This window comes from Venturia canescens, chromosome 3 (genome assembly GCF_019457755.1).
Source record: "Venturia canescens isolate UGA chromosome 3, ASM1945775v1, whole genome shotgun sequence".
NCBI classification, from domain to species: domain Eukaryota; kingdom Metazoa; phylum Arthropoda; class Insecta; order Hymenoptera; family Ichneumonidae; genus Venturia; species Venturia canescens.
The window spans coordinates 23,936,610-24,008,698 of NC_057423.1; the positions used below are offsets into that span (position 1 = coordinate 23,936,610).

General features: G+C 41.3%; 3 protein-coding genes across 3 annotated transcripts; 2 read left to right on the plus strand and 1 right to left on the minus strand.

The window, feature by feature from the left end:
- Window positions 1–19,320: 19,320 nt before the first annotated feature.
- LOC122407812 (uncharacterized) lies at window positions 19,321–20,050 on the minus strand. The gene is made up of 2 exons (XM_043414243.1): window positions 19,715–20,050; window positions 19,321–19,590 (listed from the first exon to the last, which is right to left on the minus strand). Exons 1-2 carry the CDS (start codon window positions 19,944–19,946, stop codon window positions 19,379–19,381), a joined length of 444 nt encoding a protein of 147 aa, XP_043270178.1. The 5' UTR covers window positions 19,947–20,050; the 3' UTR covers window positions 19,321–19,378.
- Window positions 20,051–30,720: 10,670 nt separating this feature from the next.
- On the plus strand, window positions 30,721–52,734 carry LOC122407811 (putative uncharacterized protein DDB_G0287265). Its single transcript, XM_043414242.1, has 8 exons — window positions 30,721–30,800; window positions 34,538–34,607; window positions 49,984–50,202; window positions 50,324–50,590; window positions 50,673–50,870; window positions 50,956–51,069; window positions 51,161–51,500; window positions 52,015–52,734. The coding sequence occupies exons 1-8, from the start codon at window positions 30,787–30,789 to the stop codon at window positions 52,431–52,433; spliced, it is 1,641 nt and encodes a 546-aa protein (XP_043270177.1). The 5' UTR covers window positions 30,721–30,786; the 3' UTR covers window positions 52,434–52,734.
- A 6,177-nt stretch (window positions 52,735–58,911) lies between these two features.
- LOC122408495 (uncharacterized) lies at window positions 58,912–63,466 on the plus strand. Its single transcript, XM_043415288.1, has 3 exons — window positions 58,912–59,558; window positions 59,602–61,672; window positions 61,784–63,466. Exons 1-3 carry the CDS (start codon window positions 58,912–58,914, stop codon window positions 63,464–63,466), a joined length of 4,401 nt encoding a protein of 1,466 aa, XP_043271223.1.
- The last annotated feature ends 8,623 nt before the right edge of the window (window positions 63,467–72,089 follow it).

Genomic DNA, 72,089 nt, shown 5'->3' on the forward strand with positions numbered 1-72,089 from the left:
AAATCGAAACGAATAAATAACAAAAGCTGCAAACGGAAATGTATATATCAACAATTAAGGTACGAATAAACAAAAGATAAACAATCACGACCAACAAGAAAACGATAAAGATATGTAGCTATGTAGGTGTTGGCTCGAATAAGAATTGTAGTGGGAAAAACGGGCCTTCCTAAAGGAAGATCATGCGTTGTTGGAAGGGAAAATAAATCCACCCACGCATCCTAAAAATAAGGAAGATCATGTGGAAGGGATAATGCAGCCCCGAAGCATTGGGTCCTCAAAGTAGGAGAAGGCAAACTCAAAGCCTCGTCGTAAGACCATTTGGGCGTTGATTTTTCCCACCCTCGAATTTCAGGAACGCCCTAAGAGTAAATTTATATAATCATCACGTAAGGAAGAAATCAAGCAAGTTGCTGGACTAAGAGAATCGCGAGTCACACGATAAAAATAAAAGAAAAACCAAAGAGAAAGGAAGCAGAATACGTGGAATCAAGGGAAGATCGTCTTCGCGCTTGTTATCTTAGGTCTGTTATGTAAGCACCATGCAATATTACAATTCATAATAACTCGCTAAAAATAAAAATTTAACAAATGAAAAAGAGATTTTAAACCAGACGTTCCCACGTAACACCCTCAAATCATACTTTTAGGTGACTCGATTTCGCTGGCAATTTTTTCGTAAAGAATCACAAGTGCACACTATAAACGAGTCCTGAAATAAGAAAGATGGCGTAAACCATATAATGAGGGCAAAATTTTTTTCAAGTTTTCGAACATCTCGGATCGTACTTTCCGGTAGCCTCGCTCTACGAGGATACCCCCTTTTCGCAGAAGCGGCGAAGCAAGTGAGACAGCGCCGCCGGCTCCGCTGCTTGTTTGCCGCCAAGTGAGACAGCGATATACTCTGTCGCGAGGTTCCTCGAGCGGACAGTAAATGAGTCGATTTCGCCTACTGTGTAAGTACCAATATTTTAATTCAAATTAATTTGATAAAAATGAAAAATTCAACAAATGAAAAAGGGGTTTTAAAGCAGACGCTCCGACGTCACATTTTTGGAGGCTTCTCCAAAGGGAAACACCATTTAAAAGTAGTAAGGCTATACCAGTTCTAACCCATGGGGCTCTCAGGGGGGAGCGGGGACGGGGGAGCGCGGGGACCGTTGCGGGGCTGCACGTGGAGGGGGAAGGTTCTCGGGGGTGCGGCGGCACTTTGAAGAGACAAAAGATTTTTTTTGTCGGACTGATTTATGTTTCCGCTATCAGATTGCATCGGACGGAATTTTGAAAGGACTCTTTCCAAAGATGATCTCAATTACCGTGACCAAAGATGTTTGCATGTTATACTAATTTATGTGTCCTGTGTATTCCTGAGGTGACGCAAGTTCAAACGAGATTTCTTTTTTCAAAATCATGAGGCTCTCAGGGGGGTGCGGGGACCGTTGCGGGGGTGTGGAGAGGGAAGGTTCTCGGGGTGCGTAGAGGGAGGAGTGGGGATGCAGCGGCCCTGTTTGCGGCATTGCATAGACAAAGAATATTTCCAGGAAAAAAAGAATTCGCAGACGCTCCCTCCAATGACATATTTATGTTTCCTGCGGAGTTTAGAGAAAAGTCAGTTGAGAAGAAAAGTGCTCTCAATTATTGGAATCCGTGACGAAGGAGACGAGAGAATTATGTGTCCTGTGTTACATATTTTTACATTCCTGAGATGACAATGAGATTTCTTTTGAAAATGCACCTGCTCATCCCCCCCCCCCCCTCCCCCCAAATTTTGGCTTGAAAGTTGTTTAGAAGAATGTTTTCCGAGAAAAAACTATAAAAAATTTTCACATCGGCCTTACAGAGATGCACTCGCTCAATGACAGATTTATGTGTCCGGTGTTGCACATTTTTTAAACCTGCAGAGGCATTTCTCAAAAGGCGCAAGAAGGGATTTTTTGAAGTCAACCGCACTCCCCCCACTTTCCCGATTAGATCTTGGGAATGATTTCGAGTTTCCAAAAAATAAAAATCATTTCACAAGTTGAGCTCAAGATGGAAAGGTGCGCAAGTATGTATTCAATCCATCCGTTAAAAGAACATTGGATGCTGACCAAGAACGAACTCGAATCGATTCCTAAGGTTCTGCTCATAAAATATTATAGTAAATTCATTCCTTCATTATGGGAGCGATTACCTGAACATTTGCAAAGTGATAGTGAGGTTCAGTCTTATCAATATTGCCACGATCATTTTAATCCATCGTGGATGTCGACTCATGTTGATCATCTCGGACCACTACGTCGAGATTGTGAAAAGTGTCACATAATGGAACGACTTGTGAATATCTATACGACTCTACGCATAAAAAATCCCTGTGAAATGACATCGGAGGAACTCCAAATTATATCTCCTACCGTCTTTAAACAATGTTTTAGTGAATATACAGATATTCTGTGGGATCGTTTACCCGAATATTACAAATCCGATAGTGAGATTGCATTATTACGTCGTTGCGTTGAACATTGGAATGTATCATCGATGGACGATCATATTGACGGTCCGGCTCCGCAACGTCGAAATTGTGGGAAATGCTCTGAACGTGTTTGAACAAGTTTAGAATGCACGTGTTCATAACGTCGGCGGAATCAAAGAGATGACCCGTCTGAGCCTGTATAGAAAAAAAACCACCGGAGGAGACTGCATCGATTTTAATATAGATCACGTTTGAACTTGTTTGAAAATGTGTGGAAGGGGATGATCCAGTTTTGGGGTAGGGATAGATGGAAAAACTACAAATAGCAGAGTCCAGAAGAAAAAAGCATCACTTCACATCTTCGTAAAGTTGAGTCAAGACTTGCTCTTTAAAGAAAATCTCAAAAAACTACATCCATAATGGAGTTCTCCGCTATCAACAATATCATCGCAAAGTCAGAGTATCTCCCCGCCAAGAAGCTGAAAGAACTCCAAGTCAACGAGGAATATCTCGTCTCGGACGTGAGGACTGCAAACACCAAATGGGGAAAAAGATACGTCGCCGAAATCAGGAATGAATTCACCATATTCCTGCCACCGCGAGTTGTCAAGGCATTCGACCAGAATCCAGCGGTATTCGAGAAACTTCTGGAAACGGCTCATTGTGGACAACTTTACATGAAATATCTCGGTGGTGATTGGAACGCTATTGAGTTTTCTCAAAAAGATTTTTAATATTCTCAACGCAAAAATGTATATATCTGAATTACCGATGAAATGTATGTTGAAGAAGGAGGAGGAGGAGGAATATTGTATAAATAAAATTACACATATATGGAAAACATGTTTTTGTTTATTCAAAGATCCCTCTATTACATAATGCATGATATACCAGCTTTGCAAAGATTTTACATTCTTCGTTGCACAATTAAATTTCGATTCGTTGGTGTGGTGGTGGTGGTCGCAATTCGATGGATTTTTCGGCAATTTTTTCAACGATGGGCAGTCCAGAGTTTCCAAATCGACAATCTCCGTTGACAGATTCAAAAAGTTCGTCAGCCATAAAGACTTTTCGCAGCCTTTTACGAAGATGGTTTGAGCACCGCGTAAGATGGTTTGAATTATTCCTCTTGCAGCATCGTATGGTATAACGCCAAAATCCCATGATAAACCATGGAAATTACGTTCCAGCCATTTGTTTGTCGTTTTATACTTTGTCGGCAGAGAATCCCATGTATATGGTGGTGCGAAGAAAAGTGTGAGAGGTTCAGCATTCTTTACGTCCGCACGAATGATTGAAATTTCTTTGAGTATAAACTCATTGATAGGTCCTTTGAAGCCTTGTAGATCGATGACAAAATCCATGATGACTGTTGGCGGAAGAAGTTGATGGTACGGTTTTATACTAATTTTCTCACCCCACCACTCACAGGATTGTATTCAACGGTGCGATCGTGTAGAATGAGGCAGTATGCGCATGTTTGTGCTGGAATATTTGTGCTTGTTTCAAATTCGAGGCGCACATTAACAGGTCCAGACTTGAGAGAATCATTCTGCTTCGAGCAGTCAATCACAATGAGAGGTGCAAATTTGAGAAAATCCGCTTTTGTAAGCCATGGTTCGGCCTCCTTATTGTAGTACATCGGTTGAAAGTTTGTATACATATCGTACAGTACTGCATACTGATTTTGTTTTATATTCAAATTCATATTACCATAAGGATAGCATTGTGAATTCAAGTATAATTTTACATCAGTAACGTTGCAATGATCAAAATTACTCGCATTTTGCCTCTTATTATTCTTTCGTCCTGTTTGGAATGCCAGGATCACATATCGAGGTTTTTCCAGCTGCGTTGATGTCTTGACTGATCACACGTATTTCGATTTCGCCGGTAACATTGAATATTCATGTAATTCCCACGTACGAAAACTCATTGGAATTGGAGTATCTTTGGCGATGAATTTCAGCAATTGAATTTTCCGTTTATCTGCCACGGTGATGTATGGAACGAGCCATTCAATTTTTCATAGTGTAATTTTATAATCTTCAGTGGCTACTTGAGCTATTATTGCATTATCATCGGAACGTGATCTAGTCAAAATCAATTCGTGCTTTGCATTCACCACCATTTTGCGATAATCTTCAGCAAATCCCAGCAGCATGCTCAGTGGTATGCATACGTCAAAGTTGCCTGCTACGTCCACAATCGGTTTCGTCTCATCTACATCGACCCAACCAGTGTTCTCAAGCATTGCACTTTTCACCGACGAATGAGATGTATATCCTTTCATAAGAGATGTGATTCCCACATTCTTATTACGATCGATTTCAACGGCGTTAAGTTCATAACGCACTTCCTCAAATAAATGACAAATGGCATTGTTAACGAAAATTCGTTGCAGCTAACACTGTACCATCCGCCTTTGTCAGTTTGCCGCAAATGTGAATTGAACTTTTACTCGGTAGAATTGATAATTCTTGATGCTGGATTCAAATACGTATTTCATCACTATTGTTGTATGTTGATGATGCGTATGGTTGATGAGCATGAACCTCTAATGCTCTGCTGCCAATGTTCTGCTAGCGATGCTCTGCTAGAGATGCTCTGCTGGAGATGCTCTGCTGTAAATTAGTGCAAATGCCTTGCTAGAGATACTCTGCTGCAACTACTCTGCTAGAGATGCTCTGCTGCAAATGCTCTGCTGGAGATGCTCTGCTAAAGATGCTCTGCTAGAAATACTCTGCTAGAGATGCTCTGTTGCAAATGCTCTGCTAGAAATGCTCTGCTGGAGGTGCTCTGCTAAAGATGCTCTGCTAGAAATGCTCTGCTGGAGATGCTCTGCTAAAGATGCTCTGCTAGAGATGCTCTGCTGCAAATGCTCTGCTGGAGATGCTCTGCTGGAGATGCTCTGCTAAAGATGCTCTGCTAGAAATGCTCTGCTAGAGATGCTCTGCTGCAGATGCTCTGCTAGAGATGCTCTGCTAGAAATGCTCTGCTGAAGATGCTCTGCTAAAGATGCTCTGCTAGAAATGCTCTACTGGAGATGCTGTGCTGGAGATGCTCTGCTAGAGATGCAAGCATCGAAAGTTCTCCATGAATCAGTATAACCATCTGAACTCGAAGAAACTAAGATTGAGAATAATAGCATTTTCATCTCTATATTGGTACGCACTCACAGCGCAGCATGCTGTCGCCATAAAAATTATCTTTTACTACAAATTATGACCGCTGAGTGGCGCAGAGCGTTGAGATTCTTCTCACATATGATACATTGTGTATTTGAGTATAAATTTTTGAAACTTTACTTGAAATTATTTCTGAATCGAAGTTGAATAAGATTGTATCTCCGCAATATTTGAATCGTATATTTAAACTTTGAACCAGCGTACTGAACATTGTGTTGCGAGTCAAATTTGACAGGCATCAACGATTGCACTATCAATGATCCAACACATGTATCTTAGCAAGTTACCAGAGTTTTCAATAATAAGTATCTAATAATTTAGTGTCAGTGTCATCGGTTATACGAACTTCTACCATTTTCATCTATAATTAAACTGAAGGTCCGTCAACAATCATGTGTGATACATGAAAACGTTGATGCAAAACTTGAAAAATGTCTGTTTGTCTACTACATGATCGTAAAACGACTTCAAGAATGGCTACTACTACTACTTCAAATTGTATTGATGCTGATATTAGAATACCACATGAGAAGTGGTGTGCTGTACGGCCTGAACCAAGAATATATGGAAAACGAAATTACTGGAAGCTACAAAATGGCTGGACAAATGTGATTGCTCACGAAATATCAACGCAGCTTAAGCTTCAGTGTATTTTCTCGTTCAAAAATAATAATGTTTACCAAAGTGCTGGAGCAAAACTCTTTTTAACGATTAAGGGGTTATGCCGTGAGTGTGGTGCTATAATTCACTGTGAATTGATGAAGAAGCCGAGAGACGATGATGACATTATTCTAAAATGTCATATTATGGACATTAAACTTCAAACTCATGCTAATTATTTTCTGAAAAATGAGAACTGTGATGAAGAAGTGTCTGCGGAAAATCGTTCCGAATTTAAGTTTGATAATGATTTGGACAGCGAACAAAGTGTATATAAGAACATCTCCGAAGATGTGGGTATCGTTAACCGACAATATCCGAAAACTAATGATTCATCGCAATTGCTGTTCGAAAATTTTCAGAACAAGAAAGAGTCTGAGCTTGAATATTCAACATCAAATGACTTGGTTAAATGTAAAAAAACCGAGATCGCAATGAACAATCATAAAAAAATGTATAAACGCAATGGTGCCGTACGTCAGGATAAAAATAGTAAATTTAAAAATTATATATTCCCAATGCTGCGTAGCAACGATAAGAAAGGTGGTGCTCTGCCCAAGTATAAGGTAGCACGAAAGCATATCTCTGTCGACTATGTTCATTGGGATGATCCAAATGAATTAGTGGATCGTCTTCGCTTATTGCTCGCATCGCAAGCTGCTGGAAATTCATCCCATTCGAATGAAATTATATCGATTATCGAGGAGTTGCGTGAAGCTGAAATCATTTATTAACATGTGCGACATATATCTCATTGAAAAAGTGTTGAAGAAGCGTGGCAGTCAGTTGTTTGTAAAATGGCTAGGTTTCGACAATACACACAATAGTTGGATAAGCAAGGATGACCTATGAATAAAGAAAATGGAAAAGGAAACGTTTCGACTCTGGGTTTTTTTTGTTGTAAAGTACATCATCCTTATCCTCGTCCTCGTCGTCGCAGCGATATTTCAAACGCTGTATCATAATATATTTAAGGGCTTATGCACACTTGTGATGGGAGTAAATATCGAAATTTTTTTATTATTCTTCTAGTACAATGGCTGAAGAATATCTTCAGCAAATTTTATGAAGTTTGGAACATTGGATTCGCAGCTGTGGGTATTTCAACCGAGCGCCCGGTCGTCTAATACTTGAATCTTTAAACGCAATCGTCTCAAAAGCGATTTTTTTGAAAAATATCTTTGCGGTGGACACGATTAATAAACGACTGTTAATCCGATCCATACGAAATTTATAACACTAATTTATTATAGCTAGGGCCTGGACGAAGGATTTCGTATGGATCGGATTAACAGTCGTTTATTAATCGTGTCCACCGCAAAGATATTTTTCAAAAAAATCGCTTTTGAGACGATCGCGTTTAAAGATTCAAGTATTAGACGACCGGGCGCTCGGTTGAAATACCCACAGCTGCGAATCCAATGTTCCAAACTTCATAAAATTTGCTGAAGATATTCTTCAGCCATTGTACTAGAAGAATAATAAAAAAATTTCGATATTTACTCCCATCACAAGTGTGCATAAGCCCTTAAATATATTATGATACAGCGTTTGAAATATCGCTGCGACGACGAGGACGAGGATAAGGATGATGTACTTTACAACAAAAAAAACCCAGAGTCGAAACGTTTCCTTTTCCATTTTCTTTATTCATAGGTCATCCTTGCTTATCCAACTATTGTGTGTATTGTCGAAACCTAGCCATTTTACAAACAACTGACTGCCACGCTTCTTCAACACTTTTTCAATGAGATATATGTCGCACATGTTAATAAATGATTTCAGCTTCACGCAACTCCTCGATAATCGATATAATTTCATTCGAATGGGATGAATTTCCAGCAGCTTGCGATGCGAGCAATAAGCGAAGACGATCCACTAATTCATTTGGATCATCCCAATGAACATAGTCGACAGAGATATGCTTTCGTGCTACCTTATACTTGGGCAGAGCACCACCTTTCTTATCGTTGCTACGCAGCATTGGGAATATATAATTTTTAAATTTACTATTTTTATCCTGACGTACGGCACCATTGCGTTTATACATTTTTTTATGATTGTTCATTGCGATCTCGGTTTTTTTACATTTAACCAAGTCATTTGATGTTGAATATTCAAGCTCAGACTCTTTCTTGTTCTGAAAATTTTCGAACAGCAATTGCGATGAATCATTAGTTTTCGGATATTGTCGGTTAACGATACCCACATCTTCGGAGATGTTCTTATATACACTTTGTTCGCTGTCCAAATCATTATCAAACTTAAATTCGGAACGATTTTCCGCAGACACTTCTTCATCACAGTTCTCATTTTTCAGAAAATAATTAGCATGAGTTTGAAGTTTAATGTCCATAATATGACATTTTAGAATAATGTCATCATCGTCTCTCGGCTTCTTCATCAATTCACAGTGAATTATAGCACCACACTCACGGCATAACCCCTTAATCGTTAAAAAGAGTTTTGCTCCAGCACTTTGGTAAACATTATTATTTTTGAACGAGAAAATACACTGAAGCTTAAGCTGCGTTGATATTTCGTGAGCAATCACATTTGTCCAGCCATTTTGTAGCTTCCAGTAATTTCGTTTTCCATATATTCTTGGTTCAGGCCGTACAGCACACCACTTCTCATGTGGTATTCTAATATCAGCATCAATACAATTTGAAGTAGTAGTAGTAGCCATTCTTGAAGTCGTTTTACGATCATGTAGTAGACAAACAGACATTTTTCAAGTTTTGCATCAACGTTTTCATGTATCACACATGATTGTTGACGGACCTTCAGTTTAATTATAGATGAAAATGGTAGAAGTTCGTATAACCGATGACACTGACACTAAATTATTAGATACTTATTATTGAAAACTCTGGTAACTTGCTAAGATACATGTGTTGGATCATTGATAGTGCAATCGTTGATGCCTGTCAAATTTGACTCGCAACACAATGTTCAGTACGCTGGTTCAAAGTTTAAATATACGATTCAAATATTGCGGAGATACAATCTTATTCAACTTCGATTCAGAAATAATTTCAAGTAAAGTTTCAAAAATTTATACTCAAATACACAATGTATCATATGTGAGAAGAATCTCAACGCTCTGCGCCACTCAGCGGTCATAATTTGTAGTAAAAGATAATTTTTATGGCGACAGCATGCTGCGCTGTGAGTGCGTACCAATATAGAGATGAAAATGCTATTATTCTCAATCTTAGTTTCTTCGAGTTCAGATGGTTATACTGATTCATGGAGAACTTTCGATGCTTGCATCTCTAGCAGAGCATCTCCAGCACAGCATCTCCAGTAGAGCATTTCTAGCAGAGCATCTTTAGCAGAGCATCTTCAGCAGAGCATTTCTAGCAGAGCATCTCTAGCAGAGCATCTGCAGCAGAGCATCTCTAGCAGAGCATTTCTAGCAGAGCATCTTTAGCAGAGCATCTCCAGCAGAGCATCTCCAGCAGAGCATTTGCAGCAGAGCATCTCTAGCAGAGCATCTTTAGCAGAGCATCTCCAGCAGAGCATTTCTAGCAGAGCATCTTTAGCAGAGCACCTCCAGCAGAGCATTTCTAGCAGAGCATTTGCAACAGAGCATCTCTAGCAGAGTATTTCTAGCAGAGCATCTTTAGCAGAGCATCTCCAGCAGAGCATTTGCAGCAGAGCATCTCTAGCAGAGTAGTTGCAGCAGAGTATCTCTAGCAAGGCATTTGCACTAATTTACAGCAGAGCATCTCCAGCAGAGCATCTCTAGCAGAGCATCGCTAGCAGAACATTGGCAGCAGAGCATTAGAGGTTCATGCTCATCAACCATACGCATCATCAACATACAACAATAGTGATGAAATACGTATTTGAATCCAGCATCAAGAATTATCAATTCTACCGAGTAAAAGTTCAATTCACATTTGCGGCAAACTGACAAAGGCGGATGGTACAGTGTTAGCTGCAACGAATTTTCGTTAACAATGCCATTTGTCATTTATTTGAGGAAGTGCGTTATGAACTTAACGCCGTTGAAATCGATCGTAATAAGAATGTGGGAATCACATCTCTTATGAAAGGATATACATCTCATTCGTCGGTGAAAAGTGCAATGCTTGAGAACACTGGTTGGGTCGATGTAGATGAGACGAAACCGATTGTGGACGTAGCAGGCAACTTTGACGTATGCATACCACTGAGCATGCTGCTGGGATTTGCTGAAGATTATCGCAAAATGGTGGTGAATGCAAAGCACGAATTGATTTTGACTAGATCACGTTCCGATGATAATGCAATAATAGCTCAAGTAGCCACTGAAGATTATAAAATTACACTATGAAAAATTGAATGGCTCGTTCCATACATCACCGTGGCAGATAAACGGAAAATTCAATTGCTGAAATTCATCGCCAAAGATACTCCAATTCCAATGAGTTTTCGTACGTGGGAATTACATGAATATTCAATGTTACCGGCGAAATCGAAATACGTGTGATCAGTCAAGACATCAACGCAGCTGGAAAAACCTCGATATGTGATCCTGGCATTCCAAACAGGACGAAAGAATAATAAGAGGCAAAATGCGAGTAATTTTGATCATTGCAACGTTACTGATGTAAAATTATACTTGAATTCACAATGCTATCCTTATGGTAATATGAATTTGAATATAAAACAAAATCAGTATGCAGTACTGTACGATATGTATACAAACTTTCAACCGATGTACTACAATAAGGAGGCCGAACCATGGCTTACAAAAGCGGATTTTCTCAAATTTGCACCTCTCATTGTGATTGACTGCTCGAAGCAGAATGATTCTCTCAAGTCTGGACCTGTTAATGTGCGCCTCGAATTTGAAACAAGCACAAATATTCCAGCACAAACATGCGCATACTGCCTCATTCTACACGATCGCACCGTTGAATACAATCCTGTGAGTGGTGGGGTGAGAAAATTAGTATAAAACCGTACCATCAACTTCTTCCGCCAACAGTCATCATGGATTTTGTCATCGATCTACAAGGCTTCAAAGGACCTATCAATGAGTTTATACTCAAAGAAATTTCAATCATTCGTGCGGACGTAAAGAATGCTGAACCTCTCACACTTTTCTTCGCACCACCATATACATGGGATTCTCTGCCGACAAAGTATAAAACGACAAACAAATGGCTGGAACGTAATTTCCATGGTTTATCATGGGATTTTGGCGTTATACCATACGATGCTGCAAGAGGAATAATTCAAACCATCTTACGCGGTGCTCAAACCATCTTCGTAAAAGGCTGCGAAAAGTCTTTATGGCTGACGAACTTTTTGAATCTGTCAACGGAGATTGTCGATTTGGAAACTCTGGACTGCCCATCGTTGAAAAAATTGCCGAAAAATCCATCGAATTGCGACCACCACCACCACACCAACGAATCGAAATTTAATTGTGCAACGAAGAATGTAAAATCTTTGCAAAGCTGGTATATCATGCATTATGTAATAGAGGGATCTTTGAATAAACAAAAACATGTTTTCCATATATGTGTAATTTTATTTATACAATATTCCTCCTCCTCCTCCTTCTTCAACATACATTTCATCGGTAATTCAGATATATACATTTTTGCGTTGAGAATATTAAAAATCTTTTTGAGAAAACTCAATAGCGTTCCAATCACCACCGAGATATTTCATGTAAAGTTGTCCACAATGAGCCGTTTCCAGAAGTTTCTCGAATACCGCTGGATTCTGGTCGAATGCCTTGACAACTCGCGGTGGCAGGAATATGGTGAATTCATTCCTGATTTCGGCGACGTATCTTTTTCCCCATTTGGTGTTTGCAGTCCTCACGTCCGAGACGAGATATTCCTCGTTGACTTGGAGTTCTTTCAGCTTCTTGGCGGGGAGATACTCTGACTTTGCGATGATATTGTTGATAGCGGAGAACTCCATTATGGATGTAGTTTTTTGAGATTTTCTTTAAAGAGCAAGTCTTGACTCAACTTTACGAAGATGTGAAGTGATGCTTTTTTCTTCTGGACTCTGCTATTTGTAGTTTTTCCATCTATCCCTACCCCAAAACTGGATCATCCCCTTCCACACATTTTCAAACAAGTTCAAACGTGATCTATATTAAAATCGATGCAGTCTCCTCCGGTGGTTTTTTTTCTATACAGGCTCAGACGGGTCATCTCTTTGATTCCGCCGACGTTATGAACACGTGCATTCTAAACTTGTTCAAACACGTTCAGAGCATTTCCCACAATTTCGACGTTGCGGAGCCGGACCGTCAATATGATCGTCCATCGATGATACATTCCAATGTTCAACGCAACGACGTAATAATGCAATCTCACTATCGGATTTGTAATATTCGGGTAAACGATCCCACAGAATATCTGTATATTCACTAAAACATTGTTTAAAGACGGTAGGAGATATAATTTGGAGTTCCTCCGATGTCATTTCACAGGGATTTTTTATGCGTAGAGTCGTATAGATATTCACAAGTCGTTCCATTATGTGACACTTTTCACAATCTCGACGTAGTGGTCCGAGATGATCAACATGAGTCGACATCCACGATGGATTAAAATGATCGTGGCAATATTGATAAGACTGAACCTCACTATCACTTTGCAAATGTTCAGGTAATCGCTCCCATAATGAAGGAATGAATTTACTATAATATTTTATGAGCAGAACCTTAGGAATCGATTCGAGTTCGTTCTTGGTCAGCATCCAATGTTCTTTTAACGGATGGATTGAATACATACTTGCGCACCTTTCCATCTTGAGCTCAACTTGTGAAATGATTTTTATTTTTTGGAAACTCGAAATCATTCCCAAGATCTAATCGGGAAAGTGGGGGGAGTGCGGTTGACTTCAAAAAATCCCTTCTTGCGCCTTTTGAGAAATGCCTCTGCAGGTTTAAAAAATGTGCAACACCGGACACATAAATCTGTCATTGAGCGAGTGCATCTCTGTAAGGCCGATGTGAAAATTTTTTATAGTTTTTTCTCGGAAAACATTCTTCTAAACAACTTTCAAGCCAAAATTTGGGGGGAGGGGGGGGGGGGGATGAGCAGGTGCATTTTCAAAAGAAATCTCATTGTCATCTCAGGAATGTAAAAATATGTAACACAGGACACATAATTCTCTCGTCTCCTTCGTCACGGATTCCAATAATTGAGAGCACTTTTCTTCTCAACTGACTTTTCTCTAAACTCCGCAGGAAACATAAATATGTCATTGGAGGGAGCGTCTGCGAATTCTTTTTTTCCTGGAAATATTCTTTGTCTATGCAATGCCGCAAACAGGGCCGCTGCATCCCCACTCCTCCCTCTACGCACCCCGAGAACCTTCCCTCTCCACACCCCCGCAACGGTCCCCGCACCCCCCTGAGAGCCTCATGATTTTGAAAAAAGAAATCTCGTTTGAACTTGCGTCACCTCAGGAATACACAGGACACATAAATTAGTATAACATGCAAACATCTTTGGTCACGGTAATTGAGATCATCTTTGGAAAGAGTCCTTTCAAAATTCCGTCCGATGCAATCTGATAGCGGAAACATAAATCAGTCCGACAAAAAAAATCTTTTGTCTCTTCAAAGTGCCGCCGCACCCCCGAGAACCTTCCCCCTCCACGTGCAGCCCCGCAACGGTCCCCGCGCTCCCCCGTCCCCGCTCCCCCCTGAGAGCCCCATGGGTTAGAACTGGTATAGCCTTACTACTTTTAAATAAGAAGTAATAAAAAAAATGAAAATAAATGTTGGACAATCAAAATAGTAATCAAGTTCATCGGGAACCAATCGATATCTCATGCGTATCTCATTGCGTAGCGCAGGACAAGCGACAAATCCAAAAAGATTGCAACCGCCTAAAAGGGAAAAAAATTTCGAATTTACTGAACAATTAACAAATGAAACAGCAGGTGACTGGGGTCTTCGGAATCCAACCCGATATGTGGAAGAGTTGCTAACTTCAGATGAAAGCTCGGATGACGAAAATAAGAGGGTAGAAGAAACGATAATTAATCATCAATCCTATAAGATACAAGTAAAGAGAATACAATAGAAAATGGTACAGTAAGTGGAATAGAAATTTTAAATAACAGCATAAATGTATTACATATCACGAACAGGGCGACCGAAAGTTCGAGTCGAAATCAATCAATTTCATTGAAATATGCGTGCCAAAATTCGAAGGGAAGCCCGAAGAACTATTAGACTTTGGCAATTGTTACGTAGAAGCAAAAGATATGCTACCAGCTCTCGCTGAAACAAATTTAACCAAGCTTATTTTTGATAAATTAAGTGATTTGATAAAAGATCTAAAAAAAAGTATTCATTCCAACAAAAACTACCTATCGGTTACATTAAGGGGAGTTTGATAGAATTTTCCAAAGAGATAATGAGACAATTTTTCATTTCGTAAATAAATTACGAAGGAAATCGAGAAAAGTTGTAGAGTGCTATATTTCGAGCACAGTAGAAATAACAGAGCAACAAATGCAAACTTTCAAAAATGAAATAGATAGAGTAGTAGCGGAATGTTTTTCCCAATGGTTAAAAAATGAAATTGACCAATGTATGCCAAAATGTGCATCGGTGCGTCGGAAGCCCTACAGAATGCCATTGAAATATAGAAAGAAAATTGAATGCTAGGAAAGAATTAAAACAAGATCTAAACGGGCAGAAGGAGATAGAGCGAAAGATAACGAGAAGGAAACTGACACAAAAGATAATTCTATAGACCATTTTAAGGATTATGAACAGTGTAAACGTTGGAATTTTAGGTGTTGTTTGTTTCTTTCATCGTACACATCTTTTACATACTCAGAAGTGCCGGGAAATTTTTATTTTTTTTATTTATTTAACGGTATATTTTTGTACAACGGCGCGTTGAAAATGACATCTCTTGAATCTGCGTTTTCAGCAGCCGTTTTTTGACAACTTATTTTTTCTTTTATAAACAATTTTCCACTGAGAAATCTACAAAAATTGTGATTTTTTTTTTCTTCAAATGGTCGCCTTTTTTTCAAAGCAATATCGTAATAATTCCCTACGTCATGCCGTATCTAATAGCACATATTTTAAGAATCTTTTTGGTTTTCGGTCCTGAGATGTCCCATTTTTGAGATTTGCTGTCAACGCCGATTCGAGGAGTGCCACACATTTTTTTCTACACACCAGTGTACAAAAAAATACCACGAAACAAATTGAAAAAAAAAAAATAAAAACAAAAAATATTTTCCAGGACTTCTGAGTATGTAAAAGATGTGTACGAGGCTTCATTTAAATCCATCCAACCAATTTTTATTTATAAAAAAAAAAATAAACAAAAAACATCTAGAGTTTTTAAGTTTGCACTATTGATATCCCTTGAACCTAATCAAAGAATCAAAGATTACTATTACCAAAAATAAAAATGACGGTCGAAACATTTACTTTAGCACTTCGCAAAAGAAAGAAACAAAAAAAACTCAACTGAAGAAATACGTTCATCGGGGAAACCCGAGGACGTAGAAAACACTAATGCAGCGGCGTCGCTGAATACAAATACAATATACCTCGATGTGGAAAATGCAGACGCCCAAATCGAGGCCAAAAGAGTTTTTCTAAACTAGAACTTGGTTGAAAAAAAAAGGTACTACCGTGCCAAAGTACTATTATCGCAAAGGCCAAAATGAAGAAGTCCATCAAATTTACCGAGGACCGAAGGAAACAACGGAAACGATTAACTGTTATTATCGAAAAAAATTATCATCGCTGTACTCATCTAGTTTCTATTGTCATAATGGAATTAATAAAAAATCAAATATCGAAATCTTCTTGAGATGTGATATTCAAGACATTTTGTGATGTCCTTTTTCAAATATAACGTTCGTTATTATATGTTTTGATAATTGAGAAGAAAAAAAACTGTGGCCATTGTGTATCAACGCGGCTTTTCGCTTCTGATGCTATTTTTGTGGAGCAAAATTTTGTTTGACTGGGAAAGAACGATGGTACTGTTTTATCATCCGTCGGATCGTATTGGCGGACGCGTCAACTTCGACCGTGAAACGATATGAAGGAAACGAGAGGGATGGTGGCTATACGGCTGAGTTTTCTCTCAGAGTACCGACCACGGGAATTTTTAGGACGGGCTGCCCGATTAGTTCCTCTTCTCGTGTCGTGCTGTTCGTTTCGCTTACCGTACTCCGTAATACTTTCATCGCGCTTCGTTAAACGCACGTTTTTTCATTCATTGCTCCCTTTCGTAGTTCAGTAGCTAATTTTTTATCCCTCTGCCAACCGCCTTTTCCAAGTCCTGAAGATATAATCAATGCACAATCATTTTATTAAAATTATACAACACGGCTGCGGTTCTCTTTGACACTTTCGGAAAAGGGATGACCTCCAACCACGCATATACCTTTTCCCGCTCATGTTTGTTAGCTACTTGGTCTTTGGTTTGCATGTTAATTTTATCCATATCGACTGACTCAAAGTTTTCTTTCTTTCGGTACTTGGAAATCGATTTAAAATCGCGGAAAAAAAACTTCAAATTGAATTATTCCAACAAGCATATTGGCTATATACGCGTTTCTCAAAATGGTTACGGTGGTGGAACTGTACGCGTCATGACATCATCAACGCGACGAGAACGATGATACCGGATTCCAAAATGGCTGTGCTGGCAAGTTATTTATTTGGTAAAAAATTATATACCCCTGACTCGAAAGGAACCGCACGTATAGAATCTCATTCCTATCGGCATCGAATATTTTTTTTTTTTTTTCAGCAATTGCAACAATTAAACTCATGTGTGATTGATATTACTTTTTTTTTAAGTGAAACTTTTATACGCACGCCGGGCTGGGGGGGGGGAATAAACTGCAGTGAGATAGATAGAGAGAGAGAGAGAGAGAGAAAGAGAGAGAGCTGTGTTTCGTGTACTATTAACACGGCGTAGGCGTATCGTCCTCACTCTTACGTTGAATCTTGAGCCCAGCTCTAGAAGCATTGTAGGAGTAAGAGAGATGGTACGCACACACGTACATTTCTTTTTTCTCTTTCTCTCATAAATGTCCTATGGAAGCAAGTAAAAGAAATACGAGCATATTTTCTTCTCCTCTTTTGCTTACTTCCAGTTTATGAAATATACATCAGTAATGCGCGTGCGAATTCACTAGCATTACACGAAAGGTGATTTCTTAGTTATTACGCAATTTCATTTCGTTCTTATATAATGACAATTTTATAAATCAATATTTTGTTTCATATATGAAATATTCGACGTTCAGATTGAATCAAATCATAAATTCATTGTAAAGTTTACATTTAGTGTAAATACCTAATAGAACGATGACTTTAAGGAAGTTGAGGCATTAAAATGAAAATGATGTCATCGCTTTTAAACCGAGTGCATCTTATAAAGTGAAGTGTAAAAAAAAATCAGTTAAATTTTCAGACAGTTTAGGAGCGTCGTTGCTGAGAAAAATCAATAACAATTTGAGCCAAATAACATGTTATCTTATGGAAGTCAAGATACATTCAGTGATATCTCCGTTAAAAATGATGCTAAAAATATGAAATTTTTTGGGCAACGAACGAGGTTTGCTGAATAATGTCAATTTTTTTCAGATTTATTAGGAGATTTGCTGAGATTATATTAATAATAATCTGTTTCCCGTGCAGTTTTTTGAGGCTAGGATCGTCACCATTCGTGTTTTCGACTGAGCTTTCACCAGTTTTTCGTCTTTTTTTCCCCAACTTTTCTTTAAAGTGTATGCAACATTGCCAAATTGTAAACTGGCCTAACTTTTGAAAGGTACAGGTCATAACTTTTGGATAAAAAAAATGACTGTACAGCCTCAACTTCCTTAAAAGATTAAAACAAAAAAAAAATAGTCTTCAGATTAAATGAATGAACGTAATGAGGAGAAGAAATTTCTCACAGGAAGAGAAGTATCAAAACATTAAAAATTTAAAGTACCAAACATTAAAACACAAAAATTTCGTTATTTTTCTTGTGGATCAGAGGATCATGACATTAAAACATGTCCTGACAAAGAAAAAGGTTGGCAGACGAGCATGTTTGTGGGAACTGCAAAATGATTTTATTCTTCAGAATTTATTCTCCCCAACTTGCCAACTTGAATTTTATTCGCGTTCCTCCCTTCCATTGTCGAACATAACGCAATTCAATCCAATTTCGTTATAACTTGGCATAAGAACTTCAACGTATTCTCCAGAATCGATTGCAATATTTCATTTATGCTAGAAACTTGCAGACCATTTATAAAAAAAGAAAAATCATTATCGATGGAAACAACGGTCCAACAAATATTTTTCTTTTATAAAAGTTTCAATAAAGACCTTCTAAAGTTAAGAATCTGATTTCAACCAATTCGTCAACAAACGAGTCCCGATAAAATGTCCAAATAACGCATTGAATTTCGTCTGCTTTCTCTGCGATGTAAAATAATAAATATTTAAAAAACAAAAACGCATGAAAATAAGAAGTTAATGAACGAAAACAATAAAAACGATCGTCGCGGGTACCGAGTCTAAGTTTAATGACAGTATATCACGCATTATTGGTCTCATTTCCCCGAGAGGTTGATTATTATGAAAAATGCACTTTCGAGATACGATATAAAGTGATGCATGGGCGAGTTATGAAAAATTGCATCTATGAAAACATAACTATAGTTGACAAATATTTATGTATGAATACAAATATGAAAAAAAAAAATACCGAGGGTAAGACTCGGAAGAGGAGAAACACAAACCAAATTGTATGGGATAAATCGAGAAACTATCGTCTATCCAACATAATTTTCCAGCACAAGAATCATCTCTCGAATGAGTTCTTTGCTTCGCAAGTCGTCAAGAATTTCATTACACAATATGGGTACGCGGTGACACAAGACAATTACAGCCAATGTATAAGTGTCGCAACATCGAAGCGCTAATTGTTTTTTTATGTATTTCCTTGGTCACAAGAGTACCGTTGGTAGGAAAAAAAAAGCTGTTGGTAAGTTCAATAAAATTACAACGAAAAAGGATCAAAACCTATTGTCCGGGCAAAAACTTTGGGATTAAAACTTATGACAAAAAACAATAGCTCACCTTATCTTTCAATCGCTGCTTATTCGACTCGTTGTCATTGCTTCTCATGATTTTTACGCAAGGTCCTTTCACATTTATTGCCCTCGCTTGCAGTGTTTCCGGTGTATCTATATGGGTTTTCTTAAACATCAATCGTTTCCCCCGACCAATGTCATCAAGACCGACCGATTTCAATTCCTGTTCAGTTTCTGTTGTTAACAATATCAATGATTATTGTTCAATTTTTTCTTATATTCCAGTCCAAATATATATTCATATACATCAATTTTATTCTGAATTTATATTTATCTCATTCATTCGTTCTACACTTACCTCCATAGGTGATAACACGGATTTGTCTGTAGTTTTCTTTATTGTCAGCTTCATCCAGAATACGCAACGATACGAGGGCCTTTGGATCTCTTAGATATTTCTTCAAAAAATCGTCAGTACATTGCGTCAATCCGTTTTCGGCTTTGGCATCACGCAAAAACAATTCACGCGCTCCAACGGTTTTCGTCGCGATCCTTCCATCCGTAGTTTTCCATTCGATGCGATAAAACATTTTGTAAATATAGCCTCGAAATTTTACGCCACAACCTTTTTTATAGAAACAAAATACAAACACTCATGTGTATATTTAAAAATAATTTATTTTTGCAATGCGGTGACGAATAATGAGATCGGCGATTATGCGTTATTAATACACTTTTATTGCGCTCTTCAATTATATATGATCGAAAATAATTTAGACCGCGTGTATACTGGCAGGCTGATGCGATTCGAGAATAAATAACGTTCGAGAACACTAAGCAATATGGCGCCGCTACACATGATGTTGTTATTATTATTATCACTAGTTGCCCTCACGGCACGGCATTTTAGTCGTCCGTATTGTTCCAATTCGAGCGCGCGCAAACAGTATATATTCGAATTTTATTATATATACATGCAAATTATTCGAGAACACTAAGCAATGTGGCGCCGCTACACATGATATTATTATTATTATTAGTTGCCCTCGTAACGGCACGGCATTTCAGTCGTTTATTGTTCCAATTCGAGCGCGCGCAAACAGTATATATTCGAATTATATATATACATGCAAATTATTTCGTGTTTTTTCTTTTCATCCCTGAAAAATAGAAGTCTCGTCTTTTTTTATCGCATCGCATAATTCGCATAATAATAACGCATATATCTATATTACCGTTGTAGAACAGAAATGTTATCGTTGAAGCAACCGAATAAACCCACATCCTTAATGAAAAATTCATATTCTCACGTTTATTATTTCCAGTCTACTATACCCTAGGGAAAAAAGGTTGGGACAAGTACATTGATGGTATCGTGTTTGCTGATAATTCCATCCATAAAAAAAAACTTGGAAATCGATGCCTCATTCTTCTTATTTGATTCGAACAGCTAAATCAATTGAAAAAAATTCCATCTAATTTATGTGCAGCATTAAAATTTATTATATCAATTCGAGGCCAAGTATTTTCTAATGAATTGAAAAAGTTACCACTTGAGTTACGTGCAGCACTAAAATTTATGATATCAATCAGTGGACAAGTATTTTATTAGTAACTCCAAATTTTGACGTTATTAAATTGTTCTAAAAAGCTTTTAAATCCAAAAAAAATCACATGAAAGCTAGTCATTCGTTACTCTATGGTGGCAAAGACTTATAAGAAAATCGATTTTTCTCAGACTTTCAGGATCCTTTGGTATTATTCACACAATTCAACGTCGATTGGATCGATACAAATTATGTTTAAATAAGTGTTAAAAGTACTTGTCCGGCCCATCACTATTCATTTAATAAAAAATCAATCATAAAAAAACGAAATTGTACGGCAGAATCTGGTTAAAAATTTGTTGAAATGCGATTCATTATTAGTTTAATGCTTTTAATAATAGTATAGGTTAGTTCTTATTCCGTATGGAATTCGTTCGCTGGAAGAATAAGTAGGAAGTAAAAATTGACATCATTAAATATAAACTGGACAGTTATTTTGGAAGCTTGAACATATATATTATGTACAATTTGTTTCATTTATCGATGCAGAATAAAATCCGTTGTATATTGCGGAATAATTTGTTTCCGTTTTTTATTAAATTAGTGCAACTAAGTAAAAATTACTTGAAGATAATTGTCTCAATTCCCTCTGCATGAATACTTGTGACTTGTGAACCATCAGTTCTAGACAAGCCCTGATTTTTATTTGGATAAACAATTTAAACGGAAAGTGATGGGCCGGACAAGTACTTTTAACACTTATTTAAACATAATTTGTATCGATCCAATCGACGTTGAATTGTGTGAATAATACCAAAGGATCCTGAAAGTCTGAGAAAAATCGATTTTCTTATAAGTCTTTGCCACCATAGAGTAACGAATGACTAGCTTTCATGTGATTTTTTTTTGGATTTAAAAGCTTTTTAGAACAATTTAATAACGTCAAAATTTGGAGTTACTAATAAAATACTTGTCCACTGATTGATATAAATTTTAGTGCTGCACGTAACTCAAGTGGTAACTTTTTCAATTCATTAGAAAATACTTGGCCTCGAATTGATATAATAAATTTTAATGCTGCACATAAATTAGATGGAATTTTTTTCAATTGATTTAGCTGTTCGAATCAAATAAGAAGAATGAGGCATCGATTTCCAAGTTTTTTTTTATGGATGGAATTATCAGCAAACACGATACCATCAATGTACTTGTCCCAACCTTTTTTCCCTAGGGGAAGTTTATGGTTTGATATCACGTCTTTTTTCTAAAAAGTTCCTTATTTATTTTCAGTTGACTATAGGATTTTAGTTTGAATTTCTATGGATTATTTATGATTTTCGTCTTATAACGTTGGTTTTCACGAAAAAAGACCTATTTTTCGTCAAAATAGTACTGAAAATATTTCGTCACAGGTCTGTCCTTGTACTTTGGCAATTTTTTTCCTTGTACCCTAATATGTTTTGTCAATTAAGAACCAAAGAGTATGGTGGAAAGCGGGTTGGAGGCCGAGATATAATTTTCGGCTTATAACGTTGGTTTTCACGAAAAAAGACCTATTTTTCGTCAAATTGTACTGGAAATATTTCGTCACAGGTCTGTTGTTGGACTTCAGCGATTTTTTTCCTTGTACTCTAATATGTTTTGGAAATTAGGAACCCAAGAGCACGGTGGAAAGCGGGTTGGAGGCCGAGATATGATTTTGGCTTGTAACATCTGATTCGTCGAAAAAAGACTGATACCGCACAATCAGTATACTAGTGAAGAACATTATACACTAATGCTGTAGGATTGTAATATATTTGATATTTTCTTACGGTTCGAAATCATTTTTGTTGTGTGATTTAAGAAGTTTTGTTTACATTTTTTGTGGTATAATGCGAAAACGGGCGATCATCAATGTAATTGTCCAAATTTTTTTTCTCCGAGAGAGGATTTTTACGGCTTGATATCAAATCTTTTTTCTGTGGTAGTTCTAAACCACAAAAAATATTCTTAAATAGGATTTTCTCAAGTTCTCCAATGTTTCTAATGTGATATTTAAAAATAATTCTCCTTTCTCCAATGATTTTCTTTAAGTTTTGTACAATTTATAACAGTTTGATATTCTTCGAATGTTTGAAGTGATATCGTCAATTTTTCAACCATTTCGAACATGTCTATAATTTTGTGGGATTAAAATCATATTCCGTAAGGTTTTTCAATATTTTGTATCATTGTGGAATTTTCCCCCTTCATTTATAAATTTTGTTTTCATCTGTTTTGATGAAATCATTGTGAATAAAGAAAACATGAAGATTTTTCAATGAAACGAATTTTTGGATTGATTTTCCTTAAAATTTGACAGAAGGAGAAAGAAAAATATATATATAATGTTCACCAAGTCCACCAGAATTCGCAATTTTCACATATGTTTATTGAATTCTAATGCTAGTTATTTTTATTTCATTAAAAAAACGTGCTTCCAAGGACTTTTTGAAGCAATCTTTTCCATTCGTATTATCATTCCCAGAGATAGAAAGTTGACACACCCACGTCGATGCATAAAATTTTCAAACTCTGCATGTAGCCACCAAGGTTCAACCGGACAAAAGAAAAAGTATGAAGTGCGTCAAGACCAACAGAATTGCTTACTTTTTAATATGAGCAATGCATTTTGAAAACATAACTTCTTATGCCATTCATAAACAAGCCATCGCTGACTTTTTGTATCATTCATCATTATTTTTTATTATTGATTGTTATTTATAATCCATTTCCAAATCCTATAATTCATGTATAATTTTTATTATTTGTAGATATCCATATTCCATAATCAAAAAAAGGAAGTACTAATACCTGGCATGCATGTCAATACACAGAATTTTCCAAATTTGCAAGTATTCGCTGCGATTTATTCATCTAAATTTTGGTACAGACAGAAAAAATTACCACCGATTCATAAAATTTATTATGCCAAAACTAAAAGGAAAAAAGACAGCGCACTTGAAAGTGAACAGAACGCATAATTGTTTCATGTATCTTATTCATATATTACAGTTGGAACCAAAAAGTGAAAAGATTGGCACACCTACCGCTTCGCAGGAATATAGTTCATAGGTACTCGCTGCGTACCAGTAATACAGACTTTGGTGCTATGGGGCAAAAAACTTTAAAATTACCCGAACCACATTTTTGAAACTTATTATGGCATATTCAATAAATAAAGTGACAGATACGCTGCATGTTGAAGTAAATCAAATAGTGTAATTTAGAATGTCTCCGTGGTTATATACAGACAAAATATTTGATCACATCCAGAAATGATCAGGCGTAGACTCACACACATGAATTTTTTAATCCATAATGCCAATCGTAAACTTGGTCTGGAAATACTCAATATACGTGTCGCTTCATCATGTTGTCAAACTTAAGATGTGTTCATTGCATTTGGAAGATACAAATTTTGATATCACGAAAAATAAGCAACCAATGACTTATTGAAATGAATTTCCAAATTCATCATGCAACAATTCAAGTGAATATCTATGTATTTACATGGCCCAAAGATTTTTTAAAACTCGTGTTTGTAAACAAGCAATCATGAAAACTTTTTGATATGAATTTTCCAATTTATTGACATCAATATGAGGAAATAGAAATACGAATGTCACTCGAATTGTCTAGAGAATGAATAGAAATTGGTATGGATACACTGTGAGCTAAGGAGGTGGGAAAAAGGGCCCGGTGAACACAGCCAAATGTAATGAAAGAAAATATGGCAACGATACATTGAATTAGACACTTTTACTTGACCGAAGTTTTTCAACATTTATTTGCATTTTTTTTTTTTTTTTTTTTAATTCGTATTGTCCCCCCGCGTAGAGGCTTTCGCCTATTGCAGGGTCGGCCCGGGTCAGTAGCCAGTCCCCCCTGGGGGTCTGGTCCGGATCAGTAACCAGTCCCCCATGCGGCCGCACCCGACTTCCCCCTCTGTAGCGCATTTGCCATGGCACTCGATTCCATGGGCACAGGGAAATTGCGGAAAACCTGTGCCACTACAGCCCGGCCCTGAGCTCGCCTCACGGTATCGGAGCTACGTCGCGCCTTTTCACGGGAATGTAAACATGAACTACAGTCATATGCATGTGTCGCACAGGTACAAGTACCTGAGTGTGACCCATACATACGCCTGGAGCTACGTCACGCTCATATTTCAATTTCCGCGAAAAGGCTACGAGACCGGGAATCGAACCCAGGACCTTCCCGGCGCTCTAGTTTAGAGGCAAGCACGCTAACCACTAGACCAGAGCGCCAGTCTCATTTATTTGCATTCATTTACATACAATCACGCATATTTTTTCTATAATGTAATTACACAACATAAAATTTCTGTTTGGAAAGAACGTTTGAGAGGTTATAATGAGCGAAAGTTTTTTTTTCTCACATAACTCCCGTTGAAAATTTTTGAAGAACCCAGAACCAGGATTGCAACAAAATTATGTCATAAATAAACGTAAAATCAAAGAATTTGTACAAGGAGAAATTTCCCAATACTAATATATGTTCTATATAACAAACACTCGCGAACCGATTGCGATGAGCGTAAACTAACCCACATGGTTTTCACAAAACTTACATAACATTTTTTTTTTATAGTCATATAAGAATTTTGAATCGAATTCATACAGCTCGCACTATTTCTCCGAAATTTTATCATTCAGATCGCTGTTGCTATTAATTTGCTCATGCCATCAAAAACTGACAGATGGATGTATTATATATAGCGTCAAAGTCACTATATGTCTGGTTTTCGTAATACTGTATGACACCACATACCACTATTTTTAATAAAATAAATACATATTTAACACTTTATTAGATGAAAAATATTTTTTTGTCACCCCGCACTTCGTAATGTCGAAAATCCGTTTGTTATAACATCAATAACTGACGGCTGACTGATGGCCTTGTATATATATTCATAAACTGTATTCCGCTGGAACGGTACAGCAAGTGTCCTGACCAATCACAACTCATTATTTCTGTAGCCGGGATCCCGGGACCCGAGCTTCCATAGAAATGGGTTATAGATGGCATCAAGAGGTCTTTGATGGTGTTCTGTACAGACACAGTAAATCCATAGATGTGTTAGTAACTTTTGCATAATCTTGAGCCCGTGCAAAGTTTTTTCTCAGCAATTACACCACCGATCGTATTGATTTTGGGCGCAATCGAAAGAGAATTTCTTAATTAGCTGAAAGTTCAATTTTCAAATTGCGACATAACTCCTGAGCTTCGGAATTCAAGAAAATGACATGTCAATTTTACCCCCACCACCGAAATTTACTTTATTCAGAGATAATATAGTCTCGGCGAGAGCCTCGGGCCAGCAGACGACAGGGCTGTCAATGTACTTGTCCCGAGACTCTACCGAGTCTCTTGATATATGTGTACGTATAAGAACGCGGATGCAGAATAGCAGCATATATGCAGCAGATATAAATAAAGAAATAATGTCAGCATAAAAATAACATTTCAAAAAATCATTCAATTATAGCTCACAGGGCTTCTAATGGATAAATATTTCATTCCATAACTACACTCAGCGCATACAAACAGAATTCAAAACTTAATCGTAAGAGTGAACTGAGAGATTAAACCGAGAGCATGCAACAATCGTATTTCAAAACTTGAAAAGAACAAATCAATGTGTTGCATCCACTCGGACTCTGTACCCTTGCGCTTGAAAATGGAAAACTTTTCAACGGTCCTCCTGGACCATTCTTCGATCAACTGTAATAAAAATTCACACTCAATAATACACCGGTGAGCTAAAAAACTTGTTCGGTCATCATCAATACAAAAAACATATTTTATGAAAAGTTTTATACCGTACCACTTTATATCCTACATCGGGTATCTTACTTTCATCCTTCAGCAGTTCCAGGCGCTCCGTAAGCTGATGCCACATATTTTCGCGACGTCGCTGTTCTATTTCGCCATTCACCTCATTCGTTATTATTGCCTTGTTACGCTCAATGTACTCGCAAACTATTTTCAAATAATCATGCGACAGCATAATTGCCAATTGATCTCCCTGAATCACCGATTGATTTCGGTTATCTCTTATTCCACCTGAAATACATACATATCAATTATTTCAGTATAAATGATTTTTTAATTTCCTTTAAACGCAACATATACATTTCGCAATGGGAGGAACATTTTGGAGAAAAGAATTCAAAGAAAATATACGACCAGAGCTGCCTTAGAAAAAAAGGCACTGCGCAAGCAGTTATAAAATCACAGAACTTTTTTGTAATAAAACAAATGAGTGGACTGCTGATTTTGTATCTCTTTTATTATTACCTTCTTTATGTGCTCGAATCGGCCAGACACAGTTGTCTACATCGATGAAAACGGACTTGCAATCCCGAAAGCACGCGTGATCCGCGGCGGATGACAGGAGTACCGGTTCCGAGCATTCCAAACATACATACATCTGAAATATATATATTACAAAAAGTTATACCGAGGCTCTTGATATATCGCTATTAGTTTTTATTTTTTTCACGCATATAAAAATGTGTATTAAAAAGTATACTTTTGGTGCACTTACCTTAGAAAGTTTTGTCCACGCAATAATTTGCAGGTTATGTTGAGGCTATATATATTCTCTCGCAAAATAATATACCTTATATTTTGTTCGTTAATTCGCTGTGCTAGCTGCGACACGCACACGCGAACGATTTTGATGATGATCGAAGCGCTAAGAATCGTCGTGATTCTCTCGTATATGCACAGAGATTTTTGACTTTTTCCGTTATAAAGTACCGCAGCACGTGTTCGCGTTCCCGCGCGCGGTGACGAATTGTTGCATATATATAACACACGCCTCGCTGCGCGCTGTGATTCTATCGCGCAGTATATAAAGCATCAATGTGCGTATATATGCGGGCAGTGCGTGTTGTGTACTTTTTGGAAATAAAACGAACGAACGCATATATATTATATATATTCTTCATTCATCATCTCCAGGTAATGGGGTCCTTTACACCATATAAAATAGTATATAAAAATGCATGTTTATGATAGATTTCATAAAAAGCAAACGAGAAATGTTAATATTTATTCATAAAAATGCAATGTAAATTTTATAATTCAATTTTAAAAATCGTCCTTTTTCATCTGTTTTTCAAATGTCTGAAACGCCATCCGCCATATTAGATTCCAAAAACAATCTAGATTCTTATCGTGCGCTCTGTGTTATTTTGAAATTTAATTAATTTACAAGTTATTATGTACGTTTGTGGACTTTTATCATTCATTTGATGAAAATCGCATCATATGTGAGACGATTTTGTGAAAGCAGAAATTACAAATCTACCAATATGATAAATATGTTGATGGTGGCGATGATAATCCACAATTTTTGTGGCATTTTTACACTTGTATTATTGCATTCAGGCACACGAGACTCCAATGATATACTATTATAACTCATTATATTCACAAATCTTGTTACTTGGTCTTTCCCAATCGTATTGTTTACCGACGGAGTGACGTCACAAACCTAAACAACATGGCGGCTAGCGTTTCCGCGCGTAAATTGAAAATAATGAACAAAAAATAGTTTTTAAGACACTTTTCGGTCTTACAAAATTTAAATAAAAATTCCACTGGTTTATTGTGATCTCAGGATTATTTTGAAACAGTTTTCAAAAAAAGGTGTAATACCCTATTTTCATACGTTTTCTTTAACATTATTAATTCATAGCAGCTATACCGGCTATTGAAACACCGGCTTTTTTACTTTTCTACTTTTCTAGCCGTCCATTATTTTATCTTATTTTCGCTCTATAAATTTATTCAGATTTATTTTCCGTATATATAGTGTATTTCGTTTGGAAAATAAGGTGCTCTCTGATCGTGGACCAAATATCGCAACGATGGATAACGATGAGAGTTTACGTGCCTATAAATGCAAACGCACTATAGCCACAAAAAGGAAGAAATTTTCTCAGAATTTCTTATGAATGTTTAAACGTTTACCAACTGAGACTGAAGTACCAACGTACAGATTGGAAGAGCATGCAAGATGCCAAAAAAATGTATCACGAAAAGTTTTTAATAAACAGAATTACAACCATATTGAATATTGCAATCTGTTGCAATATCTGCAATCTGGTGCAGCATCCTCCTCAGAAATAAACGACCAAATGAGCGAAGAATCGCACGAGAACGGTAATTTTAATAGTGATGCAATAGAAGACACGATTACTACGGTAATAATCGCAACAATGATAGTATTCCACATGTACTTTCAGATGAAAATATCGTCGACCTAAATGAATTTCATATTGACGACATCGGTGGTGATGGTGACAATAATGGTAGGGATGGTGATCATGAGGATAGGAATAGCGATGACAATGATGACGATAATGGTAGCGCCGATAATGATGACGACAATGGTAGCGCCGGTAATGATGACGATGATGACGATGATGGTGATGGTGATGGTGATGGTGATGGTAATGGTAATGATAATGATGATAATGATGTCAATATCGACGATAACGAAGACATAACTGCATTCTCTGTGGCGGAAGGACCGGTAATAACCATGAGACCCAATGTCCGTGAACATGAAATTCTTATAGCAGTCATGGCTACAGCCGAACGTCATAAATTCAGCTTAGAAGCCATTCTAGCCGTAATTGATTTGTTTAAAGAATTCGCAAACCATAATACCTTGCCGACCACCAAAAATGCCTTATGGAAAAAGTTGGGCCGAAACGAAAATAATTCACAAACGCGTTATTTATATTGCAAAAGGTGTAAAGCCGTAATTGGGATGGGTAAAATACCTGATATGGACTGTCCATGCGGAGACGCGGGCCCGGAGAAACCATTGCCGATGACGTCATATTTCATCAAACAAGATGTAAGAAAGCAATTGAAAAGGATTCTTGCAATACCGAATATGTGGCATCTACTTGATTATCGAAATAATCGCCAAAAAATCGACCCGAACGGAATAGAATATCTGTTTGATGGCGAAAGATATAAAAAGTTGCGAAACAATCAAGAATTTTTGAATTCGAATTTCAATTTTTCGCTGACGATAAATACGGATGGCTGCCAAGTAGCCGTATCGTCTAAAGAAAACGCATGGCCTGTATTATTATCGATAAACGAGCTACCTCCCCATGCGCGAAAACGTTTTATTATCTTAGCGGGAATTTGGGTCGATAAAGAACAACCTGATTTTAACATATTCATGACACTGTTCATTGAGGAATTGCGTCAATTGTATTTCACCGGTATTGAATGGAGCCCGGACGGTATAGAAAGGGTAACAAGTAAATTTATAACGACAATTTGTACAACCGATACGCCCGCAAGAGCGAAAATTCTTAATACAACGAGTTATAATGGTGAATATGGATGCAACTTTTGTTATGCGCCGGGAGTAGCAATGCAAAATCGCTCTAAGAAATATCCCATCGAAGACATAGTTGACCGGACGGATGCTGAAATTCGGCAAGACATGACACAAGCTCAGCGTACTGAAACTCGACAACGGGGTCTAATCGGAGATTCAACATTGAAATATGTGCCAGAATTCGATCTTCGACGAGGAATTGTTGTCGACTCAATGCACTGCGTCGATATTGGCGTTGTGAAAAAATTGACGGGAATGATTATTTTCGGCAAGCAGACCGATACCTGGTTTCATACCAATGCAAGAATACGCAGTATAATCGAAGAACGATTGAGAAACATACGAACACCGAGTGGGATCGCCAGGAAATCAAGACCCATAAGACTACAGATTCCAGATGACGAGAGAATAAAAGAAATTGAAGAAAATGAGGCACACGACGAAAATGTCCATGATATGTCGCAAGATAAATGTGTTACGTCCAGAGGGGACGAACAAGGATGGAGGCCAATTGAGAATCAAGGAATTCGTTGTAAGAAAAAAAGGGGTAGTTGTGCTGCCACCAACCTGCAGAGATGCTGCAGGATTTTTTCCAATGCACTTAATGAGGTTGATAATTAATTGACGACCAGAATAAATTTTAGCAGAATCAAAGAAATGTTTAATACGCCTATTTGGTCCCATACGGGCCCCGGAGGAGATTGACGGAATCGCTCGAGGATTGGAATAAAACAGAGACACAATTTTGGAACAGAATTAAATTAATATTGACCGACGAAAAGAGAATGATTCAAGTTACAATTTTGAGTTACAGAGAAGTTACAATGGTGAAAGTTACAATGATTAATTCGACTTACGATTACTGGCGGAAACAATTCTTCCGCCGACACTCCTAAACACACTCACTCACACTTCAAACAAATATTTTAAGAAACCAGAAGAACTAATCTAAGAAACGTTCGTGAATCAAGGGGCACTGTGTTGTTCACTTCGCGCTTGTTGACGGAACCCAGACTTATGTCCTCTGTGCGGTTCACCTGTACTATTTTACCAGGATTTACTACCCCGCCGCGAGCTTGCTGAATTACGGAGTTATCCCAGTGGACGACCGAGAGTCTGTAGCGAGCAATCGGAACTGTTTTATGAAAATCCTCGAGCGATTCCGTCAATCTCCTCCGGGGCCCGTATGGGACCAAATAGGCGTATTAAACATTTCTTTGATTCTGCTAAAATTTATTCTGGTCGTCAATTAATTATCAACCTCATTAAGTGCATTGGAAAAAATCCTGCAGCATCTCTGCAGGTTGGTGGCAGCACAACTACCCCTTTTTTTCTTACAACGAATTCCTTGATTCTCAATTGGCCTCCATCCTTGTTCGTCCCCTCTGGACGTAACAATTTTGGTGGCAGCGGTGGGATATCGTTGCCTATACCACGCCCTCCGTGGTGATTGGATCGCTCAAATTTCTAAATTATTCAAAATTTTTAAATTACCATAAATTCTAAAATTTAGAATTTGTTGAAGTCTTAAAATTTCTATAAATGTTATAAATTTATCCCGTTGACTATCAAGGCTTCTTTCCGTTCCTTCACTTTGCTTAATTTCGGGTTATTCATTCAAATACGATTCAAGATGGCCAATGAGAGTGTCCGTATCCTGAATTCGCTTCAGAATGTTTCTCTCTCGAATCCATCTATCGTCCTCAACGAAATTCCCCGTGTAGTGTTGATCCATGAATTCGACGGAACGTCTCCTCCTCTAGAAGACTTCCTACAAATTCTTCAAAATTCGGCTGGACATGTACCGCCAGTCCAAATAACCCGAAATAAAACAAAAAAAAAAGGGGGGGAACTTTGTTACCCTAGTTACCGATTCTATCATTTCGCCGGAAACTGTTAAATGAAAAAAATAATAATCGATTTCACGGTACTTATACCATTGAATCGCTTGCCGACGGGAATAGCGTTCCAGACGTCTACTGGAGAAAGATTTGCAAACATGTGGATAAGGCAATCTGCCTATGTTTAGCTAATATATAAAGAAAAAAAAATAGAAAAATTCACGGGAATACTATCATAAAAAAAAAAAAAAAAAAAAAAAATATATATATATAAAAAAAAAAAAAAAATGGCAAAATATCTAATGGAAACGTTTGCACAGTAGGCGTGCCAGCGAGTGCACTCTTCCCCTCTGCAATGGATTTAATGGATAGACATCTACCGTAAAACCAAAAACGATGTCGATAGAATTAAATTAATTTAAAAATTGTATTTGAGTATGAGTGTTGTATGAATGAAATCGTTCCTGGCGTCATCTGATCTCCAAAACAAAAGGAGCACGACGCTTCTGTCCATCGACATCGTGACGAGGAATTTTATCATCGGAATTCAAGATCTTGGCCCTCGACGAGCAGGGAATCACGCTGAATGTATCATGCGTCGCTCATGCACGCGTTGCTGCTGGATTCGTTTCGAGTTCGTGTTGCCGTTCATTCAAAGCGATGAGGAGCTCCAAGTTGTAATCTGAATCCGAGCATAAGTCGACGACCTGGGCAGTACATCATTCCTAAACAGCTGGTCTTGGACTTCAGCAGAGCACGTAAAAGGTAACCTCGACCTGTTAGTGCCTGATACGTCTTTCGAAAGCCATCATTTCCAACGGCTTGCTCAGTCTGCGATTCGACGTCTTCGCTGCATCAACATACAAGTGTGAATTTCGTGTGTTACACCGACGGTCTCTTGAGTCATCGGGAATCCCGGGGTAGGACCAATCAGTCGGCGCCCCGAAATCCATGTGACGATGCTCGGCAGAACTAAAATCTCGAACCAGGAGTCGTAGACCTCGATACCATTAAACCAACGATGCTTCGTCGCATGAAATTCGGAAGACCTGCTCAAATATACAGTTGATTCGGCCTGCGCGTCGAGCCTTCTTCTACGCGTGCCCTGGCCGGGTCTTCACGAGGGGTTCATACCAGCGGATCCGGAGGAAGCCTCATCCGAAGAATGTCTTGGAATCCGCCATGAATGATTTTGAACGAGTGCTAAAGTGTGGGTTATGTTTTTCTTCTCTTCCCTATTTCTATATTTCGGGTTTTTTTTCCCCATTGGGTTTTTTTTTCCGAGATTTAAAATATTTCTTTTCTCCTACATTTTCCAATTCGACGAGGACGCCGAAAAACCCCTAGGGGGGGTGAGTGTCACGTCCCGCGTGTGATTTCAGTATACGCGGTTCGTGACGACGGCCTTCTCCGACAACTGCGCGACTTGACAACGGAGCGTCCTTGAGTGCGACCTATGTGCGTTGCCTCGTGTCGCCGCTGGCCGGAAGCCCTCGGAATCCGCCCGATCAGCATCGCCTGATCGCGAGTTCGAGGGACCTATCCATGGGAACGACTAAAGTGCTGAGATGCTGAAAACCCCGTCACGACGATCGCTTTCGAGCTCTCGTCGCCGTGGCGAGGATTTTTGTACATTAGTTCCGTTTGCTCTTAAGTGACTCTCGGTCGTCCACGTGGATAACTCCGTAATTCAGCAAGCTCGCGGCGGGGTAGTAAATCCTGAAAGATTGGTGAACCGCACAGAGAACCATAAGTCTGTTTTCCGTTAACAAACGCGAAGTGAGCAACACACTGCCCCTTGCCTCACGGACGTTCTTTTGCCGAGTCTTGCAGACTTTTGCGTGCACCCTTTTGTTAAGTTTATTTCTCAATTTGTTATTCTTCATAAAACCAAGTTAATTCTGTGCGTGTGTGTGAACCGCGCGTCAAACGAAGGCGCGGTTATTGTGTGCGGAGCGGAATGGGAGAATTGTTCCCGTTCGTGTGATGTAAACCTTTTGTATCTTTCCTTTTCGCATACTTTTCACAACTATTTCTGTTCTCGTCCAACCTTCTATTTTCATGTCAATAAATCTGATTTCCCGGTTAATAATTATTTGAGCGATCCAATCTCCTGCTTCGGGGCCCGTACGGGACCATATAGGCACCCTTTCGTTATCTCTTAAATTATTTCGATTACTTAATCACTTCAATATTGCAATATTTCGGTTATTCCCATAATTATCCAATTATTTTAATTTCGTTTAGACCAAACAAAATATCTACTAAATATTTCACATTTCAAAAATCCTACACTCTGTGTAGGTTGGTGGCAGCGAAAACTAAGTAAATTTCCCAATTACGTTCGTCCCTTCAGGACGTAACAAATGCACATTAGAAAAAAATAAAGAATTGGTCCTAATAAGTGAAACCAACGAAGAAGAAATCGATGTCGAGGTATGGATCAATATTTTCGAAATTCACGCGCACAATCGGCTGTCAACCATTGTTCTTTATTTTCTTAGTTTTTTCAATGTTCTCTCAATTAATTTGGAAAAAATTTTTTTTTCGTGTTTGCCTTTTATCTATTGTGACGTGACATTTTGCCCCGCCACTCGTGCGAACCGTGTCGACCAGTGGACCGGGTTTGCGGCCCATTTTGACGCCACTGCGACTCGTCGGGCGATGTCCGGAACGAGACTCACCGCTACGTAATGTTAAGCTTTAGTTTAAGGATTCGCGCCTATAATCTGTTGCGCGACAATTACCTTTTGTTTTACCTATTCCTGGCCCGTGTTGGGAAGAGAGAGAAAGAGTTCAGTTTTCGTGAGTTACCTTGATTACAATATTTCAGAAATCTACTGTAGTTTCCGAGGTTTGGCCCTGCCTCCGCCACGTTGGACCGAGCGCATCGCTAATTTATACCTCCCGCACTACCTCGCTGTTCAAACCGATCTCGTCCGCGGGGAGCACCCTTCTCACATTGTCTTCGAGCTTCGAACATCACTCTCGACCTGCGGACGGCTGAGAGGACACGCTGGCATAGGCCATCCGTTGAACGCCGCCCGTGCCTCTCCCGCCGTAGCAACCGAGAGTTGCACCGTCCGCACAGCTGTGAATTCGGGTGCCATGGTCCGTGCAATACGGCGCCTCGGTCGGTGGGGTTCGGGGGAGTTTCCTGGAGGAGAGGTGCTGCAATTGCCTGGTGGCTTATCGTCGTGGGCCCACCGTGACTTCATGACGTCTGGAGTCATGAGGGAGGCCTCCCCTCTGCCTTTTCAGAGATGCCCGCCGGATCCCCAAGAGGAAAGGCACTCGGATCACAGCCATTTAGTCGGGAGGAGCGTTTCGTGGGCGGAAGAGGCGAGAGCAGCGAGGAACATCGTGCAATTAAGAATAGCGTAAAAGCGGTGCGGAAAGTAATTTCCGTACGCGCTTCACTTTTGAATTTACCGCGAATACGCGAGCCGGGAGGACGAACGCTAGTTCGCGCCCGGCGTGTGAGCGCTGCGGTGCTGGGTCCGAGTGGTGGGGAGAGCGCCGAACACCGAGGACCGCTCGCACGCACAATTAGTCTAGTTCCGAGCACCGTACTGGCGAGTCTGCGTTCCGGCGAACACCACCGAGCCTTTCCTTTGTGCGGCGAGTTGGATCCCTCGGTAAGTCCGTTCTTTATCTCCCCGAGTCGTTTGCCTTGTTGAGCTTTTTCATGTTTTCTTTTTCGGAATCTAGTTCCGAGTTTTAGTTCAGATTTATATGGCGTTTCGAGAGACTTACGAGTCGAAGTATCGTGCGAGATTGCGGCCGATACTTCCCGGGTCTCGAATTTTGATAAAGTAACGCTCAACTAGGCAAATCGATTCCTTCAAGTTGGTTCAATAATTTCGTGCATTCAATTCCGTAAAATTGTCGTTATTAGAATTATATCCTTTGAGTTTTCGTTTTGTGAAGGCGCTGAATATAACGCGCAATATCTTTCGAGTACCTCTGTCTCTCTCTCCTTGCACGCGCCGAGGGCTCTAGCGAGCGCGCCCGGTCGCGCGATGTTTTCGTGCTTTCTCTCTCGTACTTGTTGTCGCGCTACGGACTATACGGCGGTTAGTTGCGTTCGCGTTTATTTTTAGATTTCGTTCCTTTCTTCTGTATCGCGTGTTATTGTTCTCTCGTAGTTTAACCGACGTGCGACGTATTACCGTTTTCCGATACCTTATTCTTTTATTACGTTAACTATTACTTAAATTATTTATCAGTCCGGTGTTACCTTGTCGCTCGCATTTTCTCACACTAGTATTTTACCTGCGTTTTACCTGCAGTCCTCGCGACTGATTAGTTTTACCTGCAGTCCTCGCGACTGATTAACTTTACCTACAGTCCTCGCGACTGATTAATGTTACCTCCAGTCTTCGCGACTGATGAATTTTACCTACAGTCCTCGCGACTGGTTAATTGTACCTACAGTCCTCGCGACTGATTAACTTTACCTACAGTCCTTGCGACTGATTAATCGTACCTCCAGCCCTCGCGGCTGATGAACTTTACCTGCGCATTACCTACGGTACTTGTTACCGGTTACCTTTTACCTACAGCCCTCGTGGCTGATTAATCGTACCTCCAGTCTTCGCGGCTGATGAACTTTACCTGCGCTTTACCTACGGCCCTCGCGGCTGGTTACGTGTTACCTGCGTTTACCTGAGACACTCAATTCGTGGGTGTCGAATAACGAATGTGAGGCGTGCGAATATGCGAAGCGACAGATCAGTTCTATTATTTTCATTATCCAGATTCTACCCGTCACTTGTATTATATCGTTTGAAATCGTGACCGATCCTTAAAAATTCACCGAATCTCGTACCTTATTATTTTGTTCTCGATTGTTTGCGTCGATCCCCATTAATGTCTTTCTTGTACCTTTCCGCGTCGTCACGGAGTTGAATAAATTGTGAATATTTTGCCAAATTACTATCTTGTGTCGATTATGTTATTTTGCGTTCCTGATTGCTACTTTTCCCCAAGGATTCCCCCCTCTACCTTCTGTATCTCAGTTTGAGCTGAGTAGCCGGACCGTCCTCGGTCACTCGTGTCTCTCGCGCACTCTGAGTATCGTGATCTGTTGGCGTTACCATCGTAGAGAGTGAATAAAATTAAAGTCGAGTAATCGACGGTACTTCGTACCTGGCGCCCAATTCACTCTCGGGGCCGGAGAGTCGTGCGAGCCGACGAGACGGGTGAGCCGAGAAGGGACCAATCGTACCCTCGCGGGGAAAATTGCGTTACAAATGGCGCCCAACGTGGGGCCCGAAAAGTAGTAATTTATTAGGATCCAGAATGTTGTAATGTTGAATTTTGATTCCGTATTTCGTGTTTCGCGTTTTTCGCTGCGATATATTTTCGGTAACCATTACGCCGTGGATCCGTTTAGCCCGCGTCGAGAAATGTCGATCTATTTTGGCGTTGCGTTTGGAAACATTTTTTTTGCGATATAGAGACCTCGACGTGCTGGGAGATCTTGAGATATTTTGATCTTTTGTTTCTTATTCTGACTTCTCGGAATATTTCGTATTATTGTGTTTAGCGGACACTCCCGAGAACAGAGGCGTTATTATTGTGGTGTGACCAAATAAAATTTGTTTTTCCCTTTTACCTCTCGTGTGACTACGATATAGTTTTCTGACAAAGTATTATTGCGATTTCTTTTGTACGCACTTTGTATTGACCTGGTACGCTACCAGCCGTATTAACTTCTCGCCTTATTTACATTTTTTTTTCTCTCACCGCTTCTGCCTCAGTACCTCTATTGTGCCGCTTAACCTGTGCTTTGTTTAAATATCGTGTTTCCTAGTCGTAAGAAATTCTGCGTATTTCTGGTGCTTGTGTACTATATCATTTACCTCTCCTAATCCCTTGTGTCATCGGTGAACATATTGGCTTGGTCGAACTGTTTTGGATTTGACTCGACCGGTTGCCCCGTACTGTCGCCTCGCGTAAGAGGGCATAAGACCAACGTTTCTAATGCGTAGTGTAGAAGCCTACGTTGTTGGCAGTTAGCCCCCGGAAAGTCAACACTCGCATCGCGAACGAGGGCATAAGCCCGATACCAAGAACTCGTGCCGCCTGAACGTACGAGATCGGCAGTTAGCCCCGCCCAACCATGTAAACAGTGCCTCTATTGTTCCGTTTAGAGGACTCAAAATCATCCACGCGTGAGCTGTGTCAGTAACGGGATATTATCGCGGTGATCCGTCATCCCTCGCAAAAACGTTAATCCAGTATTTACGTCGACCGTGTCGAACTGCGAAAAATAATTTTTTTGGAAATCGGACGATTCACGGATTATCCCCACTTATCACCGACACCGAGCGAGGGGGGAGCCACCTGGTCGACTCAGCCGACAAGCGCCATTCTTCGAGTATCCGCGTCAGTGAACGGTTCAATCGCTAATCGATCCCGATCGTTAACCCGTGTACTCGTATTATTAACCGCCTTTCGAATAATCGACTTATCTTCGCGCTCCGGTATTTATTTCGGGACATTTAATTTACCTTGGCTCTAACGTACCGCGCATTGCCGTCCGAGTTGAGCCGTGACTCCCTTTCACGAGTCTGTTGGTTTGGCGTTTGGCGGAAGTACCGGGAATTCGAGCAAGCCCCGCATCTATAAGATCTGTTTACCTTGTACCTGACGAATTACGCGTCGCTTCCCGCCTCCACCAATTCGTCTTTAATTTACGGTTGCTCCGGTTTTCTCCAACGCGACGAGTTTGATTTCGTATATATTACCTTAGGAATTTGAATCCTTACCTGTTCATCGGATTCAAATTCTTACCAGTTACCTCGCGGAGTTGAATCCTTACCTATTACCTGCCGAATCTGGATTCGTCCAAATTCGAGTTACCTTCGGATTCAACCCCGCGCCTATTACCTTTCGAAGTCAAACTCTTACCTTGCTCTTCCGTTATTTGCCTCATTTAATCGGTCGATCCTGCGGCGCAAACTCGAATTCGCGAACTCGCGACGCGGTGTATCTCGGGAGATCTATTGGCCCCGTTATCTGTGTCGGAAATACCTTTCGTTTTGTGACTTGATTACCTGGAGGTTTCGCGAGCTCGCACAGCTCAGTTTCCTTCGTATCCGACCCGGAACCGATCCGCGTCGAAAATCGCTGCGTCGTTCCGACTCGCGCTTAGCCGTTTCGTACCGCGTACACCCGGTTGCGTGCCATCATGCCAGAAGGGAACCGGGACGGTTCACCGAAATTCGGTGAGGGCCCGCAACGTACTTCGTCTCCTCCGCCAGTGGGCGCTGAGGGGGGCGAAAAGGGGGCATTCGAGGTCGACCCGCGTGTACGTGACGCCCCGCCCGTCTGCGGCGCGGCTGGATATGACTCCGGTATGGGGCATACCTTGCCACCCGAGGACGGATCGAGCTTGTCCTATGCCTGGCCCGGGGACACCACCCGAATCACGGGCAGTTTCCAAGGGCCGGTCATGACGGCCATGGGAGCGAGTGGCGGACCGTTCGAACCTCCACGCGGGCCGGAACAACCCGGCCACCCGGAGATCTGGTCGAGGGTACTCCACCACGGCCCGAATCTCGGTCCCGGCCCCCTAAACCATCAACCGTGGACGGGACTTCCCACGAATACGCCGCCCAGGCCAACGGGCGCCCGCCCACGCACCGATCGCTCTAGAGGCCCGAACCAGCCCGGAATCCACCCCGGTCACGATCCACTAACGGGTACCAGTGAACATTTCCAAGGCGGACGAGGACCTCCTCACCATTATGCCACCCCAACGGTTAACGAACCCAGGTCAGTATATGAGCCGCCTCCGCGTGTAACTACGGAGTATTCTCACTCGCGTGCACCGATCTCTCCGTCCGCGGTATTACACCTGATGAGAAAATGGAACATCTCTTTCTCTGGGAAACGGGGGGAAGATGTCGACACTTTTCTCACGCGTATCTCGGAGGGCCGCGCCCTCGTACCGGTATCAGACACCGATTTAATCCGCTGCATTCCCTTCTTCCTAAATGGGGTCGCCCTTCAGTGGTTCCGAAACGACCACGATCGCTGGAATACCTGGGCGGAATTCGCGTCCGCTTGTCGTTTGCGTTTCGGGGACCCCGACTACCAATATGCGCTTCGGGAAGAAATTATGCGTAGGACCCAAGGATTAGACGAGCCAGTCGCGGACTACCTAACATGCCTTCGGGGATTATTTAATCGTCTCCAACCTCCCTGGAGCGAGTCAGAGCAGGTCCAGTACGCGCACCGTAACTTGATCCCGCGACTTCATATCGCTATCCACCGGGACGATTTATTTGACTTCGATTCGTTCGAGCATATCGCCGTCCGGGTAGAGAAAAGTTTTGCCGTCTCGCGCACCTATCGCGCCCCACCAGCTCCGAACCAGTCTCTGTGTCCGGAACTGGCCTATCGCGGCTCTAAAACCTTCCCTAACAACCCCGGCCGCAAATTATTCGCGGCGGTAGAAACGTGGCCAGAGCTAGACGGCGGGAACGAAACGTCTGCCGAAAGGCCCCCCGAATCGAACGAGTCAAACGACTCGGACTCGACCCCAGTTCTCGAGAGCGTAAACGCCGCGCAACAAGCCCCGAATCCTCCCCGAAGACGACGTAAGACAGTATCCAACGCGACTACCGGAACCGCGCCGAAACTCAACGCTACCGCGGAACCACTACGTTCATTAAACCCGTTCCTCGATGCGATGCCTTCTCCTGGCGGAAACAACCCTGCCCCGAGCAACGCCGCAGCCCAACCGCGACCACCTACTTGCTGGAATTGCGGAAAACCCGGACACCGGTTTAATGCATGCGGAGAAGCTCGAGTCGTATTTTGTTACCGCTGCGGGCGCCGAGGCCAAAAATCAACCGAATGCTCGTGTGCGGGAAACCGCTGAAGGCGGGTCCGGGACATATTTTAGTGGAACCCGCCGAAATCGTCAGTTTACCTCGCGAAACACCTGCTGCGTCTCGCGAGTTACCTTGTACCTCCTCGCATTCGAATGACGGGCCATCTCGCGGATTACCTTGTACCTTCTTGCATTCGGAGGATGAGCCATCTCACGAATTACCTGCCGCGTCTCGCGAGTTACCTTGTACCTTCTCGCATTCGGATGACGAGCCATCTCGCGAATTACCTGCCGCGTCTCGCGACTTACCTCGTACCTCCTCGCATTCGAAGGACGCGTTGCCTCCCGTTTTACCTAATACCTCGCCACGGGACGCCGAAACTATCCGGTGCGGTACCGTCCAAACGGAAGAAAGCCCCACCGCGTTTTTCGTGACGTTCACTCTCCAAGGCCACCCGGTGAGAGCACTATTCGATTCCGGTTCAAGTCGCACGTTTTTCGGCCCCCTCGCGATCCAATGGGTCGACAACCTGGGCATCCCGAGGGAGCGCTGCCGCCCTCGCGGTGTAGAGATGGCTGGCGGTCAAAAGGCCATCGCGAGTGAGGTCGTCAACCCCGTCATGTACCTAAACGGTCGGCCCTTCCGTTTGACCGCGTACCTGTTACCTGTATTGGTGTTACCTTGCATCTTGGGCCTCGACTTCATGCGCGCGGCCCACTGGGTTGTCGACTTCGCGAGCGGAAAATGGTTCAGTTGGTTCGAGCCTCAACGCGTACATTCCTTCGAAGCCCAGATGAGCCCATCTACAGTCCATTACCTTTGCGGCGGGCTACAGATTCTCACACCCGACCAAGACACTACCCTAAAAACTCTCGTGAGCCAGGAAATACCGAAACCTCCCGAAAAACCAGGCTGCACTTCTCTGACAGAACACCACATTGACGTGGGAGGGCATACCGCGATCAAACAGCGTTACTACGCCGTCTCACCAGCCATCGAGAAGGCGATTCACGAGGCGGTTCGAGAGATGCTCGCGGACGAAATTATAGAACCGTCCGTCAGTGATTGGTCTAGCCCCATAGTCATGGTCAAAAAGCCCAACGGGAAGTTGCGATTCTGTCTTGACTTTCGAAAGGTCAACGAAGTGACTAAAAAGGACGCGTACCCGATACCCTTGATGAATAGCATTTTAGATCGGCTGCGGCAAGCAAATTATATTACCACCCTCGACCTCAGCCAGGCGTATTTTCAAATCCCGCTAGCAGAGAAAAGTCGCGAAATCACAGCTTTTACCGTCCCGGGAATGGGTTTGTTCCAATTTCGTCGCATGCCGTTTGGATTAACCAACGCGCCGGCCACATTCCAACGGTTGCTCGACCGCCTTATCGGTCCTGAAATGCAACCCCACGTTTATGTCTACCTCGACGACATAATTATCGTGACTGCCACTTTCAAAGAACACCTTGAATGGCTACGCCGCGTGTTGACCAAAATTCGAAACGCGGGTTTAACCATCAACCCCGATAAAAGTGAGTTCTGTCGGTCGGAAGTTAAATACCTCGGCTTCTTAGTGAATCGCGACGGTCTACAAATCGACCCGGAGAAAGTCGCGCCCGTAGTCAATTATCCGGCGCCGCGAAATATCAAACAACTTCGTCGTTTTCTCGGCATGGCATCGTGGTATCGTCGATTCATCCCGGCTTTCGCGACGCTAGCCAACCCGCTCACTTCTCTATTGAAGAAGACAGCCACCTGGTCCTGGGGAGCCCCTCAGCGCGAAGCCTTCCGAGAGATTCGCGAGCGTCTATCTACCTCACCTACCTTAAGTTGCCCCGATTTTGAGTTACCTTTCGTTCTGCAAACAGACGCCAGTAGCGTAGGCCTTGGCGCCGTCTTAACACAGACCGTCGACGGCGTGGAGCACGTAATCGCCTATGCGAGTCGCGCGCTGATCGCCGCCGAAAGAAATTACACGACCACCGAACAGGAATGCCTCGCCGTTATTTGGGCGGTACGGAAATTCCGCTGCTACCTGGAAGGTTATTATTTCACCGTGATAACCGACCACTCCAGCCTACGGTGGTTGCATAATCTCAAAAATCCCTCCGGTCGTTTAGGACGCTGGGCCCTGGAGCTCCAGGAGTATAACTACCAGATTATTCATCGGAAAGGTGCGTTGCATCATGTGCCTGACGCCCTTTCCCGCATCCCCGAGGATTCGTGTGCCCTGCTTCTACCTTCCCTCGAAAGTCAAGACCGGTGGTACAACCGCAAATTCCGCGCCGTCCGCAGAGCGCCGGACCAATATCCTGATTGGCGTTGCGAAGACGATCGCCTTTACCACCATCGTCCCCCACGATTTCCAGCCCTCGAGGTCGTTGACCTGGAGGCGTGGAAACTCGTATTACCGTTCGAACGTCGGCAACAAGCGTTGTTCAACTCCCACGATGTTCCGCAAGCCGGTCACCTGGGCGTTGAGAAGACATTCCACCGTCTCAGTCTTCGGTATTACTGGCCGAATATGTTCCGCGATGTTGTCAAGTACGTTCGTAGGTGCGCCGTGTGCCAGCGGTGTAAGGTAGAGCAAGCCACTCCCGTCGGTCTTATGGGAAAACGAATTCTAGAGCAACCGTGGGATATAGTTGCCGGAGATGTCATGGGCCCCTTACCTACCAGTAAAAGCGGTTTTACCTACGTCCTCGTTCTCCAGGATTTGTTCACGAAATGGATCGAAATAGTCCCCCTCCGGAAAGCTACCGGTAAGAAAATCGCGGAGGCTGTCGAAAACGAAATCGCGTGTCGCTGGGGTCATCCTCGCATTTTCCTCACAGATAACGGAACCGAATTCGTCAACCGCGATATCCGAGCGCTAACCGAACGGCTAGGCGTCCGACACCAGACTATCGCCCCGTATCACCCCCAGGCAAATCCCGTCGAACGGGTTAATAGAGTCATCAAGAGTATGATAGTTTCTTACCTGGGTCCGGACCATCGCGAGTGGGACGTACACTTACCTGCCCTCCGTTTCGCGTATAATACCGCTTATCATACGTCCATTCAGGCGAGCCCGGCCTACTTGAATTACGGGCGCGAACCGAAGCCCCCGCATCGTCTACTCCCGGAAGGGCCGGGGACCGAATCTCACACACCTCAATCCTGGGTCGAACGCATGAAACAATTGGAAACCGTGCGCCGACTCGCCCGAATCGCGATTACCGAGGCTCAGGAACGACAAGCTCTTTATTACAATCGCAAGCACCGCGACCGCGATTATCGGGTAGACGACTTAGTGTTAAAAAAGCAACATGTCTTGTCATCGGCGACTCAACACGTGGCCGCTAAACTAGCCACCAAATTCCATGGCCCCTTTATCATTCGGAGGAAAATTTCTCCGGTGGTCATGGAACTGTCGAATTTGGAAGGGACCTGGAGTGGGAAAATTCACGTGCAGGACCTCAAGCCCTACGTGAATTGACCGAGCCAGTGTCTCAATAGCATTGACACACCCCAACCTTTTGCGTCCTCACTTCGCTTCCTTCTTCACACTCCCGGACCTACCTTTGTCGCCACCCTGCCCGCTTGTTTGCTCTGTGCTTAAATGTTCTTTCTGGTGTGCTTTACGTTCCACAGCTTCGCATGTACCTCCGACGCTTCGTACCTAAATACCTGCCATTAGTACCTAGTACCTTGTACCTCGCCTCGCTCAACGATTACCCCGACATTACCTTGGACCCGTACCTGCTTACCATCATCGTTACCTCCCACCGGGCACCACCGCTACCTCAGCTGTATCTACGGACTGTACCTTATTACCTGCGACTCGGCCTCCATCGCGTTCCCCGTCGGGACCCCGTCGTCAAGTCCCCCCGGAGATACTCTCGGTACGTACCACTCACGCCACGACATGAGCGCACCCCCTCCACCCATTATCAAAATGGAAATTTCCTCATCGTCAGAAGGGGATAGCGACGACTCGTTCCCCTCGCTGCCCGAGATAGACCCGGGAAGCGAGACCGAAGACGAGTTACTCCGAGACCCCGACGAGAGAAGAACACCTCCTCAGCGGAGACGATCTTCGACGGCACACCGGCGATCACCTCAACCAACCTCGGCCGAGTCCCGGGATCGATCACCTCGCTCTCCCCGGCGGGTTCCATCCGAGACGAGATATTCGCCTTCGCGGGACCCCTCCCCCAACGAGCCAAGATCGAACCCACGTCGCACTCAACCACCACCGCCGCGTTCCCCAGCGCCAATGGAGATTCTAGAGGAGTTGTTGGAAGCTCTGGATCGGCAGGAACCCTTCGGAGTGGACGACAATCCGGTGTTCGACAACATCCGCCCGTACGCACCCCTGCTGGCAGCAGGAGAATTCGTGCGCCCAGGGTTCCTCGACGCTCTAATCGGCTTGATACGAGCGCTAACGCACCGCCGCTCCGGGTATTGCCCGATTGCGGAGGGGCTCCAGCACCCGCGGTCCATGGGGTCCTCGGCGACGATCAAGGCGTTCCCCCCGACTCGAGACGCCTCCTCCCAGACTACCCACTCGGCAGTACGGGAAGTCGCCAGCCAAACCGAACCACCGACCGCTGGCGATACGAGCAGCCAGACCAACCCGCCGACGGCACGCGACGTGAGCAGCCAAACCTTACCCGTCGACGGGCCGCGAGATACCTTGGAGCGCCAGCTGTCAACGCCACAAGAACCCGAGGGAGAAGGCACAGCCCCAGCTTCAGAGGCAGGCCGACAAAGAGAGCGACCCCGTGAACAACGCACCTACGGGAGGGGCACATCCTCGGCGCAACCACCAGCCCCCACGAAACCGCACGGAGGAGAATACCGGACGGCGAATCGATCCGCAGGACCCAGGGCCCCCAGAGGTAGGGGAGTGGCCCCGAACAACCCCGCCCCACCCGCTACCACGGCGACCACGAAAGCTCCAGAGGTCCCGCCGAAACCATCAGGGCGGCAAGAGTCCACTTCTCGATATGGCCGGTGCTTCAACTGCGGGAGCGCCTCTCACCGACGACAAACCTGCACCCAGCCGCCACGCCAGTTTTGTTTCCGATGCGGGGAGCTGGATGTCACGGTTCGGACCTGCCCGAAGCACGGCTCCGCTTACGAAAAGGAAGAACCCTGGAACTGGAACCGCCGATAACGGGTCCCGCGGGATCACCGTACCTGCTCGCCGCGGATCAGACTCCACCTACCTTCCACCCCCCTGTTTACCTAACACCTGCGTGGATGGCCTAATGCTTCACCGCGGCTAGTACCTAGCTGTCCTAGTTAAGAATCCGTCACCTTTAATCTTAAGTCAACCGATTTTCGGGTTGCTCCCTCCCCGGTGAACTTCTTTTGGTTTGTGTTTTAGTTTTGCTCGGAGGAATCGGTTCAGAACGCCCAAGCGTTTATGGGCCCAAAGGCCAGGCAATGGAGGGCTATCCCCATTGGTTTCCCTTGGTTCTGTCTCTTTGTTTTTTTTTGTCCTTTGTCTTTCTTTTTTTTTGTTCTTTTTTTTTTTTTCTTTTCTCTCCTCGTTCTCTGAGTGAGTTTCGGCAAGATAGCCGAGCATCTGAACCGAGTACCTTTCGCAGGAAGGATTCCTGTCGCAAGAGCGTTACCTTTCACTTTGTTAATCTTTCCATTTATAATTATTAGCCTTAAGTAAACTTACCTCAAAGACAGGGTATGACCATTGTTCCGCTATGCTAGAGTAAACCTATTAAAGACTACGTAATTCCTGTTAAATCTCGTTTTATTATTGCATGTCACACCCCAATTTCACCTTCGCCTGTCTTCGTGGAGTCGTCCGCGACACTTCGTGTGGAGTGCGTGTTGCTTCGCGGTGCAGCCTTCTGCTGGAGTCCGAGAACGTATTGAGTTCCTTCTTTTTTTTTTTCTTTGTCGTATTGAACCAAATTAATGTGGAGATGGAGCACGCGTAAGGCGTGGAGGACTGGTAAAATCTGGGCTCCGTGGAGGACGAGCCGAGGGAGCCAACTTTGTTTCAGATCAAACGCACTTGGCCATTCGGGAAGCCGGGAGACACGTTCGTGCGAGTGAGCACCGAGAGAAGTCACCCGAAGGAGGCACAACATCGCCCACCACCCATCGCCGACATCGTCGAGTGTCACCCATCACCGAGACAAGCTAATTCTGGGGTGGAGGTTTGTGACGTGACATTTTGCCCCGCCACTCGTGCGAACCGTGTCGACCAGTGGACCGGGTTTGCGGCCCATTTTGACGCCACTGCGACTCGTCGGGCGATGTCCGGAACGAGACTCACCGCTACGTAATGTTAAGCTTTAGTTTAAGGATTCGCGCCTATAATCTGTTGCGCGACAATTACCTTTTGTTTTACCTATTCCTGGCCCGTGTTGGGAAGAGAGAGAAAGAGTTCAGTTTTCGTGAGTTACCTTGATTACAATATTTCAGAAATCTACTGTAGTTTCCGAGGTTTGGCCCTGCCTCCGCCACGTTGGACCGAGCGCATCGCTAATTTATACCTCCCGCACTACCTCGCTGTTCAAACCGATCTCGTCCGCGGGGAGCACCCTTCTCACATTGTCTTCGAGCTTCGAACATCACTCTCGACCTGCGGACGGCTGAGAGGACACGCTGGCATAGGCCATCCGTTGAACGCCGCCCGTGCCTCTCCCGCCGTAGCAACCGAGAGTTGCACCGTCCGCACAGCTGTGAATTCGGGTGCCATGGTCCGTGCAATACGGCGCCTCGGTCGGTGGGGTTCGGGGGAGTTTCCTGGAGGAGAGGTGCTGCAATTGCCTGGTGGCTTATCGTCGTGGGCCCACCGTGACTTCATGACGTCTGGAGTCATGAGGGAGGCCTCCCCTCTGCCTTTTCAGAGATGCCCGCCGGATCCCCAAGAGGAAAGGCACTCGGATCACAGCCATTTAGTCGGGAGGAGCGTTTCGTGGGCGGAAGAGGCGAGAGCAGCGAGGAACATCGTGCAATTAAGAATAGCGTAAAAGCGGTGCGGAAAGTAATTTCCGTACGCGCTTCACTTTTGAATTTACCGCGAATACGCGAGCCGGGAGGACGAACGCTAGTTCGCGCCCGGCGTGTGAGCGCTGCGGTGCTGGGTCCGAGTGGTGGGGAGAGCGCCGAACACCGAGGACCGCTCGCACGCACAATTAGTCTAGTTCCGAGCACCGTACTGGCGAGTCTGCGTTCCGGCGAACACCACCGAGCCTTTCCTTTGTGCGGCGAGTTGGATCCCTCGGTAAGTCCGTTCTTTATCTCCCCGAGTCGTTTGCCTTGTTGAGCTTTTTCATGTTTTCTTTTTCGGAATCTAGTTCCGAGTTTTAGTTCAGATTTATATGGCGTTTCGAGAGACTTACGAGTCGAAGTATCGTGCGAGATTGCGGCCGATACTTCCCGGGTCTCGAATTTTGATAAAGTAACGCTCAACTAGGCAAATCGATTCCTTCAAGTTGGTTCAATAATTTCGTGCATTCAATTCCGTAAAATTGTCGTTATTAGAATTATATCCTTTGAGTTTTCGTTTTGTGAAGGCGCTGAATATAACGCGCAATATCTTTCGAGTACCTCTGTCTCTCTCTCCTTGCACGCGCCGAGGGCTCTAGCGAGCGCGCCCGGTCGCGCGATGTTTTCGTGCTTTCTCTCTCGTACTTGTTGTCGCGCTACGGACTATACGGCGGTTAGTTGCGTTCGCGTTTATTTTTAGATTTCGTTCCTTTCTTCTGTATCGCGTGTTATTGTTCTCTCGTAGTTTAACCGACGTGCGACGTATTACCGTTTTCCGATACCTTATTCTTTTATTACGTTAACTATTACTTAAATTATTTATCAGTCCGGTGTTACCTTGTCGCTCGCATTTTCTCACACTAGTATTTTACCTGCGTTTTACCTGCAGTCCTCGCGACTGATTAGTTTTACCTGCAGTCCTCGCGACTGATTAACTTTACCTACAGTCCTCGCGACTGATTAATGTTACCTCCAGTCTTCGCGACTGATGAATTTTACCTACAGTCCTCGCGACTGGTTAATTGTACCTACAGTCCTCGCGACTGATTAACTTTACCTACAGTCCTTGCGACTGATTAATCGTACCTCCAGCCCTCGCGGCTGATGAACTTTACCTGCGCATTACCTACGGTACTTGTTACCGGTTACCTTTTACCTACAGCCCTCGTGGCTGATTAATCGTACCTCCAGTCTTCGCGGCTGATGAACTTTACCTGCGCTTTACCTACGGCCCTCGCGGCTGGTTACGTGTTACCTGCGTTTACCTGAGACACTCAATTCGTGGGTGTCGAATAACGAATGTGAGGCGTGCGAATATGCGAAGCGACAGATCAGTTCTATTATTTTCATTATCCAGATTCTACCCGTCACTTGTATTATATCGTTTGAAATCGTGACCGATCCTTAAAAATTCACCGAATCTCGTACCTTATTATTTTGTTCTCGATTGTTTGCGTCGATCCCCATTAATGTCTTTCTTGTACCTTTCCGCGTCGTCACGGAGTTGAATAAATTGTGAATATTTTGCCAAATTACTATCTTGTGTCGATTATGTTATTTTGCGTTCCTGATTGCTACTTTTCCCCAAGGATTCCCCCCTCTACCTTCTGTATCTCAGTTTGAGCTGAGTAGCCGGACCGTCCTCGGTCACTCGTGTCTCTCGCGCACTCTGAGTATCGTGATCTGTTGGCGTTACCATCGTAGAGAGTGAATAAAATTAAAGTCGAGTAATCGACGGTACTTCGTACCTGGCGCCCAATTCACTCTCGGGGCCGGAGAGTCGTGCGAGCCGACGAGACGGGTGAGCCGAGAAGGGACCAATCGTACCCTCGCGGGGAAAATTGCGTTACACTATTTATCTCGAAACTTTTTTGTCTCTACCTGTAAACAATTATCAAATGCAATTTCGGCAAAGACCATAATTTATGAATTTAATAATACCAACTTTTAATCAACAGACGATGCTTAGCGAAATAATAAGTGCTGCAACGAACACTAAGGCGAATGACGCAAACGAAGAAAAAAGAACTGAGGAGCTGCATGAGACTCCGTTTCGAAAAAATGTCAATGTGCCCAGAAGTTCGAAGTGGCGGGATACTGCTTCAAATAGTAGTCCTGGTGAAGAAGCGTTTTTGAAAAAAACATTGCAAAATGGACCGTCCTCGTTCGGGGAAGAGGTAAAGTGTTGCTTACAAATTCTATCTCAATATTGACAGATTAATTGACAGATTAATGAAATTGATGCCAAAAAATGTGATAACTAGGGCAATATCGTGTAAATAACAATAAAATTTATAGAGAAATGATGGAATAACTGAAGGATCTCAACGAAAGTCATCTCGGTCGCCGGGTAATAAGTTGGAAGCTATATTTGGCAAAAATTCGAGTTTTGCTGGTGATAAAAACAACAATGATAGACGTTATAAAACGTGGAGCGAAATTGAAGCCGCCGCAATGAGCATCAGTAACCGGGAAAAAATTGATACGAACGTAATACACGACCGAAAGAGAAAGAAAAATAATGATGAAGTGTCTACCATTAATAAAAACCAACCAATGATACCGGTAGAAATTATTCGTCATAATGAATTAAAATTTACAATTATCATGATATTGTTAAAAGTCAATGATAAAAGTTATTGATTAGAAAAAAGTGTTGAAGAAAATACATAAACCCGCCGATCGGACAAATGGAGAGGACCCTTTCAATTTTGAGAATGACGAGAGTGACATTTCCCAAAGGCGTAAGAAGCCGAAGGAGCTGTCGGCACCGGTAGAAAAAAATGCCCAACAAAAAAACGTTAACGGCCGAAAGGTAAAACAGACGGTCAGCAATCAAAAGATGGTAATAAAAATTTTTTGCAAGTGAAAGCGTTGCTGAGATACAAATCGTTTTAAAAAAATTATTATTGTAAAAATATTTTTCCTAGTCGAATGAAAAAAGCCCAAGTGTTTCGTCAAGCAGCGCAACCGGTAAAAATGATGAGAGATCGGCTCCAACCTCGGATTACTCTCAAGGACAAAAAGAGAGATTCAAAAACGCGGTAATGAATTTATATAAACGTGACAAACATAACTCTGTGGCTTTTACGTACGAATGATTTTGTTCTTACAAAAATTGAAATATGTTTATAGTATAACGAAATGTTGAAGACGGCCGTAAATCATATGAAACAGGTGAAAAAATTCGGAAAATTGATGAATGAAGATGATATCGAAGAATCACCCTTCGAATTGTTGGACATTCTGTCGGATGATGAAACGGAAGACATGGAAATTACTCCGGGTTGGCGAATCCACCGGGACATAATCATACAAGCGGGATTGGCTCCCACCATGAGTAAAAGATTGGCCACACTGATGTCAGCCCTGTGGAGCAGGGAGGAGAGAGAAAAGCTTATAATAAAAAAAACAAGAAACAAAAAGAACGATGGAAGACGAGAAATAACAGTGGGAGAAGCGAGACAGTTGATGAGTGAGTGCATTTTTTTTCTTCCTCTTGCTTGGTAGCTAGCCTCTATCGCTAATAGATGCAACACATTTTCCCGTAAAAAGAAAATAAAAAATCTCGGTGGAGCCATTTTTTCGTGAAAACGATTTGAGAGTCCCTGTTACGTCATAAACCCGCGTATTCGCATATTGTAGAGTGCGACAGGCCTCGCTCTGGCTGTTTCTTTTCTTTTAATACTTGTCGCGTCGAGACGCTACTGCATCTTTTGATAAATGATTGAGTATCAAAAATGTAAGAATGGGATTATTTTACTACCTATACTTTAATGCTGATACAATTTGCTTCTCCCTCGCTGGCTCGTTTCGCTTCATAATTCTGCATCAACGTTTATTGGCATATTTATTGAACTCTAATTCATTTATTTGGAATAATCGAAAAAGATCGAAAGTTAAAGAAAAAACGAGACGGTTTCTGGTTCTCGGAAAAACGCCTTTCTACGGTATAAATTGTTTATCATTTAATATTTATTACTAAACAGGTGCGTGTATGGCGCTTCAATCGATGAAGATACTTTCGGTAAATGAAGTGGACACTATCGAAAATATCAAGATCTCGATTTCGAAAAAATTAAAAAACGATCGGTACAACAGTTTTCGTTGGAGAAAACGTAACGGTAAAAAGTCAAGCGGCAAGAATGCAAAAGCACGCGGAAATATTGATAAGCGCGACAAAGATTACGATGAGAACGAGGAGAAATGCGCCGACGACGATAATACCAACGAAGATGATTACGACGATCCGGAGGAATCGGTCGAAGACGTCGACGACGACGACGCTGATAACGACGAAAATGAAAACGATGACGGGGAGGAATTGAGCGACGACGATAATAGCAGTAACGGTGATAACGATGACGGCGTAAACTGCGACGATAGCGACCTCAGCACCAATAATTGATTTCATTATTTATCGTTGTCGTACAAAGTAAAAAATCAAAAGAAGTGATGAAAGTTTGCAATGCGTACAAAATTGCAACATTGAATTTGAGTAATTCGGAAATACTGACAGTACGATGTACTCATTTTCGATTTTTTTTAAATGTAACCCGTTAAAATGTACGAGCATTACTCGTCATGCATTTATTATTCAGCACTGAAGAATCGTTAAGTGCAATATGGGAGAAAAAATATATGGTGAAATAAGACTTTGAAATAAAAACCGGTAAAAGCGTTGTGAACGCGGACACGGAACGAATCTATATAGTACGTAAAAATGTCTTATGTATAGTTAGAAACCTTTTATTAGATCGAGACATGACTGGGCAGAGTTCGGATATTTTGCATACAGTTATCTTTCGACAAAATTGATAGAAATCGTAGTGTTACATAAAATCCAACAAAATTTCGCTATTCGCACCAACAATTTAATTTTATATGAAATGCGAAACGAAAAAAACACACATATTGACGAAAAATATAAAAATAAATATTCTATCGCTGTCCCTCCCAGTCCCCGAAGCGAAAAAAGAATTATCCATACATTTTTCTTACCTTCTGTTTCGTCAATCGCATCCTAGTTGTTTAATCCTTAATCCATCGCACGTACTGCGAACAAGATTGTTAGTCGGCGGTCTGGGAGAAACGACATTCGACTCGGGATTCGGGTCGAAACGACCAGCCAGCGCCGCTGGGAGAAACGACGCACGACTCGGGATTTCGGGTCGAAACGACCAGCCTGCGCCGCTGGGAGAAACGACGCACGACTCGGGATTTCGGGTCGAAACGACCAGCCTGCGCCGCTGGGAGAAACGACGCACGACTCGGGATTTCGGGTCGAAACGACCAGCCTGCGCCGCTGGGAGAAACCACGCACGACTCGGGATTTCGGGTCGAAACGACCAGCCGGCTGCGGATCCACTAAACGTTGCGACTTAAATATCTTAGTCGAAACGACTTCATTCGGGGCCCGGAAAGAGTCGTTACGACCAATATTTGTCAGTCGTTACTACCACTGCCAAAATATATTTACGACCGACATTTTCGGTCGAAACGACCACAAAAACGACCGAAATCCTGGTCGTACAATCCGCTAGGGTCCTATAATAAAAGAATAATCGACTCAATTACCAGTCCACATGCTAGAGCAGATCTAATAATGACGCGTTATTTGTTATGTGACTATATCACGAATTTTGTAGACGATAACTCTGAAGATCAACATCTGAAACAAGATATCAGTGAAATAATGAACTATGCTAAAAAACCACACAAAAAACTACCGCTAAGGTACGGAGAATTCGTGGAATTATTTGAACTGGAAAGAACCTTTGAAAAAATACCGGTGAGTTGGGAACGACAAATACTCGTAAATGAAGGATTTCCCTATGCTCGTGCAATGACTATGTACCCTAGAGCGCTTATAAAAGGAATTGAATATCGGAGCATGGGCAATGAAACTTCAAAGAGGCGGCACTGTGACAATTTTGTATACACCAAAAAGGATTGTTTTGCTAGAATTCGAAACATCGTCCATTTTCAAGATGCACAGGGTAATAGGGTTAACGGGGCATTTGTTGATTTTTTCACCGATGTCGATAATACTTCTGTACCGCGACACATTCGACAAGTCCGGCTTCTTTCGACGAAGAAAGGATTCGTTTTGGCGAAAGATTTCATAAGCCCGGCTATCGTAATGACAATTGATGGCGTTCGTTACGCCGTACGGTTAGCAAACACGTGGGAAACGGATTAAGTACGTTTGATCGCCACAGCTTTAAATCACCATCGATCATAAGCTGTTTCGAAGGGTTTAGAGAAATATTTCTTGCATGGTACATGTCATGGAACATCCGCGAGAGCACGGGAGAAAATGAAGGAATCAGAAATTGGTGTCGTGAGCATCGAACGTACGGCTGTGTAGACGTGTAGTTTCAAAAATATGAAGACGGATTCTTGTAAGATAGGTATGGAATAACTATTTGGAATATCTTCGTAGTTTTCTTGCGCAAGTCTCAATGATAAAAAAAAAAAGATTTGAGAAAAATATCGAATATAACAAAATATTTATTGGGAAGAATTTGTCAATTGTTTTTTCAGTACAAAAATTATATTTTAATACTCATATAATTGGTACCCATAATATGGAGGTACTAAGATATGATTTTTCGTGAAATCGCAATAAACATTTTCCATATTGTTTTTGAATGATCATAATGAAAAACATTGAAATGCCATATTCCGATACATATGAATTTATATTCAAATTGAATCGCTTGTTCATTTTATTGCAGGTTTGCAGCCAAGTGGATACTTGGGAAAAATTTAAAAAAGCCATGGATGAGCTAATATATCGTCAGGCGCTCGAGAATAAAGACTACGCTCCTCTTCCAGATCCTGACAGTGACGGAAATGTGATGATAGAGGGGTTCAAATTTCATTTACCAACAATAAAGCGAACCGCTGTCAAAGCCATGACGTACAAAAATCGAACAAATGCATTGATTAACGCCCTATGGTCTAAAAATGACCAGTTAAGATTGGTCGTCAAGGAAAAATCCAACACAAAAGAAGAATATACGGCGGTGACGGATGAACAGATACGAACGATAATAGGTAAAACTAAATCGATTATACTTCCTTGTTTATCAAAAATGTCTGTACTTATCATTAAAATGGAAATGTTTATAATTTTAATTTCTTTTCAGCGGCATGCAAAAGACTGCAGTTTTATCATCTGATCAAGGACGATCTACCAACTGAAGCTGTCGTGCGCAAAGCGATAAGTCAAAAAGCCAAGAACTTGCGTAACAGACACAGTAGCTCGAAGAAAAATCTAAAGAAAAATTAAGTTGCTATGTATAAGTACCGCGTCTATTCACACCTTTTATTTTCCGTGTAGTACCGCGTCTATTCATTTTTAAAATTATTATTAGTTGGAGCCGTGAACTAATTCACAGCAAGAAGCAGGGTACAGCTGCAAATAGAAGTATCGGAAAAATGATGTTAAACTGTTAGTACCGTTACTGTTGCTTTTCTATTCTAGTATTGAATTTTTTATATATTATTTTTCGTAATACTTTCCGATGAACAAGATAAAAAATAATGTATCGCTGCAATGAAAGCATCGCAAATAATGATCTCAAGCTGTGACTACTGTTAACGCAACTTTTCCATTGCGTTACTTCATTTTTATATAAAAATATTTTTCCAACATATTTTCTGGAACAATATTAGAAACGGGATTCCACCCAGATAAAGATTAGCATAATTAAATGAGTAATACAAGGCATCTAGTTTTGAATGATTATAATAATAAGTATCGCATTCATATATTTTTTTAGTATTTTCATCAACGTCAAACCGTGAATACTGTAAACGCAGCATTTCTGTTCAATCACTTCATTTTCATATATGTATATTTCTTAAGTATCATTTGATTAACAACGTTAGAAGTAATGTACCGCCGCTGTTACAGCCCCACAACCCATGATCTCAAGCTGTGAATACTGTTACTGCAGCTTTTCCATTTCATTACTTTATTTTTATATAAAACCAAATTTTTGACACATCTTCATTAGCATATGTGAAAGGGTACTACATTACTACTTTCAGTATTTTTTTATGCGTTTATATTCCAATGTCAAAATATGAGTACTTTTACCGTGTAGATATTACATTCAATTGATTAGTTTCTAAAAGTACTGTTGCTTATTTTCAATAACTTGAAATATTTATGTACCATTATGGAAAAAAAACGAATTGTTGCAGTGTACTAATAATAACAGGTCAGATTTGAAAATATGCATTCAGCAACCTACTTCCAGCAGGGTTTCCGAATATTAACGGATTTTCTCGTCAGTTTCCGGTGATTTCAAGAAGAAGCTGCGATTTCAGTCGTAGTGACCGAAATTGGATCGCTTTTTTGTTGCATACAAGCAGTGGAAAGGAAACCCAAATTTGAGTCGTGACGACTCAAATCACAGCTACTTTTCTGTGATTCTCTCTTGCGAAAAGCGACCAAATTCGTGGCCAAAAAGATCCGAATATTAGTTTTATCATCTAGCTTTCTCTAGTAATAAATAACCACAAACTTGGTCGTTCAGACCCAAATATTGGTATTTTCTATCCAATTTGCTTTAACAATAAACGACCATAATTTTGGTCGTAAGGACCCAAATATCAGTCTTTTCTATCCAGCTTTCCCTAGCAATAAAAAACCACAAACTTGGTCGTTCAGACCCAAATATTGGTATTTTCTATCCAATTTGCTTTAACAATAAACGACCATAATCTTGGTCGTAAGGACCCAAATATCGGTCTTTTCCATCCAGCTTTCTCTAGCAATAAAAAACCACAAACTTGGTCGTTCAGACCCAAATAATGGTATTTTCTATCCTATTCGCTTCAGCAATGAACGACCATAATCTTGGTTGTGAGGACCCAAATACTGGTTTTTTCCATCGAGCTTACTCCGGCTATAAAGATTATAATTTGGGTATAAAGATCCAAAGGACTGGTCCATCCTACTGCAACCCCGATTAAACAACCGTGCATATGGTCGTGTAGAGCCAAATTTCAGTTTTCTCGGTGAGGGGCGGGGGGGGGGGGCGATATTTTGTAAGAAATTGACCATAATTTCAAACTTTTCGACTGTGATTTTGATCGAAATTGGTGAAAATACAGCTGCCGAATTCGGGTTGTAACAACCCAAATTTGGTTCGACTGTCAAGTTCACACTTCCGGTTCAACAACGAAACGACCCAATTGGGTCTTTTTTCGGCAAATTAGACGTCCAAAAAGACTGAGACCCTATTCGGTCTTTTTTTAGGTCGCTATGATCCACATGATGCGGTCGAGTTTTACGACACAGTCCCTCTCGTGTTTACTCTTTCGGGCTTAATAGTTAAACTGAAGATTGAGCCCTATTCGGGAGCATCGCCGGGAGTCGTCGTTTTTTGCTCATCTAGATTTAAATATGGAAGAGAGAGAGAGAGGCTTTTTCCTCGAGATATGATGGAAGGAAAAAGGATTTCTCAGAATTTTCGAGTTCACTACAGCATCTCAGATCATAAATTGTACTCGCGGCCATCTTTTTTTTCGTCTGCAAGAAAGCGTGAGAGTAGATTTTAACGTTGCTTGTAGAGATAATTTTTTTACTATTTCTGCTCGGGGGTCATCTCTGAGAAAAGTGCGTTTTTGGGGAAAAACTTGAAGAGAGGGGATGCAACACCAAATTTGGAACGAGAGGTTTTTCAAATCATTTTCATTTCTGTTCGAGACTCCGCTCCCTTCGGTTATTTGAAGAAAACAATGTCGCAAAACGAATCGGTGGTTACTACAGTCAGTGAATGCGATTCAACACATGATGTATATGAAAAAGTGTGGTGTACATTCACTGAAGAAGAAAAACTGAATTTGAGTGAAAAATCGAGAGTGTGCATTGTCTCGGTATATTACCGCACCGAACGTGGCGAAAAATTGTGTGGTGTCTGTGTTCTCGGGGCTGGAGGGAATGGAGGTGAAAGCTCACAGCGGTGCGAAAGCATAGAACAGAGTATTGGAATATTGCCTCTGCATCGAGTTGTCAGGACTGTAGGACTCGTCTCTACCAGGTGGTGACGCAGAATATCTGTCCAGACTGTGATCTAGATTGAATAAGGGGTAAGTACCTCATTGATGAGCAAAATTTTTGCATAGAATTGAAAATTCTTATTCAAACTTTTACCTTGATCTGTTTCAGTGCCAGCATCGATCGGAAAGCAGACATTATGAATAAAACGCATAAACGTTTTTATAGAATTTGTTTTTCTGTAAAATATACAATAAATTCAATCTAAATGAGTAAAGTCTATTTCAGCCTATTGAAACCACCCATCTCTCTCCTACACTCGGCAACTATCGGATATCAAAAAATAACTAAATTTTGAAAATCTTGAGCGGACAGACCTCTTATAGAAAAATGTCGAAAAAATCTTCAGACCTCTTATAGAATTATTGTAGAATAATTTTGCTCTTGAGCTGCAGACCCTTCTGAATGTTTTCATCTCGGTCATTCTATCTCTCTCACACCTCTCTCTCCAACGGCAGACCCTTCGTTATGCTCCCCCCCCCCCCCTCCCCTCCCTTATCTGCATCCGAGGCGAAGACAAATCCGTAACGCACTGGTCATAAATTAATTAAATGTCACACACGATTTTTCTCATTCCATCTCTCTCACACTCACCATCGGCTCTATCTCTCCTTCTTTTTCAAGGGCCGCGAGAATGTGTGCGACACACACACACGGCCCTACGGCGCGCGGCTTCCCCCTTCGCTGCCCCCCTCTGGCCCTGGCGCTTCCCCGCACACCGCTCCCCCCTCGCCACCATTTGAGCCAGAACCGGCGTAGCCTTACTACTATCGACAATGCGACGAAACACTTGCGAGTTCTCAAATCAATGGGGTTACCCACAGACACGTGGGGCGAACTTATCGTACACATTATTGAAACAAAGCTCGATACTGTCACACTGCGTGCCTGGGAACAGGATGAAAAATCGAGGGAATTCAGTCTAGACGGGTTCACGGATTTTTTGCAACAGCGATGCCAAATATTAGAGAGAATCGAGGCTCGATCAAAAACGAACGATAGCTCTCGCAAGGTCGACAACGACAAGGCGCAGTCAAAAAATCGGAATCACGGTAAGAACAGCTCAAACGAGAAGGTAGCTGCATTGACGGTCACCGAGGAGGGTGGTCGATGCCACTTGTGTCGAGGCAACCATTACATCTACCAGTGCGACAAATTTACGTCATTGGCAATCGAAGATCGAATCAAGGAAGTACAGCGTCTCAAGCTGTGCATGAATTGTTTGAGGAACGATCACTTCGTCAAATCGTGCAAGATGGGATCTTGTCGCGTGTGTTCCAAGAGACACAACACTCTCTGTCATCGTCCAGCTATCAACGAGGAGTCATCCAAGGCGAGTCAGGGGACAGAGGGAGAAGGCAAGGATTCGAGCAGCAAGGCCAGCAACGTAGTGGTGCATCACGCTTCGGGCGGTCCCCAAAGGCGCCATGGCTACGGCGATGGTCGACGGCGAACGTCTGAACGGAAGCAGCGTAGCTTTGCGTATCCTTTTTGACAGTGGTAGCGAAGTAAACTTTATTACGAAAGCCGCGTGCAATAAGTTAGGCGTCAAATTAGATCGAGCGCAAGAAACTGTAACCGGGATAAACGAGCGCGAGAGCAAGGTCTTTCAAAGTTGTCACATATCGTTGCAATCGCGACACTCTAAATTTCGGATCGATACCATTCATTGTCTAGTCGTACCAACTATCACTAAACGATTACCATCGATTGAACTCGATGTACACGCGTTACAAATTCCTCTCAATATCAAGCTAGCTGATATCGAATTTTACAAACCGAGCACGATTGACGTTTTGCTGGGAGCAGAATACTTCTTTGACGTCATGCAGACGGAGAAAATAGAATTAGGCGAAAATCAACCGTCATTGCGAAACACTAAATTTGGATGGGTAATTGCGGGAAAGTTGTTGCTTGAAAATTCAACAAGTATAAGTTGCAATCACGAGAGCGTTGTGGCATTAACGTGTTCTCTCGAGCAAAATGAAACTCTGGACGAAAGTTTGAAACGATTTTGGGAGATTGAAAATGTCGAATCAAAAACGCAAGCGTTATCGGTCAATGAGAAACAATGCGAGCAAATCTTCAAGGAAACCGTGACGCGAGACACAAGCGGCCGATTTATAGTTAAGCTACCGTTTAAGTCGGATCCCAGTAAGCTAGGGGTATCACGCAGCGCCACGCTCAAAAGATTGGTTCAACTAGAACGGCGGTTCAACAACAACGAGTTATTGCGAGAACGATACACACAATTCATGAGGGAGTACACTGACCTTGGGCATATGTCTTTGGTAAGCGATACGACGGAAGACGAAATGCGAAAGCCCTTGTACTTGCCGCATCACGGAGTCATTAAAGAATCGAGCACGAGCACGAAATTGCGCGTAGTATTCGATGCTTCAAACAAAACAAGTACAGGACTATCGCTCAATGACGTATTGCATGTAGGGCCAACTTTGCAAGCCAATTTGATAGAAATTATTATGAGATTTCGATGTTACAATGTCGCGTTAACAGCTGATCTAAAGAAAATGTACCGACAGGTACTTGTGCACCCAGACGATCGAGATTATCAGCGCATATTGTGGCGATTTTCTCCTGCTGATGGAATAAGCGAGTTTCGCCTCAACACGGTCACGTATGGTCAATCGAGCTCATCATATCTAGCTGTAAAATGCATGCGAATACTAGCAGAGCAGGCATCAGAGAAGTATCGTGAGGCGGCACGAGTGATACTCGATGAGATGTACGTAGACGATATTCTGACAGGAGCCGACGACATCGTCGGTGCCATCGAGGTTCAAGGTCAACTCACCGAGCTACTACAAGCAGGCGGATTCAAGATCCATAAGTGGTGCACGAGTCATCCAGAAAGTTTGAACCACGTAGCTTCGGAGGATCGGGAGGAGTTGTCCAAGCGAGCGATCGACGCAAACGAAACAATTCGTACTCTTGGTCTTGAATGGGACCCGAATAGCGATCTATTCCAATTTGCTGTCGGCAAGGCAGAGGCAGCAAAAACTAAGAGACAGATATTATCAGCCATCAGCAAGATTTTCGACCCGCTAGGGTTGATAGGACCCATTTTGACAGCTGCTAAGGTACTTATGCAAGAAACTTGGAAACTCGAGTACAATTGGGACGACACGCTTCCATTCGCATTTGTTGAGGAGTGGGAGAAACTCAGGCAAAATCTAGATGCCGTTTCACGTATATCGATCCCAAGACGTGTGATCTCGAGTGAGAGACCCGTTCGTTTATATCTTCAAGGATTTTGCGATGCCTCTGAACGAGCTTATGGCGCTTGCGTATACGTGCAGGTTGAACATGCAGAAGGAGCGCTCTCCTCACGATTGTTTTGCTCAAAGTCACGGGTCGCGCCCATCAAAACAATGTCAATACCTCGATTGGAGTTGAGTAGCGCATTGCTCCTGTCACGGCTCATAATCAACGCAAAAAACAGTCTCAACCGTCAAGTGAACGAGATTCAAGTATGGACCGACTCGAAAGTAGCCCTGTGTTGGATTCAGGGCGATCCCGCGAGATGGAAACCTTTCGTCGCTAATAGAGTGATCGAAATCACCGAGCTAGTCCCAGCCAAGCATTAGAGTCACGTTGCAGGGGAAGAAAATCCAGCGGACCTTATCTCTCGAGGATCTGGTGCCAATCAACTTGAGAAGTCGGAGTTGTGGTGGACGGGTCCCCGGTGGCTGCAAGAAAAACGTCCAGCTATTCATCTCGATTCATCGAAGGAGCCTGCGGAGGAAATTTTGGAGACTGTTGCGGTCGAAAGGCGCAGTGAGAAACACGCTTACAAGGCTTGTGTTCAAGAAGAACAGGTCGCACAAGAGCTCCTGAATAAATTCTCCTCGTTGACGAAGGTCGAACGAGTCATGGCGTATTGTGGGCGGTTTTCCTCAAATGCTCGGAAAAATATCACCGAACGAAACTTTGATCGATTATCGGCAGTTGAGTTGCAAGAAGCACAGCTCAAGCTCATTCAGGGCGAGCAGGCGATACACTTCACCGAAGAAATATCCGCTTTGTCGAAAAACCAGACGTTATCGTCATCCAGCAATCTTATTCGATGGCATCCTTTCTTGGACAAGCGGGGACTCCTCAGGGTGGGCGGTCGCTTACAAAATTCTGGCTTGTCGTTCGAGCAGCGACACCCAATCATCCTTCCGGCAAAGAGCACGTTCTCCCGACTGTTATTCGAACGTGAACACCGTCGCCTACTTCATGCGAGCCAACTCTTGTTGCTATCGACAATCCGAGAAAAGTACTGGCCAATCAACGGGCGAAGCATAGCTCGTCAAGTTTGCCACGCCTGCATATGGTGTAGTCGTCACAAACCGAGAGAAACTATTCAAATTATGGGAGCCCTTCCCAACGAAAGAGTTAAGCCGAGTTGGCCCTTCACCTTCACTGGCGTCGATTTCGCAGGCCCGATCACAACTCTTGTTAATAAAGGACGCGGTCGAAAAACCAACAAATCTTACGTAGCACTATTCGTTTGTTTCGCGACAAAGGCGATACACCTCGAAGCAACGAGCGAGTTGTCGACAGCTGCATTTTTGGCCACGTTTCGGAGATTCATCGGTCGACGTGGAAAGCCTCACATTATGTACAGCGACAACGGAACGAACTTTGTCGGAGCCCATCGTGAAATTCGAGAAATCTACCAATTTTTGCAAAAGGAAATGGACGGCGAGCTTGGAGACACTCTAGCTAACGAGTGCATCGATTGGAAATTTCTTCCGCCTGGTTCACCTCACATGGGAGGACTCTGGGAAGCCGGCGTGAAATCTTGCAAATATCATCTCAAGAGATACATGGGACAAGCGTTGCTTACATTCGAGGAGCTAACAACTGTTCTTGTACAAATTGAAGCTTGCTTAAATTCAAGACCAATTTCGGCCTTGTCAAACGATCCCTGTGACCTGCAGCCTCTTACGCCGGCTCATTTCCTCGTGGGAGAATCGTTGGTGGGGCTTCCGGATCTTGACGCAACAGAGATTCCTCTAAATCGATTACAGCGCTGGCAATTGACGCAGCGTATCACGCAAGATATTTGGAGAAGATGGTCGACAGAGTACATCAGCACTCTGCAAGGTAGATCAAAATGGAATACGAACAAACCGAATTTGCAGCTAGGGGATTTGGTTGTAATCAAGGATGAGAACCTTCCCCCAATAAGATGGAAGATGGATCGGATCGTGGAGCTACATCCTGGAAGTGACAAACACGTCCGTGTCGTGACCGTTCGCGCTTCTAACGGACGCATAAAACGCTCGATCGCGAAGGTGTGCAAGTTGCCCGTGTCGACTACGATAAAAAAGGAAGAATCGTCAAAAAATTAATCGATGTTAATTTTGGTGGGCGGAATGTTGTGAGTGAGCAAAGATGCGCGATTTATAAGCATGAAAGAGCGTGTGAACCCGGCCCGCGATGGTACGCCCCTGCGTGAGGGCGCTTCGGTCGTCTAGTTCTCGCTCAAAAAAAGAAAAGGCGACCAGTAAAAGCTAAGACGTGTGAGAGAGAGTATGTGGAGCGAGTTTTTTTTCCTCTGTAAAAGTTTATATGTTCTAAGCCAAATAAATATTAATTTTGAAACCTAGTTTGATTCGCGTTATCTAATATCCATACGTAACAATTATCGATGAAAATATTTGAGAAATATTTATTAAGAAAAACAAAAAAACTGCAATCCTGACATATACGGGTAAAGCCAGTGAGTAGGACTCGGAAATTCAATTGAGTCTTTCTAAACGGAGAAAAATCCATTATAGTAAAGCGATTATTAATTTTCGATGAAGAATAAATACATCTACTATTTGAACGACAAAAAAAATTGATGAACATATGTGTTTCCATTAACAAAATAAAGAATTTTCGAATATTTGAAAAATACGGAAAAAATAGTAAAAGTAATTGGCCCGCGATGAGAATAAGCCTAAAAAATTCGGAATTGAGTAAATATTTTGTTGAGATTAAAAAGAAATGGAAGAAGCCACACATGCTTGAAAATAGAGTTTCAACACAAAATTGAATTAAAAAAATGACGACGTCATGAGGAAAGATTTTTTTCAAATAACATATTGCAATAATAAAGATGAAAAGACCGTCCAAATGGATCAATTTTTTGAAATTTTATGGATGATTGGAATAAAAATCGTCGAATTTGAAAAAAACAATCTCAGCAACTATCGACCAGAAAAATAAAAAAAGAACAAAAATCACAGAAGTGTTTCTTGATGAGTACTGAAACATATCCTAATTGCAACGAAATTGCAGATGCAAATTCATGTCATAGATAAATTTGATATGGAATGCCCCATACTTTCAAATAATACTTTCGAACTGTCTTGAAAAGAGGAAGATGTATGTTCGAAATTAAATATCGTTATCGAGAATGTTGGGAAATTCGACAATGCTCTGCGTTGCTGGCATATTCCGTTTATACAATGGCATAACGACCAATTATTTTCATCATGAGGTTGTCGAAAATGGGTATCATTGATGCGGTCTGGCATTGTTTGCTATAACATTTTATTTAATATCCATACAAAACCGAAAGCAAATAGAAAAAAATGTGGCCGTTGACTGGAATAAAATTAGTGGACATATTTAAACCTAGGGAAAAAAAAGGTTGGGACAAGTACATTGATGGTCCCTCGGTTGCTGATAATTCCACCCATAAAAGAAACTTTAAACAAAAATTTTTTTAATTGTAAAAAAATTATTACATAAAAAAAAATACAGAACAATTCGAAAAAAATTTTACAAATCTTGAAAAAACGTTATATTAAAAAAAAACTAATCTGCATCTATTTTTTAAAGTGTCAAAAGAATCAAATAACAAGTAAAAAATAATAAACCGAAAAATCGCCCTTGAAATCATTGAAATTTAAATGATTGGCACACATGCTGCGACACAAAAATATGAAAGTTTGGAGGTATTCGCTTCATACCGCAGTAATACAAACTTCAATAGTATTTAAAAAGAAATACTTTAAAACTTGCTAAACCAAGTTCTATTACTCATTCTCATAATCAAAGATAGGGGGTGATACTTAACACACATATTTATGCACAGAAATTTCAGAGTTCGCAGGTATCTGCTGCGATTCAATGTATCTGCGCAATAAATTTTGAAGACAGCAATTTAAAATCTATCGATAAATGAGCAACTGAAGACTTCTGTGATGAGTTTTTTACTTCATATATATGTTACAGTTAGTTTTAAAAAGTAAAATTGGGACAAGTACATTGATGGTCTCTTGTTTCTGGATGACATAGAAAAAAGATTTAGAACCAGGAAAAAAATTCTATAAAAATATAATAAACGAAAAATTGATAAGTTCAAAAAAATTCAACAAAAATAAAAAACAATCGAAAAAATTCTGTAAAGAAAAATAAAAAAATTTCAAAAAAATTCATAAATATTGAAGACATTGAAAAATGTACTATCCAAGTTACATGTAGTATAAAAATGTATGATATCAATTGGAGGCCAAGTTTTTATTGATAATTTGGAATATTTATCCAACAAATTGGAAACTTTAATGAAATTCATGATAATTTTTTTCAAGAAAAAAGTTAATGAAACAAAAGTCATAACGGAAGTTACGTGCAGTACTAAAATGTATTATATCAATTCGAGGTCAAGTATTTATCAGTTATTCGAAATATAATCTCCGGCGACAAATGAGCGTTGAGAATCCTTGTCGGGCTCACAACGTTTTATCAAAATTACTAAAAAATTAATGGAAATAAAATCATTAAAAATTCACATGAAAGTCATTCGTTACTTCAACAAGGTACACACTTTAAAGAATCGATTCCCCTCCGACTTTCAGGATCCCCTGGTATTATTCACAACATTCAACTTCGATTGGATCGGTACAAATTATGTTCAAATACGTCTTAAACGTACTTGTCCGGCCCATCACTTTTTATTCAAATTGCTCATTCGACAACAAATCAGGGCTCTTCTATAATGACAAATATAATAAAATGGATAAAAATAAAAATAATATCTCCAAGTAATTTGAACTTGATTGTTCGCAAGTTCGTATAGCAATATCCACTTCTCATTATCTTCAGTGAACACATACCATTCGGTAAGAACCAATGAAAATGAGAAATAATCAGGCGCATTACTAGAAATTTTCGAACCTACTCAGCCATGCAATGTTTTTTTTTCTATAGTCACGTACACATTTTGATAAATATCACTAGTCGAGTACGACACGTGGATTCCTGGAATTTGTAGAAAAATGATTTTGTTGTGAATTATGACTCCATATAATACCTAGGGAAAAAAAGGTTGGGACAAGTACATTGATGGTCCCTCGTTTGCTGATAATTCCACCCATAAAAAAAACTTTAAACAAAATTTTTTTTTAATTGTAAAAAAAATTAACCAGGAAAAAAATTCTGTAAAGAAAAATAAAAATTTTCAAAAAAATTCATAAATATTGAACAAATTGAAAAATGTACTATCCAAGTTACATGCAGTATAAAAATGTATGATATCAATTAGAGGCCAAGTTTTTATTGATAATTTGGAATATTTATTGAACAAATCGGAAACTTTAATTGAAACTCATGATAATTATTTTCAAGAAAAAAGTTGATGAAAAAAAAGTCATAACGGAAGTTACGTGCTGTACTAAAATGTATTATATCAATTCGAGGTCAAGTATTTATCAGTTATTCGAAATATAATCTCCGGCGACAAATGAGCGTTGAGAATCCTTGTCGGGCTCACAACGTTTTATCAAAATTACTAAAAAATTAATGGAAATGAAATCATTAAAAATTCACATGAAAGTCATTCGTTACTTCAACAAGTTACACACTTTAAAGAATCGATTCCCCTCCGATTTTCAGGATCCCCTGGTATTATTCACAACATTCAACTTCGATTGGATCGGTACAAATTATGTTCAAATACGTCTTAAACGTACTTGTCCGGCCCATCACTTTTTATTCAAATTGCTCATTCGAAAACAAATCAGGGCTGCTCTAAAATGACAAATATAATAAAATCGATAGAAATAAAAATAACATCTCCAAGTAATTTGAACTTGATTGTTCGCAAGTTCGTATAGCAATATCCACTTCTCATTTTCTTCAGTGAACACATACCATTCGGTAAGAACCAATGAAAATGAGAAATAATCAGGCACATTACAAGAAATTTTCGAACCTACCCAGCCATGCAATGTTTTTTTTCTATAGTCACGTACACATTTTGATAAATACCACTAGTCGAGTACGACACGTGGATTCCTGGAATTTGGAGAAAAATTATTTTGTTGTGAATTCTGACTTCATATGATATAAATAGATTAATCAACTTTATCTTTCATTTTCGTTTCATTTTGACAAGAGCGATTCGAAGGAAAATTATTTTCTCGGGAATTACTGTTCCTTAATATTAACACATGCATTAACTTTGTTTTCGAATGAGCAATTTGAATAAAAAGTGATGGGCCGGACAAGTACGTTTAAGACGTATTTGAACATAATTTGTACCGATCCAATCGAAGTTGAATGTTGTGAATAATACCAGGGGATCCTGAAAATCGGAGGGGAATCGATTCTTTAAAGTGTGTAACTTGTTGAAGTAACGAATGACTTTCATGTGAATTTTTAATGATTTCATTTCCATTAATTTTTTAGTAATTTTGATAAAACGTTGTGAGCCCGACAAGGATTCTCAACGCTCATTTGTCGCCGGAGATTATATTTCGAATAACTGATAAATACTTGACCTCGAATTGATATAATACATTTTAGTACAGCACGTAACTTCCGTTATGACTTTTTTTTCATCAACTTTTTTCTTGAAAATAATTATCATGAGTTTCAATTAAAGTTTCCGATTTGTTCAATAAATATTCCAAATTATCAATAAAAACTTGGCCTCCAATTGATATCATACATTTTTATACTACATGTAACTTGGATAGTACATTTTTCAATGTCTTCAATATTTATGAATTTTTTTGAAATTTTTTTATTTTTCTTTACAGAATTTTTTCGATTGTTTTTTATTTTTGTTGAATTTTTTTGAACTTATCAATTTTTCGTTTATTATATTTTTATAGAATTTTTTTCCTGGTTCTAAATCTTTTTTCTATGTCATCCAGAAACAAGAGACCATCAATGTACTTGTCCCAACCTTTTTTTCCCTAAGGGAAGTTTATGGTTTGATATCTTGCCTTTTTTCTCAAAAGTTCCTCATTTATGTTATGACGGTTATAGGATTTTAGTATAAATTTCTATGAATTATTTGCTTAGTACATTTTTATAGATTCCATTCTCATACGAACATTTTTTATGGGATAATCTTTTTCATGAAATTATCAGCAAATAAGAGACCATCAATGGACTTTTCCCAATCTTATTTTCCCTAGGTATGATGTGCGGCTTATAAAGTTGGTTTCCACCATAAAAGACCAATTTTTCGTAAAAATTGTAGTGAAAATATTTCGTCACAAGTCTGCCCTTGAACTTTGGCGATTTTTTTCCTTATACTCTAATATGTTATGCCTATTAGGAACTCAACAGCATGGAGGAATCCGGTATGAGGCCCGTGAAATGAATTTCGGTTTATAATGTTGGTTTCCACGTAAAAGACCAATTTGTCTTCAAAATTGTACTGAAAATATTTCGGCACTGGTTTGGTCTTGGACTTTGGTGATTCTTCTCCTTGTCTTCTAATATGTTTTGTCTATTGAGAATCCAAGAGCATGAAGAAATGCGTGTTGTGGGCCATAATATGATTTTCGGCTTATAACGTTGGTTTCCACGAAATAAGATCTATTTTTCGTTAAAATTGTACTGGAAATATTTCGTCACAGGTCTGTCTTTGGACTTTGGCGATTTTTTTCCTTGTACTCTAATATGTTTCATCTATTTAGAACCCAAGAGCATGGAGAAAAGTGTGTTGCGGGCCGAGATATGATTTTCGGCCTATAACGTTGGTTTCCACGAATAACAACAAATTTCTCGTCAACATTGTACAGAAAATATTCCGTCACAGGTCTGTCCATGGAGTTGGGCTATTTTTTTTCTTCTACTCTAATTTGCTATGCTTATTGGGAACCGAAGAGAATGGTAGAAAGCGGGTTGGGGGCCGAGATATGATTTTCGGCTTATAACGTTGGTTTCCACGAAAAAGGACCTATTTTTCGTCAAAATTGTACCGGAAATATTTCGGCATTGGTTTGTTCTTCCACGTTGGTGATTTTCCCCCTTATCTTCTAATATGTTTTGTGTAAAAGGAACCCAAGAGAGTGAAGAAATGCGTCTCGTGGGCTGTAATATGATTTTCGGCTTATAACGTTGGTTTCCGCGACAAAAGATCTATTTTTCGTCAAAATTGTACTGAAAATATTTCGTCACCTGTCTGTCCTTGGCCTTTGGCGTTTTTTTCCAAGTCTTCATACCAAGAAAGAACTGATGTAAAGATTTCCTTAATAGAACAGATTTTATTTATCCCTTTTCTTCAAAATTCAAATGAAAAATAGATCAAATTCAAGACACGAAAAATCCAACAGATTTGCCCACTTTAAATGTCGCTTTTGCATTCTGAATCTAGAGATTTCATTTCATCCAAAACGTGCCCTCAATGAAATATATTTCCAAAGTTTGCAAGTGGCCGCTGAGGTCCAATTATCCACAGTTTGATAGTTGCTGAAAAAAGTACCCGAAAACTTCTAACATTTATTATGCCAGAACTCAAAGCAGCAAAAAAAACTAAGCAATCTTAATTCAACAAAGCAACAGAATTCAAAGACGTTTAAGGTACCTGCATTGGTTTTGGAGGAAAACCTATTCAGGACAATTCAGAAATTAATTTAGAAATTCGAAAACTCACAATGGAGTAGAAAAAAAAAAATTGAAGTATCTAGAAAAGCGGAAGACTTGTGTGATGAATTTTCTAGATTACATGATACGGTTGGAGTAAATGATTTGAATGATTGGCACACACGCTGCAACACAGAAATATCAAAGTTTGGAAGTATTCGCTGTATATCAGTCATACAAACTTCAATACTATTTGAAAAGGAACACTTATAAACTTGCCGAACCAAGTTCCATTACATATTACCATAATCAAAGATAAGGGGTGATCCGTTGCATATATATTTATCCACAGAAATTTCAGAGTTCGCAGGCATCTGCTGCGGTTCAATGTATCTGCGCAATGAGCTTCGAAGACAGCAATTTCAAATCTATCCATAAATGAGCAACTGAAGACTTTTATAATCAATTTTTTACTTCATATAGATGTTACAGTTAGAGTCAAAATGTAAAATGAATGGCACAGTATTTAAATTGTATAGTTTACAGATTTTTGCAGTATTTTAATGATCCGAATCTACAGCATTATAATGAAAAGTTGTCAAAAGTCATGATGTTGCATTAAAATGACATAGCGCACATTGCATTCAGCAATTCTGTAAGTTTCTGGGGATGTTGGTAGGCATCATATTTGATCGCATCCAAAACTGAGCAACAGTAGACTTATCGGAATGAATTTTTTTTATAATAATTCCATATTTGTAGTTTGCAAAGTGGAAATACTCAACATACATGTCATTCTATAAGTTTTGTTATCAAAATTTGTGTTTGCATACCGCATTCCTAAGATACGACTTTTCATATCATTAGCAAAAAAAGCATTCAAAGGCTTTCTGGAAAAGTTTCCAAATTTATCACTCGACAGACCTAATGGGAAAAGAATAACTACACACTATACCAAGACCAGATTTTTTTTTTTAAATCTGATTTACAAAATGTGCAATTCAAGATCATGGTTAGAAACCTCTCGAATCATGTTACCACAATCATCATGAAGGAGTAGAAAATCATAGAACACATATTAGGGAACGAATTAATAATATGAATCGATCCGCTGCAAACTGAGCGGGTGAAAACAAGGATCGGAGAGGGCAGAGCCAAACTGAATATCAAGCAAAATATGGGGATGTTTAAAAATAATGACGACACAAGAAATAAATTAGAAAACATTTATTCAATTAAAGTTTCTAATATCATTCTAACAGTTGCGTGTATTTTTGTTCTATTTATTCGTATTATGACGATATTTTTCGTCGCTGCTCGCTGAAATGGTCCGAAAGAAATAAAAAGGGGGTAAAAATGAAATTAATGAGAAACCAATTTTTAATAGAAGTGATAACACAAAAAAATAAGCTTTATTCCGCAGGACAACGATCACTGGGCGCCAGTTAATTTTTATACAAAAAAGTAACAAAAAGAAAAGAAATAGAACCCGTGACAATCTCTCCGGGATGGTATCAGAAGAACAACACGCAGGGAAAAAGAAAACAAAAAAGATAACCCGTAACAATTTCGCCGGGTTTCTCTCGCGAAAGATAGAAGGGAAAACACGGGCGGGGGGGCGGCTACGAGACTCGAAATCGTCGGGTCGGTGGGCGCCTGTCGCTCAGGCGTCTTACAATACCCGTGAATTTCCGGACACAATTGACTCTCGGTATAACTCGCGCGGGGCTGATAATCAGCTCGAGAAAGAAACGAAAAAAGGGGGGGGGGAACGGGGGAAAGAGGGCCGCTGCCCACGCACGGTTCGATACACTATTTTTCACCACCACAGCACTTTTTCTCCGCCACGCGACGGATAACCGGGCGAAACCGGGGCGAAGCGACTTGAATTGCGCTCAAACGAGCCCAATGGCTCGGAGAATAATCCGGGGAAACAGGCGCACGACTTGGCGAGTGCGTAAGGAGCCGGGAGGAAAGATGGCCGTCGGCCACGTGCTTCTTTCGTCGCGGCTTCACACAGAACAAAAACGACTTACTTTCGCTGCTGATCGTCTCGGTCGGAACAATACTCCGTGCCTCGCGCTCTACTCAGGTCGTCAAGAAAATCGTTGGAAGTCCGGGGAAAGTCTGGGTCGTCTTGAAAGTTCGCGTTGTTACCGA

Bases quoted from the DNA above. Each gene is read 5' to 3' on its own strand.
- LOC122408495 (XM_043415288.1), top strand. From the start codon at position 58,912: ATGGGGTTACCCACAGACACGTGGGGCGAACTTATCGTACACATTATT. The intron at 59,559-59,601 runs GTCTGAACGGAA...CCTTTTTGACAG, and splicing joins GGCGATGGTCGACGGCGAAC to TGGTAGCGAAGTAAACTTTA. The intron at 61,673-61,783 runs GTGATCGAAATC...CAACTTGAGAAG, and splicing joins AACCTTTCGTCGCTAATAGA to TCGGAGTTGTGGTGGACGGG.
- LOC122407812 (XM_043414243.1), bottom strand. From the start codon at position 19,946: ATGTTTTATCGCATCGAATGGAAAACTACGGATGGAAGGATCGCGACG. The intron at 19,591-19,714 runs GTAAGTGTAGAA...TGTTAACAACAG, and splicing joins CCGTGTTATCACCTATGGAG to AAACTGAACAGGAATTGAAA.
- LOC122407811 (XM_043414242.1), top strand. The intron at 50,591-50,672 runs GTAGAAATTATT...GTTATTGATTAG, and splicing joins AAAACCAACCAATGATACCG to AAAAAAGTGTTGAAGAAAAT. The intron at 51,501-52,014 runs GTGAGTGCATTT...ATTACTAAACAG, and splicing joins AGAAGCGAGACAGTTGATGA to GTGCGTGTATGGCGCTTCAA.